The sequence below is a fragment of the Bufo bufo genome, chromosome 5, assembly GCF_905171765.1.
Source record: "Bufo bufo chromosome 5, aBufBuf1.1, whole genome shotgun sequence".
In the NCBI taxonomy this organism is placed as follows: domain Eukaryota; kingdom Metazoa; phylum Chordata; class Amphibia; order Anura; family Bufonidae; genus Bufo; species Bufo bufo.
Window position 1 is genome coordinate 391,735,499 of NC_053393.1, and position 72,089 is coordinate 391,807,587.

Below are 72,089 nucleotides of genomic sequence, written 5' to 3' on the forward strand. Positions count from 1 at the left end.
AAATTAAAAACGATTCATGGATTAGCAGGCACATGTCTTTGATAACGCCAAGTTGTATCCTATTCCATCGTGCGGGACGTTTCGGAGGTCGCGTGTTAATAAGAGGGCGTGACCCCCGAAACGTTGCGTACGATGCAATAGGATACAACTTGGCATTCTCAAAGACACAGGCCTGCGAGCCATGAATTGTTTTTCATTTTGAAATAAAGGATTGAAAGTGCTGATCGTACTTCATAAGAGTGAGTAGTATCTATTTCTCATATACAAATATATATGAAGAATGATATACAGCTGAATTGTATAAAGACCCGCCCCTATCAGACATTTGGGGCCTATCTTAGCGATATAGCCCCAATGTCTGAGATGGGACACCCCCTTTAAGTCGCTGAATAGAACATGCTTCAATGCACTCTACTCACAGGTGAAGTGGAAGGCGAGAACATGACTGGAGATCACTGGGAGACCAAGGAAATGAGGCAAAGACACTGGGGACAGAGCGGAGATGCAAATGAATAGAGTGGGACCCATTCCAAGCTTTGCTGTGACACCCCACTGTTACTTATTACACCCCTTGTATATCTTGCATCTGGAACTTTGCCATCTATACTCTCAATGTTGTGGTTGGTGGTAAAGCACACATTTAGCTGATGGATGCTGCCTCTAGAAGCACACATAGACTTAGGCATCAATACATTGTTAGGTATTACATTGATGATATGAGTACTGCTATGTATTTTGTGGTTTCACTGGTTCACAGGGGCGTTGCTAGGGTCTGAAAACATCCGGGGCACAAGCCCACTGTGTTGAAATTGCACATTAAAGGCATGCTTAAAGGGGTGTTCTGGTTTACGCAAATAAAATGCAGTACTGCAGACTGCAGTCATTATATAATACAACATTCGGTAACTTTCCAATATCTGTTATGTTTCATTTCCTCACCACTGCTGAAATCTTTGCTTGGGCCCTTTAATATTGATGGGAGTGGACCCTGGACCACCCCAAAGATCATCCCTCCACCCCCCTAGTACTTGTTCCGCTGATCCGCTCTTTGGGGGCTGAGTTCAGTCATTCGGTGCGCAATCCCGTCCTGCGGCGCGTGATGCCGCGAGACCCGTGACCTCCCACGGCGGGTCTCGCGGGATCACGGGCCACAGGATGGGATTGCGCACTGAAGTGACTGAACTCATGCCCGCGCAGCCCCCAAGTAGTGAATCAGTGGAACAAGTACAAGGTAGGTGGGGGGATTATCTGTGATGGGTTTCCCAGGTCCAATCAATATTAAAGGGCCCTGGAATAGCCAAATAAAATAAAAAAATGCTACCAGGCCAGCATAACATTCGGGGCACTGGACAAAACTTTCGGGGCACAAGCCCCGAATGTTTAGACCTAACGACGCCCCCCGGCTGGTTCATATGAGGATAGACAACAGAGCTGATATCCCAGATTAATATCGGAGCCTATTAGTATATGCCACAAGAAAGCAACTAATGGCCAGTAGATATCTGTGCATACCGTTGGGCAACAGGCATTACCAATGACCAACAGTAAATGGGTGAAAGGACCAGGGCACCGTAAATATGCTCATGTCTAAAGACAATATGCTCATGGAACCATCGATGACCGCAGTATATTCTGTTTAACACATTTCGCAGAAATTTTTCTGTAAAATATTCAAACTTATTGGAATGCCGTTTATTCGGGTTTACCCTATCTCTTGGTAACATGGTATTCATTAATATTCTGGGATATTTGGGATAAAAGCTTGAATTGTCTTCAACTGTGTATACCTACATTTCATAAAAAATGATGTTTTCCTCATTTTCCTCAGACCTGATTGTCTCTGCTTGTTTATGGCTGTCACTAATTTGCTCGTTTGCTGCTGGAAAATAGCTAATTAAAACCCACTTCAGCTAACAAGCTGTCTGGGACCATGCAAATGTCACTCTCTGCTGTCTGCTATTTCCGCTTACACTTTTCATTATTAGTGTTGTTTTTCCTACCACCACAGTAATGGATGCTAGGGTAGATTTAGTGTCCTCTTCACAGGTGTGTGCTTGTACATCAGCACATCATCACCATCAAAGTGCTGCTGTGCTCCTGCTCAACTCTGCTTCGAGTGTTATTACCTCTGACAGCAAATGGCTTCAGACCGCACTGCTTGTTAGCGTTACATTCTGAACAGCATCATCAATCTTTCTTTTTTTTTTTTTGCGGTGACGACTTGCATTAATTGTTTGTGCCTGATGTATTAGTGGCTTCTGTTCATTGTGTATGTTGATCAGCAAAATTAGTTCATATTGTCATCCGTACACTTCAGCCTATCGGCTGGTGTCATAATTATGCTGTCATGATTGTGCCGCCACACGTTCCCTAATTTATAGCAGCTAAATTACACCCAATATTAACAATTTTGCAGCTGTTGCTATGGAATGCACAGGCTTCTTCTCATACATTATTTGGTAATTGGGCTTTGAGACCTGACGTGAGGTTATGTAGTCTAATATGGTTAAAGAAAAATGAAAAATAAAAATAAAAAATAAGATTATATTCATTTGCAAATGGTAACAAATTGTAACCAATTAGAATGATAGAAAAACAAGAAAGCCATGATTGCTGAATGCTGATCCCTGGCATAGCACATGACATTCTCTGCTAGAACCAACCCTGTACCTCACATGGAACCAGAGATCCCCCATTCATTGGTCCAATTGTTCTGCTAGATTTCTTTGAGGCTGGCGGCTCAAGGCTCGTGTCGTTTCTGCTGTAGCTTTCTCCCTGTAATTGCCACAGCTTCTCACAGAAGATTTAGGCTCCCTGCACACCCCGTGGGCGTGCAGCGGCCCATAAAATGCAGGCCGCAATGCATGAACACAGTCCGTGGGGCAGCTGCAGCGGATGGCAAAAAGATAGGACATGTTCTATCTTTTTGCGGAACGGAAGTACAGGATGAAACTCCACGGAAGCACTCCGTAGTGCTTCCGTAGGGTTCCGTTCCATGCTTTCGTTCCGCACCATTCCGGATCTCCGGATTTGCGGACCCATTCAAGTGAATGGGTCCGCATCCGTGATGCGGAATGCCCACGGAATGGCACCCGTGTATTGCGGATCCGCAAATGAGGTCCGCAATACGGCAACGGGAAGCACACGTTCGTGTGCAGGGGGCCTTAAAATGAGTACGTGCAACCACCTCAGTGAGGTGTACAAGAGATTAGGAAAAGTATAAACAGGTGGAGCTAAAGATACATTTTACTGAATAACTTAGTGGCTACACAATTTTTAATTACATGCAATTACAAAGGTATTCAGATCCAGGTACTTGTTTGAAATATGTACAGTAGAATGTTTTTCATGGCAAAACCCCTTTAAGGAGAAGATGTTTTTATACATATGTTTGCGGGCCGCAGCACGACCATGGCGTGCACACGTTCGCGTGCAGGAGGCCTTATAGTGTTATATATCCTGCTAAGTGTATGCATGGTGCCAACATATTCCACAGAGTTGTATACTCACTTTAGGCCTCATGCAGATGACCGTGCCGTTTTATGCTGTCCGCAAACCGCGAATCCGCAAAAAAAGGAAGCCGCCCGTGTTACCTTCCGCAATTTGCGGAACAGAACGGGCGCCGGCAATATAAATGCCAATTCTTGTCCGCAAAGCGCGGACAAGAATAGGACATGTTATATTTTTCTAGCGGGGCCGCGGATCGAAGCCACGGATGCGGACAGCACACGGAGTGCTGTCCGCATTTTTGCGGCCCCATTGAAGTGAATGGGTCCGCATCCGAGCCGCCAAAACTGCGTCTCTGATGCGGACCCAAACAACGGTCGTGTGCATGAGGCCTTATCCACACATCAGTCCCTGTTCTCCATAGAGCCTCACATGCTACCTTGGGTCAATTTCAAGGAAAGCCAATTAACTTCTTTCTATGTTTTTGGAGTGTGGAGGGAAATCCATGTACCCATGCAGATGGTTTTTCATATCAGACTAAATCCTAGGTGGAGTAGCATATTGCTCAGTTATGGATGAAATTTTGGAGCAAAAAATACTAAACACCTCTGCAGGCAAACATTTACTAATGTGAGTTCTCCTAGATTATGATGTAAATTGAGCCAAAAAGTGGTGTAATTTAGCGCATCTAAGTTTACAAAAAGTCTACAACAAGCTAATGAAAACCCAAAAGTCAGTATCTCAGAAAATTAGACCAATTAAAAAATCTTTTTAAATTCAGAAATGTTGGCCTACTGAAAAATATGTACAAACAGTATATGCACTCAATACTTGGCAGAGATTCATTTTCCATGAATTACTGCATCAATGCAGCATTGTATTGAGGCCATCAGCCTTTGGTAGTGCTGAGGTGTTATGGAAGCCCAGGCTGGTTTGGTAGCGGCCTTCAGCTCATCTGCATAGTTGGATCTCATGTCTCTCATCTTCCTCTTGACAATACTCCATACTGTACATTCTCTATGTGGTTTAGGTCAGTTGGGTTTGCTGGCCAATCAGGCACAGTGATATGGTAGTTATTAAACCAGGTATTGGTACTTTTGGCAGTGTGAGTAGGTGCAAAGTCCTTCTGGAAAATGAAATCAGCATCTCCATAAAGCTTGCCAACAGAGGGAAGCATGATGTGCTCTAAAATTTCTTGGTAGATAGCTACTCTGACTTTGGACTTGATTTAACACAGTAGACCAACACGAGCAGATAACATGGCTCCCCAAACCATCCATGACTGTAGAAACTTCACACTGGACCTCAAGCAACCTGGATTGTGTGTCTCCACTATTCCTCAGACTCTGGAACCTTGATTTCCAAATGAAATGCAAAAGGTACTTTCATCTGAAAATAGGACCACTGAGCAACACTCCAGTCCTTTTTCTCCTTAGCCCAGGTAAGACTCTCCTGATGTTGTCTCATCAGCTTGACATAAGTTATAGCCCATGCCCTGAATATGTCTGTGTGTGGTAGCTCTTGGAGCACTGACTCTAGCCTCAGTCCACTCCTTGTGAATCTCACCCAAATTCTTGAATGGCTGTTTCTTGACAATCCTTTCAAGGCTGTGGTTATCCCTGTTGCTTGTGCACCTTTTTTTTTTACTCAACTTTCCATTAAAGGGGTTATCCTGGAAAAGATAATGATGACTTATTCTCAAAATAGGTCACCATTAACCCATCAATGGGGGTTCAAATCCCAGCACCCCGCCAATCAGCTGTTTCAGGGAGCCGCTTCCTTCACCGTAGCTCTGCAGCTTTCCAAGGACAACGCCACACATTGTATAGTGGCAGTGCTTAGTATTGCAGCTCAGGCCCATTGACTTAAAAGGGGCTGAGCTGCAACTAGGCTGCAGTGCTCTAGGCTCTTCTAACAGCTGATCCACAGGGGTCCCAGCTGTTGCACCTCAGAATATCTGAAACTGATGACCTATCCTGAGGACAAATCAGAAATATATTTTCCTGGATAACCCCTTTAATTTTCTTGGATACAGCACTCTGTGGACAGCCAGCTTCTTTAGCAATGACCATTTGATGTTTTTTCTTCTTGTGGAGGGTGTCTATGACTATGTAGATAACTGGGTGTCTATGTCTTCTGGATAACTGTCAAGTCAGCAATCTTCCCTATGATTGTGTCGAATATTGAACCAGACTGAGGGACTATTTAAAGGCTTAGGAAACCTTTGCAGGTGTTTTGTGTTGATTAGCTGACTAGAGTGTGACATCATCAGTCTACAATATTGAACTTTTTCACAATATTCTAATTTTCTTACATACTAACTTTTGCATTTTCATTAGCTATAAGCCATAATCATTAACATTAAAATAAATAAACTCTTGAAATAGATCACTGTGTGTAATAAATCTATATAATATGAGTTTCACTTTTTGATCAGAATTACTGAAATAAATTAACTTTTTAATGATATATATTTTTTTTTAGATGTACCTATATACCAGGCAGATGGTTTGTCTCAAATGTTTCCTGCTCCTTTTACTGTATTCTCAGTTATCAAATTAAAAAATTCAAATTCAAAATCATGCTCAATATTTTTCCCTGTTTTTTTATACTCATACAGCACGGTGCAAAATATTTAGGCAGGTTTGGAAAAATGATGCAAAGTAAGAACGCTTTAAAAAAAAATAGAAGGTTTAAAAGTTGAAATATAAATTTATTCTGCAACCATGCAGCAACCCCAAACATGCAGCCATTGTAATTAAGAACTATCTTCGTCATAAAGTAGAACATGTTGTCCTAGAAGTGATGATATGGACCCCATAGAGCCATGATTACTCAATTGTCTGTCTGGGATTACATGATGAGACAGAAGGATTTGAGCAAGCCTACATCCACAGAAGATCTGTGGTTGGTTCTTCAAGATGTTTGGAAGAACCTTCCTGCCAAGTTCCTTCAAAGACTGTGTGCAACTGTACCTAGAAGAGCTGATGATGTTTTGAAGGCAAAGCGCGGTCACACCAAATATTGATTTGATTTAGATTTATCTTCTGCATTCACTTTGCATTTTGTAACTGATAGAAATAATCTATTGAAACGTATATTTTTGAAAGTATTCTTACTGTGCCTAAATCTTTTGCACAGTACTGTGTTTCTAGCTGTGTCTTGCTGATCCAGCCTTTACAGCAATTGTCTTGCTGCTAGACAATAATGCACAGCATTTATTGTTGCATGTTTGGTCAAGAGAACATGTGTGAGTTCCCACTGATTTGTTGATCACATGTGCCTTCCATGTTAAAGGGGACCTTTCACCGGTCCTGACATTATCATGTAAATAGCTTGCAGTGTAGGGCATACTGAAGGCATGTTATATTGCTTACTATGTTTTCTATGCTCTGCTCTGTTTGCCCACTGTGCCCCCCCCCCCCCCCCTCCGTATTGTTTTTCCGCCTGGTATGTAAATTCATATCATTCGTACAGGGAGGAGGAAATGGCCCTGTTTCTCAGGGGGTGTCTCCTTCTCCCTGGCTGTGAGCTGCCCAATCGCAGGGAGAAGGAGATGCCTATTGAGAAACAGTGCCATCTGTTTGTGAGGTTATGTGACCATGGGACCAACACTGATGACCTCAACTGCCAAGTGCACATGCAACAAGTCAACGAGTTTAATAGGTAGACATCTGCTCACAGATGCCCTTTAAATAAAAATTTATAAAAAAAATTGTAACAAATTGTAACCAATTAGAATAATAGAAAAACAATAAAGTCTGGTTAAGAAGTTTTTTTTTCTTATAGATATGTTGTATTGTGTGCGTCGCTGTAGGAAGCACAAATTAATGTTGTTATATTTGATGCTAAGTATATGCAGGGTGCCAACATATTCCACAGAGTTGTACACTCACCAAAATAGGCAGAGTGTTTTGTGTTGTCTTATTTTAAATGATAAAATAAATGATTGTTTTTATATCGGTGCTGGATTTTGACACATCTGGATTTCTATGGATATGGGAACATCCGTGCACTGATGAAATATCATTGACTAACCACCTAGGATTATTCGACAATTGCTGGCTTTTTTTCTTTATTATTTTAAGACAAGATCTAAGCCCATATCCACCACCAAGGTGAACTTTTGCCAAGTTTCTATGACATCTCAGAAGATTGGGAAATATTAAGGTATATGATAATATTTTAAGTTAAAACTATAGCCCGCAGTAAAAAATTTTTATCAATCCGGCAGCAGCATTTTAATCAATTCTTTTGTCATTTAAAATTCTGTGATTTAAGATAATTCTGGGGAGTTAAGACCTTATTTAACAAAAGTATAAAACATTCAGATGGTGATATTACCTTCATCCTTGCATGGTAATTTGGACTCACGGCATCACGTAACTTTAAATTAGTTCTGTTCTCCAAATTAAAATATGACGTTTGCTAAAATCCCCTGGCTCTGCAAGAATAGAAAAAAATTCAAGAAAGTAAAAGCAGGAACCCAGGATTCATTAGCTACGTCTGTTTGGTGCTGGCCCTTTTGTTCCTTCTTTAGTACAATGTGCACATATCTGCAATTCAGAACATAGAAAAGCACATTTTAAGAGGCTAGACAGCCACAGTGATTCCGTATAGTCGTGCTGGATGCTAATGTCATTTCATAGGCCAATTGGCTGTAATCGCAGTTAGCAGGTTGAGCAGAGATGTGAAAATATTTTCATTATGCAAAAGGAGACGCTGCTCACTTTGTCACAGCAGAAGTTGCTACAGCTAATGTAAAATGACAAGTGCTTTGGCAGTAAAAGTCACATTTAATAGACACACTTTCTATGTGGAATGGGAAATAGAAGCATACTGTTTGAGATACTCTGTTCCACTCTCCTTTCTAAGTAAACAGATCCAGTTAAAATGAGCTCCTATCACTTCCAGCCAAATGACTGCTGGGAAACGGCCTTTTGTAAGATCAATTTGTTTTTACAGATAGAAGCATCATGGAAATGTTAATCCAAACTATGAAAATGCTTTTACACGCCATGCCAAAATGTCTCTGGCTTTCGCATAAGGGATTGCGAATTGCTAATAGTTTTTGGAGGCTAGAAAGATGAAATCCTCCCTTATGTTTGCTAAATTGATTTTTTTCTTTTTATTGTAGATGATATGTGGCACATGTTGGTGTATAGCAGGTCAGTAAAAGTGCTGATACATGTTGGTGTATAGCAGGTCAGTAAAAGTGCTGATACATGTTGGTGTATAGCAGGTCAGTGAAAGTGCTGATATATGTTAGTGTATAGCAGGTCAGTAAAAGTGCTGATACATGTTGGTGTATAGCAGGTCAGTAAAAGTGCTGATACATGTTGCTGTATAGCAGGTCAGTAAAAATGCTGATACATGTTGGTGTATAGCAGGTCAGTAAAAGTGCTGATACATGTTGGTGTATAGTAGGTCAGTAAAAGTGCTGATACATGTTGGTGTATAGCAGGTCAGTAAAAGTGCTGATACCTTTAATTAGTTATAATGGCTCATTTTGTCTAGGGAGAAATAATCAGGAGAAATAAAATGGCTGACATCATATTAGTACACACAAAACCTGCCCTGATCACACAGGTGGACAAGTTACTTCACAAAACTGAGCTAAAGAGCTGCCTCATCCTCCTCTCTGCTCTACTTGTCAGGGATTGTGATCCTGAATACAGATGATAAGATCTTCAGCTGAATCTCTGTAGGAAAGTATTTCGTGGCATAGCTAAAGTACAGAGAGGACGGACAGGACAGACTGTGGTAATGGACACTGCATACAAGTGCTGGTGCTCATTATCCACATCCCCACCCTCCTCTCAGTACTTCATGTCTCCTCATTAACTAAATTTTTACAGACATTCAGATAAGTTCTTATAAACTGTATTCAGGATCATAATCCCTGACAAGCAGAGCAGAGAGGAGGATGAGGCAGCTTTTTAGCTCAGTGCTGTGGAGTAACTTGTCCTGTATGATTAGGACAGGTTATCTGTGTACTAATAGGACAGCGGCCATTTTATTTTCCCAAATGATTGCTCCCCAGGCAAAATGAGCCATTATAAATAATGAAAGATATTTGGGAATAAATTTATAATAAAGTAATACTTAAGGATTTTCAGTAATTTTATTTTATTAATTCCTGGAGAACCCTTTTAACCCCTTCACGCCCAGTGCCGTACATGTACGGCGGCGCTGATCGGGTGGGTGTAGATGATGCGCCCACCCGATCAGCTGCAGGGATCCGGCAGTCACTGATAGCCGGACCCCTGCTGTATGCGCCGTCATCGATGCCGGCGCATTAACCCCTGCACAGCCGCAGTCAGCGCTGACCGCGGCACGTGAGGTGTCCGTGCAGGGAGGAAGCAGCCATCGGGTCCCCACGCTGCTGTGACGGGGATCTGATGGCATGAAAGGCAGCACGATGCTTTCCTTAGGCATCCTGGCTGCCTTCCGGGAGAACCTGTGAGATCCAGCCCCTTGGATCTAACAGGCAGGAAGGCTGTAAGTGTATTACAGTGTGTAATACACTTACAGCCGATGCATGACAATACAGAAGTATTGTCATGCATTGTAAAGGGGATCAGACCCCCAAAATAAAGTTTTACAAAAAAATTAAAAGTTTCAAGTAAAAAATAAAAAAGCGTCCTTTTCCCAAAATAAAGTAAAAAAATTGTAAAAAATAGGGAAAAAAATAAAAGTTGACATATTAGGTATCGCCACGTCTGTATCAACCAGCTCTATAAAAATATCACATGACCTAACTCCTCAGGTGAACACCGTCAAAAACGTAAAATAAAACTGTGCTAAAAAAATTTTTTTTTGTCACCTTACATCAACACCAAGCGATCAAAAAGGCGCATGCCCCCCAAAATAGTACCAATCTGTCACCTCATCCCGCAAAGAATGAGCCCCTACCTAAGCCCAAAAAATAAAAAGAACTATGGCTCTCAGACTATGGAGACACTAAAACATGATTTTTTTTTGTTTCAAAAATGATATTATTGTGTTAAATGTAAAATAAAATAAAAAAAGTTGACATATTAGGTATCGCCGCGTCCATAACAGCCTGCTCTAAAAAAAATACCACATGACCTAACCCCTCAGGTGAACACTGTTAAAAAAAAGATAACAACGGTGTCAAAAAAGCCATTTTAGTTGTCACCACATCACAAAAAGTGTAATAGCAAGCAATCAAAAAGTCATATGCACCCCAAAATAGTGCCAATCAAATCATCATCTCATCCCGCAAAAATTATACCCTACCTAAGACAATTGCCCAAAAACTGAAAAAACTATGGCTTTCAGAATATGGAGACACTAAAACATGATTTTTTTTGTTTCAAAAATAATATTATTGTGTAAAACTTAAATAAATAAAAAAAGTAGATATATTATGTATTGCCGTGTCCGTAACAACCTGCTCTATAAAAAATACCACATGAGCTAACCCCTCAGGTGAACACCGTAAAAAATAAAAACGGTGTCAAAAAAGCCATTTTTTGCCACCTTACATCACAAAAAGTGTGATAGCAGGGATCAAAAAGTCATATGCACCCAGGTCTCGAGTCCTGCAGGAACGTGTGGGAACGGCGTTCCTGCACTTTTTTAATAGCAGGAACGCCGTTCCCTTTCAGGGCCGTCTTTAACGCTGGGTAAAAGGACCAGGAAGCGGTGAAGGCTTTGTACTCACCGCTTCCTTGTCCTTGGCTGTCGGCTGTGCAGGGCTGCGCACAGGCATGAGGGCTGAGGCGCTCTGTGACGTCACGCTGTGCGCAGCCTTCACAGCTCAGCCGACAGCAGGATGCAGATCGCATAGGAGGAGAGGAGCGGCGGCGTCCAGGAGCAGGAGAGGGTAAGTGTTTTTTTTATTTTATATTTTATGCTGATGGAGAGGCACTGACTGGGGGATGATGGAGAGGCACTGACTGGGGGCTGATGGAGAGGCACTGGGGGCTGATGGAGAGGCACTGGGGGCTAGTGAGAGGCACTAGGGGCTGGTGAGAGGCACTGGGGGCTGATGGAGAGGCACTGGGGGCTGATGGAGAAGCACTTGGGGCTGATGGAGAAGCACTGGGGCTGGTGAGAGGCACTGGGGGCTGGTGAGAAGCACTGGGGGCTGGTGAGAGGCACTGGGGGCTGATGGAGTGGCACTGGGGGCTGATGGAGAGGCACTGGGGGCTGGTGGAGAGGCACTGGGGGCTGGTGAGAGGAACTGGGGGCTGATGGAGAGGCATTGAGGGGTGATGAAGAGGCACTGGGGACTGCTATAAGGCTAACATTGGGGGTCTGATTGGTGGTCTGACCTGAGGTATAATGAATTTTTTTTTTTTCCGGAGCAGCTTGGAGAAAAAAGGCCTCACAGTCTCCCACACTCCTTCTGCCGGCCAAGCCTGTCAGCACCCCTGAGGCCAAGCCTGCCAGCACCCCTGAGGCCAAGCCTGCCAGCACCCCTGAGGCTAAGCCAGCCAGCACCCCTGAGGCCAAGCCAGCCAGCACCCCTGAGTCTTCAGAACTGTAAGAAAATTATATATAAGGGGAGCTTATAATATGAAAGAGACGAATTACGCCTGAACAGACATATAGCGCAAATTCCAGTGTTTGTTTACGTTTTATGTTGCACTGAATTTTCTGTGATATATATATATATTTATATATATATATATATATATATATATATATATATATAATAATATAGGCTGGCTCACAGTATTTTTGCATATAAATTTATTAATGCACTAAATAAAACAAAAACTAACTTAGTGTCGACATATCAGCATAAATACATTAAATAGGTATATAAAGTGCGGAGCTCACGCACAAAACCTAAACAGCTGGAGTACTCCAAAATAGATGAGACCTTATGGCTAAAGTGTAACTGCAAGACTCATTCAATTGAACCACTCAAATGTCCGTACAATTATATGCCGATTTACCAGTTTGTTGGAACCGGAGAGGTTCGCAAAGTGTCCTTACTGCAATCTCGTGCAAAGAAAACTCTGTGCTCAGGTGCCGTTTAGCAATAGTGATTGCACCGCTTCCGATCAATGGGGCTCCACTTACTTTTTCTTTTTCTTCTTGCTTTTTCTTATGCTGATATGTCGACACTAAGTTAGTTTTTGTTTTATTTAGTGCATTAATAAATTTATATGCAAAAATACTGTGAGCCAGCCTATATTATTATTAAATTTGCTCTTTTTTCAGTTGGTTACTGACAGGCTGGGCTCCAGTAGTTTGCTGGTAGAGCTTTTCTTAATATATATATATATATATATATATATATATATATATAAAAAATTGGGGGGCGGGGTCTGGGTAAAAGTGGATCTTGGGTGAGTTCCCACACTTTTTTCCCAGGACTCGACACCTGAATGCACCCCAAAATAGTGCCAATCAAACCGTCATCTCATCCCGCAAAAATGAGTCCCTAAATAAGACAGTCGACAAAAAAATAAAAAAACTATGGCTTTCAGAATATGGAGACACAAAACATTTTTTTTTTCAATAATGCTTTACTATGTAAAACTAAAAACAAACAACCCAAAAAATATTTGGTATTGTCGCGTCCGTAACAACCTGCTCTATAAAATACCACGTGATCTAACCTGTCAGATGAACATTGTAAATAACAAAAAAAAATGTGCCAAAACAGCAATTTTTTGTTACCTTGCCTCACAAAAAGTGTAATATAGAGCAACCAAAAATCATATGTACCCTAAAATAGTACCAACAAAACTGCCACCTTATCCTGTAGTTTCCAAAATGGGGTCATTTTTTGGAGTTTCTACTCTAGGGGTTCATCAGGGGGTCTTCAAATGGGACATGGCAGCTTAAAATTATCCCAGTGAAATCTGCTTTCCAAAAACCATGTGGCGTTCCTTTCCTTCTGCGCAATACCGTGTGCCCGTACAGCAGTTTATGACCACATATGGGGTGTTTCTGTAAACTACAGAATCAGGGCCATAAATATTGAGTTTTGTTTGGCTGTTAACCCTTGCTTTGTTAGTGGAATTTTTTTAAATTAAAATAGAGAATCTGCCAAAAAAGTGAAATTCTGAAATTTCATCTCCATTTTCCATTAATTCTTGTTGAACATCTAAAGGGTTAACAAAGTTTGTAAAATCCGTTTTGAATACCTTGAGGGGTGTAGTTTCTAAAATGGGGTCATTTTTGGGTGGTTTTTATTATGTAAGCCTCACAAAGTGGCTTCAGACCTGAACTGGTCCTTAAAAAGTGGGTTTTGGAAATTTTCTGAAGAATTTCAAGATTTTCTTCTAAACTTCTAAGCCTTCCAACGTCCCCAAAAAATAAAATGACATTCACAAAATGATCCAAACATAAAGTAGACATATGGGGAATGTAAAGTAATAACTATTTTTTTTGGAGTTATTACTATCTATTATAAAAGTTGAGAAATTGAAATTTGCTAATTTGCTAGTTTTTTTCAGATTTTTGGTAAATTTGGTATTTTTTTTATAAATAAAAATGAAATATTTTGACTTAATTTTACCACTGTCATGAAGTACAATATGTTTCCAGAAAATAGTCTCAGAATTTGCCTGGATGAGTAAAAGCTTTTTAAAGTTATTACCACATAAAGTGACACATGTCAGATTTGCTAAAAATGGCCTGGGCAGAAAGGTGAAAAATGGCTTGGTCCTGAAAGGGTTAAAGAGAACCCATCATCAAGTTTATACTGCCTGAACCACAGCATAGCACTGTTTCATCAGGGATCCTGATGGGATTTTGTGCTACCTATAGTTCAGGCAACATAAACCTGATTGTAACCTTTTAATATATAATTTTATGCTTTTTTTATTTTTTGGATATACCCATCAGTTTTTCCCATAATTGACTCTTGTATGGACAATCCTTTTCAGAGCTTGTTCACATGCTGTTTGCTATGTGCACCTCATTAGAAACAGAGAACACCAAGCTGCAGTTATGAAATGTTTTGAATGTAGTCCACATAATTTACAATCATCATAGTTTACATACTGCATGCAAATGTGTAATGTGTCTTTGCGCAGTGGATAATTTTCTACTGTCATCTGTCATTTTTAATGCTTTCTAATTTGTTAAAGGAGTTGTCTTATGTAAAATATTGTACATTTTCAAACCAACACCTGAATTTGAATAGTTTTGTAATTGCATGTAATAAAAAAATTTGTGTAGCCACTGAGTAAAGGCTCATTCACACGGCTCATTCCGACAATTTTGCGGAACGGATGCAGACCCATTCATTCGCACCGTGTGCTGTACATATCTGTTGTTCCGTTCCGCAGCCCCGCAGTCGTGGACAACAATAGGCATTTTCTATATAGCGCCCGCCCTGTGCGTTCAACAAAATACGGAATGCACATGGCCGGTATCCGTGTTTTGTGGATCTGCCATTTGCGGGCTGCAAAACATGGCACGGTCGTGTGAATGAACCCTTATTCAATAAAATGTATCTGTATAGCACCACCTACTGTTTGGTCTTTACTTATTTTTCTGTGCACCACGCTAAGTTCCATCTTTCAACTGCCACCGGCCCTATCTTCTTTTAGAAGGTGTGACAGTTACAGGGAGAGAGCTGCTGCAGAAAGGACACACCTGCTAAGAAAGGAGACACCCTTGAGCTGCTAGCTTAAAAAAAATCCAGCAGAGCAATTGGGACAATTAATAGGGAGATTTCTGGATCCATGCGAGGTAAAGGGCTGGTTCGAGCTTTGTTAGAAAGAGATTGTCATGTCCTAAATTATGTCTGGTTTTCATTTTTTACATCAATCATAGGATAACCCCTTTAACTAGTAGATATTGTTCTACATATAAAGTGGCAGTTCTCCTACATATGACCATTTAATGGTTAACTAAAATTAAAAATATGTACATTAGCTCTCTTTCCAAAAAAAAAAAAAGCTTGTCTCTGGGGCCACCATTTGGATGATAGCTATCTTAAGTCGATGTTTGACCATGAAAACAGGCCTTGAGACATAGTTTAGAGGCCCAGCTTTCTTTTCTTTTTTTTTAAAAAAGAGCTAATTTGCTTATATTTTTCCGGAGAATCAACTGCATGACCTATAAGACTGCTTACACCTACCAGGCGCTCTCTAAAATGAAAGAGAAATGTTGAAAAATATAAAGATTTCCAGACCTTTTATAGCTCACTAATTTCAGGCAGAGGGTCCCATAAAATCTAAAATGAGTTTCCAGGATTAGAAAATTGAATGTTTTTCATTTTTTTTGCTAGAGTGGGGGCAGGGATGCAATAGAAAACACAGCCCGTTGACAAGTGTGGAGCTGTCTCAGGAAAATCAAATAGACCCATTTTTATAATCCTGGATAATAGTCGCATATATGGCAGTTATTTTAGCTCATATGTCACATTATGTTTTCCATGAAACAAGACTGAACTCTTCTCTTTTATGTATACTAATGTTCTCACACCAATGGTGCTTAATTTGCTGACAAGATCTTCTTCTAGGGAAATTTTAATCCACTCTCACTACCTTGCTGTTGCAGTAGAAAAAATGTATATTTTGAAGTTCTTGAGCCTTGATGTAAATCTAAATTTAAATACTGATGTCCTATAATCTGGCAGAGGAACCATTGGGCTACCACAAGCACATGTTCCCCAGTGTAACCGAAACCTCTGCACCTACAGAAATAATAAACAGGGGTATCAGTGATAGCCTACAGAGATGATTATGCTAGTGAAATTCATAGCACATGCCTAAAGAGTTGTGATGCCACATTAAGTGATTATTACTCCAGTGTTTCACAATACAGGAATAACCCACATAGTGATGTCGCAAAGTATATTACAATACATGGATAACATTGTTAAGGCCCCTTTCACACGAGCGAGTTTTCCGCGTGGGTGTAATGCATGACATGAATGCATAGCACCTGCACTGAATCCTGGCCCATTCATTTCAATGGGTCTGTGTACATGAGCGTTTTTTTCATGCACCAGTTCTGCGTTGCTTAAAAAACGCAGCGTGTTCTATATTATGCGTTTTTCAAGCAGCCCTGGCCCCATAGAAGTGAATGGGGTTTCAGTGAAAAACGCATTGCATCCGCAAGCAAGTGCGGATGCAATGCGTTTTTCACTGATGGTTGCTAAGAGATGTTTGTAAACCTTCAGTTTTTTTATCACTCGCGTGAAAAACGCATCAAAGCGCATTGCACCCGCACGGAAAAAAACTGAACAACTGAACGCAATCACAGAAAAACTGACTGAACTTGCTTGCAAAATGGTGTGAGTTTCACTAAACACACCCTGAACGCACCCGGAGCCAATCCGTCACGCTTGTGTGAAAGAGGCCTAAAGAGGACCTGTCATCTGTTTCTTTTTTCTATTTATTCCAGCAGGGGAGGTAATGGTTGACAATGGTTGGCAGAAAAAGGGCTAACCACCCTGTTCTTCCCTACTTGGTAGAAGTGGGCTGGTCCTGCTTTCTGCCAGGGTGGGGGGTTGTGCTCTAGTGAGACCGAGAAAGGAGAGGAGAATTCCTGATCTGATAGTGGGGGAGTGAAGAAGCACATGTCAGAGCTCCCACTCCCAGGAACCATATCTTATTCCCCCGTGAGACCAACATGCCAGAGGAAAACTCAGGAACCAGGTATTCTTCTCCTATGAGAACATTTTAATCATGCCTCAAGAAAGCACTTGAGAGACAAGACAGCAGAGTGATTAGCAAAATACAGCTTCACAAACACTGCTGCAAGATTAGGGACAACAGCTCAGACACCACCACCTACCTAAACCATCGCTTGGCCAGTCTAACATTAAGCCTGTACAACAGTGGACATCTATATCCACTAGTAACAACCTATTGACATCTAACCAGCCACCATACCTCCTCATCTGGTGCCAGAGAAACTGCAATTTGTACTTATAATTTGTGGCATATGTAGTTGTATTTTTTGCACTAAGTAAAGAAAGACTGTTATACTTTTACTTTTGTCCCCAGGGAGCAATGGCCTCAAAGAGTACACCGTGACACTACACGTCATCAGGTCCACAATTACTCCTATCCTCTGCACCAGCTCCTCAGGGGCTCGCTGCAAATGTCCAATGGGACAGAGACCACTTATCTCTGTAGGTGCTGTCTGCAGCATCACTGAGGTGCAGTCCAATCAGAACGGATAGCTTCAGAGCAATGCTGACGCATAGCTGATCTTGCGACATTGACCTGATCTCTGAGGCCAGGCTCTGTGAAGGTCCTGAGTGGCAGAGAGAGCTGGAAATACAAAAAGTCATGTAAAATGGTTGTTAGTCACAGTGATATCGTATTTCAGTTTTAAAATAATGTGCTCAGTGATTTCACACAAAACTGATGTCATAGCTAATTGCTAAAGACATTGACATTATAAAACATATGGATAATAAAGTGATATAGTACATAAAAAATAAACATTGGCATTCGATTATGTGGCAGTGTTGGGTTCCCATGCCCAGATTCGCCACCTATAGTTATGTGCCTATATTTAATACCATTGTCACATTTATATTCACCAGAAACTGCATTCACAAAACCACTAGCACATATGCTTTGCACCTTGCTCAACAAGGCCTATGGCCTAATGAAAAAAGGCATGTAATAGAAGAAAATTGCGTAGGATGCCACAGCATCTGCCAAAATTGTGCCAAAAGTTTGGTGCAAAATTCTGTCTGACAGTAAGCCAAACAATAGATGGTGTAAAGTTAAACAATAGCATCTAAAGATACACCAAGTCCATTACCCAGCTTGAGTCACAGTAATAAATTTGCCACATGTTTACACTGTTTGTTAGGATTAGTAAATCTTTCCCAATGTTTTGAAACAGATCCACCTTCAGCATACACCATTTGGTACATAGGAACATCATTAAGAGGGGTTCCAATCTTGTGTCTTCTCTCTGGAAGATAAAAGAGAAAGCTCAGAGGAAAGAAGGTTTCCTTCTCAAGCCTGGCCGAACCATTAACTTGGATGGTCAATGTGTAATAGTATATTTTCCCTACAGAGAAGACTTGATCACTGGGATTAGAGAAGCCAACCAGATGCTAGATGATTTGATGAGTTACTTCTGGCTGGACTACTATTTCACCTTGTTGTCACGGAACCATGAACCAGACGTACAACAAGAGATAAGTGAAAATAAGAAGGCTTTATTGAAAATAAAGCTGTAAAGCAAAAGTCCAAACGGATGGTGAAACCGAGCAGAGTCTTTGCGAAGCCAGAGGTCAGGAACCAGAAGGGTAGTCAGACGAAGCCAGGATCAGGAACCAGCAGGGTAGTCAGACGAAGCCAGGATCAGGAACCAGCAGGGTAGTCAGACGAAGCCAGGATCAGGAACCAGCAGGGTAGTCAGACGAAGCCAGGATCAGGAACCAGCAGGGTAGTCAGACGAAGCCAGGATCAGGAACCAGAAGCAGCAGCAGTCTTAGAAGCATGTGAACACAAGAGGACCAAGCAAGGAACTGAAGCCACAGACCTCCTATATATATGAGCTAGGCATCCAGCTCCTCCCAGGGGAAGGAGGAGCCGCAGGGTGGAAGGCTACAAGAAACCCAGGACCCAAGATGGCCGCCAGCACATGTCAAACGAAGGAGAGCAGCAAGCAGGTAAGACCATGACAGTACCTCCCCCTCAAGGGCCCCTCCTCCGCGGAGCACAAAACGGTTTTTGAGGGAAGCGTGCGTGGAAGGCTCGGAGCAAGGCAGGAGCATGGACATCTGCGGAGGGAACCCAGGAACGCTCCTCTGGACCATAACCACGCCAATGGACCAAAAACTGCAACCGACCGCGGACCAGGCGTGAGTCCAGGATATTGCTCACCTCATATTCCTCACGATTGCCCACTTGGACCGGACGAGGCCGAGGAACCGAGGAAGTGAAACGATTACACACCAGTGGTTTCAACAGGGAGACATGAAACACGTTGGAGATCCGCATGCCAGGAGGAAGCGCAAGGGCATAGGCTACCGGGTTTACCCTGCGAAGCACTCGGAAGGGACCAACAAAGCGAGGCGCCAGCTTGGGAGTGGGCACTCGAAGGTTGAGGTTGCGGGTGGACAACCATACACGGTCTCCGACCTGGTAGGAAGGAGCAGGCGCTCGTCTGCGATCAGCCTGGAATCTCTGGCGCTGCGCAGAGACCTCAAGGGACTTCTGGATCTGTACCCAAGAAGCACGTAGGACGGAAAGGTGATCCTCCACAGCCGGAATATCCTGGGGAGAGAATACCTCCGGTAACACGGCAGGTTGGAACCCATAATTGGCCATGAAGGGAGACGTCCCAGAGGAAGAGTTCACCGCCGTGTTCCTGGCAAACTCAGCCCAAGGCAGGAGGTCAACCCAATTGTCTTGGTGATCGGAGACATAGCAACGAAGGAATTGCTCCAAGGCCTGATTGGATCGTTCTGCGGCCCCATTGGACTGAGGGTGGTAGGCCGAGGAGAAGGAGAGATGAATCCCCAACTGGGAGCAAAAGGCGCGCCAGAACCTGGACACAAACTGACTCCCCCGATCCGACACAATCTCCTTAGGCAAACCGTGCAACCGGAAGACCTCCCTGGCAAAAATCGTGGCCAACTCTTGTGCAGAGGGTAACTTCTTGAGAGGAACACAGTGGCACATTTTGGAAAACCGATCCACAATCATGAGAATGACCGTATGGCCTCGGGATGCAGGGAGGTCCACAATGAAATCCATCCCCAGGTGTGACCATGGGCGCTCCCCGGTGGCTATGGGTTGCAGAAGGCCCAACGGAAGGTGCCGAGGGGACTTACTCTGGGCACAAACGGAGCATGCCGCTACATATGCGGCGATGTCGGAACGTAGGGAAGGCCACCAGAACAGACGTGAAACAGCCCAGGACAGCTGATTCTTTCCAGGATGCCCCGCGGTCTTGGAGTTATGGTAGGTTCGCAACAACCGAGTGCGCAACTCCTCAGGCACAAAACATCTGCCGTTGGGTCTCCCAGAGGGAGCACCAGATTGAGCCGCCAAAATCTGCTCACCCAGGGGAGAGGTCAGGCTGGTGCGAATGGCGGCCAGGATCTGATTCGGAGGTATGACCGAAGTCGGAATCGACTCCTCCCTGGACAGCTCGGAGTACTGCCGTGATAAGGCATCCGCCCTGATGTTCTTGGAACCGGGTAGGTAGGAGACCACGTAATTAAAACGTGACAAGAACAGAGCCCATCTGGCCTGACGTGGTGTCAATCTCTTGGCCTCAGAAAGGTAGGTCAGATTCTTGTGGTCCGTCAGGATGAGAACCGGAACCACCGAACCCTCGAGCAAGTGCCTCCATTCTTTAAGGGCCTGCACGATGGCCAATAACTCCCTGTCACCAATCTGATAGTTGCACTCCGCGGAAGACAGTTTCCGGGAGTAAAACCCACAAGGAAGCAGAGGACCCTCTGGTGTTCTACGCTGAGACAGAAGGGCGCCTACTCCCGTCTCAGACGCGTCCACCTCGAGGACAAAGGGCAACCCAGGGTTGGGATGCGACAGAATCGGAGCCGACACAAAGGCAGACTTTAGGGCCTCAAAAGCTCGGATGGCCTCGAGCGGCCAGACCTGGGAATTACTGCCCTTCCTGGTCAGATCCGTGAGAGGCTTGGCCAGCATGGAAAAGTCCCTGATGAACTTCCGATAATAATTGGCGAAGCCCAAAAAGCGCTGCAGGGAACGAAGACCACTGGGCTGGGGCCACTGTAAGACAGCCGAAACCTTCTCAGGATCCATGGAGAACCCCTCAGCGGAAATGATGTAACCTAAGAAGGTTACCTGGGATCGGTGAAATTCGCATTTCTCAAGCTTACCGAACAGCTTGTTCTCTCGTAACCGTTGCAACACTCGTCTGACATCCAGAATGTGGGCCTCCATGGATTCAGAATATACCAAGATGTCATCCAAATAGACTACCACACACTGCTGCAACAGGTCACGGAAAACATCGTTGATGAATTCCTGAAAGACTGCGGGCGCATTGCACAACCCAAAGGGCATAACCAAGGATTCGTAATGACCGGTCCTGGTGTTAAACGCGGTCTTCCACTCATCGCCCGCCTTGATCCTTACCAGGTTATATGCCGCCCTCAGGTCGAGTTTGGTAAAGACCGTGGCCCCTTTAAGGCGATCGAACAGCTCGGAAATCAAGGGTATCGGGTAAGCGTTCTTGATCGTGATGCGATTGAGACCCCTGTAATCGATGCAAGGCCTCAACTCACCGCCCTTCTTTTTCACAAAGAAAAATCCAGCCCCTGCCGGGGACGAAGATTTGCGAATGTGTCCGCGTGAAAGCGCCTCCCTCACGTACTCCTCCATGGCCTCATTCTCCGCTACCGACAGTGGATAGACTTTGCCACGAGGAGGAACGGCACCAGATTGTAACTCTATGGCACAATCGTATGGGCGGTGCGGAGGTAGGGCAACCGCGCGCACCTTATCGAATACATCCCGGTACTCCTCGTATTCAGGAGGCAACAGAGAGTCCGAGGAAGTACACAGCAACTTGACAGACCCATGGATGCAACTAGCCCCACACTGCGGTGACCACGAGAGGATCTCGACCGATCTCCAATCGAAAGTCGGATTATGCTTCTGGAGCCAGGGGTACCCCAAGACCACCGAGTAGTGTGGAGACGAAATAACCTGGAGGCAGACCGACTCTCTGTGAACGGCACCAATGACTATCCCCACTGGAAGGGTCTCATGAGTCACGTGTGGCGGCAGAAGGGGTCTGCCGTCTATCGCCTCAAGAGCCAGTGGGGAACCTCGAGCCTGCAGAGGAATGGAATTGGCGGCAGCGAACACACTATCAATGAACAAACCACCAGCACCAGAGTCCACCAACGCCTGGGTCGTCACCGAGCCCCCGACCCAGGAGAGGACAACAGTGATCAGTGGTTTGTCAACACGGGAAACCGGGGACGAGGAGACTCCACCCAAGATCTGCCCCCGACAGGATCTCAGGGTACGAGCGTTTCCCGGACGGTTCGGACATGCCAACCGAAAATGCCCACCGAGACCACAGTACATGCATCGGCCCTCGCGTCTTCGGAGTGCCCTCTCCCCCTCGGACAGGCGAGCAAACCCCAGCTGCATGGGTTCACCCCCAGACAAGTCATCCCCAGGAGGCGTGGGAGGAGAGGGAGGCACGGGTGGGACAGCAAACGTAGGCACCAATCTGTTAGAAGACCTCCGCAGGTTCTCCTTAAAGGAAGGTCTCTCCCTGAGTCTGGTGTCAATCAAAATCAGGAAAGAAATAAGAGACTCGAGCTCAACTGGTAGGTCCTTAGCTGCAACCTCATCCTTCAAGGCATCCGAGAGACCATGAGAGAAAGCAGCGACCAGAGCCTCATTATTCCAGCCCACCTCTGCTGCCAGGGTACGAAACTCAATGGCGTATTCAGCTACGGATCGTGAACCCTGTCTGATGGACATAAGGAGCTTCGCAGCAGAGGCAGCACGAGCCGGCACATCGAATACCTTCCGAAGAGAAGCAACAAAACCGGAAAACTCGGCAACCACCGGATTGTTGTTCTCCCATAAAGGGCTGGCCCAGGCCAAGGCCTTGTCTGAGAGCAGCGAGATCAAGAAGCCCACCTTTGATCTCTCAGTAGGAAAGGCATGTGGCAGCAACTCGAAATAAATGCCCACCTGGTTAAGGAAACCTCGGCACTGAGTTGGCTCTCCCCCAAAGCGCTGTGGAAGAGGGGCAGAACCGGTCATACCCCGAAACACCGCAGGCGCAACAACAGGTGTCGGGGTAGACTCTGGCGCAACAACCGGAGCGGCAGTAGGAGCGAGCCCAGGAGCGACAACCGACCCATCGGCAACGGGAGCGAAATGAGCCGTGCGTTCAAGCAGGGTTTGCAACGCCACAGCGAACCGACCCAACAGGTGATCCTGCTGATCAAGTCTGGCAACCAGCGTGGGTAGCGAGGATGGCCCTGTACCGTCAGAATTCATGGCTTGGTCCTAATGTCACGGAACCATGAACCAGACGTACAACAAGAGATAAGTGAAAATAAGAAGGCTTTATTGAAAATAAAGCTGTAAAGCAAAAGTCCAAACGGATGGTGAAACCGAGCAGAGTCTTTGCGAAGCCAGAGGTCAGGAACCAGAAGGGTAGTCAGACGAAGCCAGGATCAGGAACCAGCAGGGTAGTCAGACGAAGCCAGGATCAGGAACCAGCAGGGTAGTCAGACGAAGCCAGGATCAGGAACCAGCAGGGTAGTCAGACGAAGCCAGGATCAGGAACCAGCAGGGTAGTCAGACGAAGCCAGGATCAGGAACCAGAAGCAGCAGCAGTCTTAGAAGCATGTGAACACAAGAGGACCAAGCAAGGAACTGAAGCCACAGACCTCCTATATATATGAGCTAGGCATCCAGCTCCTCCCAGGGGAAGGAGGAGCCGCAGGGTGGAAGGCTACAAGAAACCCAGGACCCAAGATGGCCGCCAGCACATGTCAAACGAAGGAGAGCAGCAAGCAGGTAAGACCATGACACTTGTACGGTGTTCTCTTCTCATTCGTGTGGTCTTCTACTATTTCTGCCTTGGCGTTCTTCCTTGCAGGCTTCTGGTTGGCCTAGTAGTAACCCTTATCACATTGTGTTCCCTTGACAGGCTTCTTTCGAGTTTCCTTTCTGAACAATGAGGTAAAAAACAACATTCAGAAATGCAGTATTCCCAATAATCATTCCCTGACAAGTTTGTTTTCATATGACATAGTTTGAGAACACACCCAGTTGATCAGAATTGCTACAGAATTCTAAATCTAATCAAAATTTTCAAAGGTGTATATAAAATCATCCCACTCATTTTTCCATGAACTTCCAGTACATTAATTAAATGACTGTTTCATGACTCTTCAGGTGCTCAAGTGTTTTTTGTATTACTTTAAACATTTTATTAAAAAAATTCTGTTCTTAATTGAATTTATAAACTGTCCGATTTGTTAGTTATTCGCTAAACTGGTGAATTGATTCTACTATCTCTACTCAGTAGATCATGACATGGACCACAGCTATTACAATGTGATTGAATTTAAAGTTCATATTTACATACAACTTTGGATTAGGGGAAAAAAATAGATAACGTGGGTCAGTGATTTTAAGGACATTCTGGGTTAGTTCTGCAGCTGGCCTGGCTGAATGCCCAGTAACTGAACTACTAATGTAACTGATAAAAGCCTGGCAACTGAAATATGAAACCTTTTGTATAACTCCAAAGAAGTGTCATGACCTTAGTTAAAGATCTTCATGCTAAAGGAAGATGATGCCCATTTTAAATTAACATATAAAGATTTGGTTAAAGCTGGAAAAAATATATTTTGTACAGGAAGGTTGTTATTAGAATGTTCTGCACTGTATGCAAAAAAGAGTGGAGACAGGATGTGTTACTGATGCTCATGACTAGAGATAAGCGAATTTTTTAAAAAATCGTTTCGCCTGTTCGCCAAATTTTTGGGGAAAAATTTGTTTCGATCCAAATAAATTTGCAGCAAATTACGTTAAAAAGCGTCTATTTCCTGGCTGCAGGGAGCCTTTATAATAGTATTGAACACTGTGCCTTTCAGTAACATGCATAGGGAGTCTGCTTTGGTAGTGAAATAATACTGTGAGTCCGTATGACATGCTGATGACACGCGTCACACTTAGAATCACCACACACTTCACTTATTTGGGCAGTCACGGGGCCAAATCTGACCAAATAACTCATGTATGAACTCAGCCTTACAGGTCAATGTTAGTGCCAAGAAGAAGCGCACTCCATTTGCACTGTCATCAGCTGATTCCACATAGATGTCTACAGAACCTGTTCTATTAAACACTTATACAAATAGAGCCCCCCAACAGAGTGGAGAGGGTGTCAGCAGTAAGTTTATATTGACGTCACTTATTATTTTGCCCTTCATCTGATCCGTCAGAACAATAACCCCAAAAAAATGGATCCTGTCTGTGGAGCATCTGCCTTCACTCGGTCAGCATTTTGTCATTAATCCATCAGTATTGCTAATGCCAAAAAAACAGGAGTGGATCCAAAAAAGAGATGACACGTGAATGGAATGTTTAGATGTCTTCTGTATTTTGTACCTACTTCTGCTTTTGGCTACCAAAACACAAGCAAATTCTTTTTTTATTTTTTTTTGAACGGGGGTGTCATGACCGGCGTGCCGATCACATAAGTGACGCAAAGGGAGGGAAATGGGAAGGCCCTGTCCAAGGGAGAGTGAAAGGTGGTGACCCCTAACTCACCTTGAGGCTGGCACCTGACTGCCCTGACGTCCCTAGATGGGTTTCTCACCCGTACGCCGATCACGTGCCTAAACCCTGGCTTTCCCTGAGATGAACCCTACGTAGTGAATAGGGCGGTGGGAACACTAGTCCGCACCACTAACACTAAAAGGAAACACCAAGGAGAGGACAGACAATACAGACAAAACATATAATCCCAGGTGGGCGACAACAGCGGACAACAAAAGCCCAACAGGGATCCGGACGGTAACGCTCTGGAACAACAACCAGGAATCACAGCTACACAGCTCCAGTGGGTCAGTATAGAAGTCCAGGCAGGAAGCTCTATATCTGGCAACCAGAGAAGTGGGAGATGGGAATATAAGGAGGTTGGGATTGCTGGACAAGAAACAGCTGAGGAGGAGAAGCTACAGATCCCTGAGTGAGCCAAAAAGGATTGCAAGGCAAACCCAGAAAGCTACCATTAAGAAACAGCACTATCTTTAGACATAGAGTGCGCAGCCACCCACTGCAACTTCCTGACCCCGGGTATAACGGAGTCAGACTTGGCTCTTGACACCCTCGTGACAGGGGAAGAATTCTTTGATTTTTGAATATCATTCCATAAAGTCTTGAAGTCCCCTGCGTGGATGGCATAAGAAATGTCCATGCAAGGTTCGACGAGCACAGAGAAAACAAGCTCTGTGGCCGACACTGACCCAGACATGTCATACCCGGTCCACATCGCTGCTAGCCACGTAAGGTCCTGAGAACTGATCACCAGCTTACTCAAACAACAGTCAAAGTTTCTTTGGAACCACATCGCTAGGATAGCCGTGAGTGCCTCGGAGCCGTTATACAGGAAGAGAGGGAGGCAAGTAAATGTCTTTGGTAACACCTCCAATAGATCGTCCTCTGTGTACGTCCCACAGAACCAACTTGTCCACACAATCCGGTCCTCTGTGCTTGCCTTGCTGAGTGGAGGCTTGGATGAAATCTGTATGAGCACAGCCAGTGGATCTCTGTCCTTTCCTTTGAGTCCAGGTAAACAGGAAAATTTGGCTTTTAGTTTAAGCTCTGAGCCCACTTCAATGGCAAGACTCTTCTGCTTCTCGGCAGACAGGTGCTTGGAATACTCTTTCAGTCTGGTGTATGAGAAATTATAAATCAGTGTCACGCTGTACAGATTCCATTGTTTTTGAAGGAGCAAAGCAGCCTGTGCCGGATCAAGAGTTTCTTCCAAAGGGGTGCACTGCGGAATTTTTCTTTACAGACCATCGACATGCAGAGGTCAAACTTCTGGGAGGATACCTCGAGCTGTGAAAATTACTGCTCCTTCGTGCTGATGACCTACTTCTGGGGGTTTATACCCCATCGGTTGGTGTTTGCATATCCTTGCAATAAATAATGTTCCCGTTCACTGACTGTAAACAGAGATATTGACAGACAAACGTATCAAACTCTGCCGCCATCTTTCTAGGCGCCACGTCTCCAGTTCTCTGACCAGCCAGATTTACCAGCATCTGTTCCAACACATGAAGCAGTGGAATGACATCGTTCATCCCGTAGTCCTGGCGACTGACAAATAACGTGGCCTCCTCAAAGGGCCTGAGCAAACAGCAGGTGTCACGCATGAGCTGCCACTGGCTGGCATCAAAGTTACACAGGGGACTTCTCCTGTCCGATTGGATCATCAAGAAATCATTGATCGCCTTTCTCTGTTCGTACAGTCGGTCCAACATATGAAGGGTGGAATTCCAATGGTTGGAAATGTCGCATATCAGCCTATGTTGGGGGATGCCGTTCTGCCGCTGCAGCTCAAGGAGGGTGTGCTTTGCGGTGTACGAATGGCTGCAAAGTTTCCTGGCCATTGTTAGGATGTCTTGCAGATGGGTTTAAGACTTCAGCAAACCGCTTGACAACCAGATTGAATAAGTGTGCCATGTAGGCTCAGCCCTCCTTGACGCAGCGCCGACACCATGTTCTTCCCGTTGTTGGTCACCATTGGTTTTGATTTTCAGTTGTTGCGGAGAAAGCCAGGATGCGATTTCTTGATGAAGGACACAGAGCAGTTCCTTCCCTGTGTGACTCCGTTCGCCCAGGCAAACCAGGTGCAGAACAGCGTGAGAGTGCTGGGAGGGGTCGCACATGGCTTGCATACACTACATGCCTCCAACATAATGCTTGGATCTCTACATGAAAATAATGTATTTGGTGTAAATCGCGAAAGGGGCATATTTGGAGACATTGACTTCACAAAAGATACAGAGCAGCAAAATTTGCTTTGAAATAAAAAATTTCAACACTGCGTAATTCAGCCCATACAGCAAAAGGAGGTATACAGTCACCCATGAATTTTCCCCAAAAAAGCCAGTTTCACATAACACAATTCACCACTACGTAATTTGGCCCATACTGCAAAAGGAGGTGTACAATCACCCCAAATTTTTTTCAAAAAAGGACAGTGTCACATAAAGAATTTCACCACTAAGTAAGTCGTTCCATACCGCAAAAGGATATGTACATTCACCCATACATTTTCCGAAAAAAAGCCAGTGTCACATAAAGAATTTTGCCACCAAGTAATTCACTCCATATGGCAAAAGGAGGTGTATAATCACCCATACATTTTCCCCAAAAAAGCTGTGTCACATAAAAAATTTCACAGCAAAAAGGGCTTTACCACATATAACTGCACCGCTGACTGGCAAGTAGGCCATTAATTTAGAGGGGTCGCACATGGCTTGCATACACTACATGCCTCCAACATAATTCTTGGATCTCTACATGAAAATAATGTATGTGCTGTAAATCACAAGAGGGGCATAGTTGGAGACAATGACTTCACGATAGATACAGAGCAGCGGAGTTCAGCCACCTCTATTTAATTCCCGCTGTTTACTGCTCCTGAATTAAAATTGGGGCAACCAGCTTCGGCTTCCTCTGATGTGTATGCCTACGGAGTCCTTTTGTTATAGCTTTGCACAGGGAGCAAGATTCTTATGCACAATTCTGATGGAATTCCTGATCTTAAGAAACTGGACTTAGACTCCAAAGCAGAGGCTCTCCTGTCATGTCTTGTGCTGTGGAGATCGAATGCAGACGGAGCAGATAAAAACACATGAATGTTTTCAACTTAGTGAAGCTGCTTGATTTAATTGTGAATAGATGGTAAAGGAAAAGTCTGCGGGTGTGTTGTCATCAGTGTCTTCAATATATTTACCGCAGGACCTACGACGACATAATTCGGTCCATACAGCAAAAGGAGGTCTACAATCATAAAAAATTTCACCAATGAAAGGATAATGGAATTCGGTCATACAGAAGAAAGTCTGCGATCACCCATCAATTTTTCCAAAAAAAGCCTGTTTCACATAAAAAATTTCACCACTATGTAATTCAGTCCATACCGCAAAAAGGGCTTCACCACATATAACTGCACCACTGAACGGCATTTAGGCCCAATTTTTTTTTCTATTTTTACACTGCAGAAAAGGCTTTTAAACAGATGAGTGCAACGCTGGTGTCACAGAGGGAAGGGAAATGTGCAGCTATGGACTCCACCCACACCTCTATCCATACTCACTTGCACGACCTATCCTATCTGATGGCGTACAACTTGGCTGCGGTCCCTAGCTTAAATAAGTGCAGGGGCCTAAAAGCAAAGGAAAACTGAACCAGGAAAAGTAAAAAACCAGGAGGTCACGCAGTACACATGGAAAAACACAATAGTAAGGTCACAAACAAAGCCAAGGTTGGAAGCCAAGAGGTCACGTCAAATACAAATGGAGGTAGCGAGGTCGAGGTCATAAACAAAGCCGAGGTCAAAACAAGCAATGTCTGAATATATAAAGAAGGCTGGTGAGGGTAACTAGACCAATCACAGGCAACCTGTGGCCAGCAGGATGCCTGTTTAAATTGCCCTGACTGGTGAGTCACACGACGTGGCCAGCGTCGCGTGACTTACATTACACAGCCCAGCACAGCCGAGTGCTGATTCATCATTCGTGGCTGGGTCCTCCCCGCCCCCTGGTCCTGCACACAGACGGGATGCCGGCGGCGCTGCAAGAAGGAAGCACGTCGCCGGCTCCCCGTTACAGTACCACCCCTTCCACGGGGGGCCACCGGACTCATAATTACTGGAGCAAGTTTTTACGGGTGAGTTAGATGGAATCTTCTTACTAGCCTTGCAGCATGCATTTTACTAGCCGACACCCAAGACCTCTCCTCAGGACCAAAGCCCTTCCAATGGACCAAATATTGCAGAGGGTTCTGGACTTTTCTTGCATCAATAATCCTAGAGATCTCGAGGACGGCCAATACTAACTAAATCGCGGATGAAAACCAAGATTATTGTCAAATATTTAGAAAAGGCTCCACCAGCAAACTACTGGAGCTCAGCCTTTCAGTTACCAGCTGAAAAGAGGAATAAATCAATAGTGATATAGGCTGGCTCACAGTATTTTTGCATAAAATTTTTATTAATGCACTAAATCAAAAAACAAACTGACTTTGTGTCATCATATCAGCATACATACATGAATAAATGTGTGAAAAATAGGTACAGTGGGATGCGAAAGTTTGGGCAACCTTGTTAATCGTCATGATTTTCCTGTATAAATCGTTGGTTGTTACGATAAAAAATGTCAGTTAAATATATCATATAGGAGACACACACAGTGATATTTGAGAAGTGAAATGAAGTTTATTGGATTTACAGAAAGTGTGCTATAATTGTTTAAACAAAATTAGGCAGGTGCATAAATTTGGGCACCACAAAAAAGAAATGAAATCAATATTTAGTAGATCCTCCTTTTGCAGAAATGACAGCCTCTAAACGCTTCCTGTAGGTTCCAATGAGAGTCTAGATTCTGGTTGAAGGTATTTTGAACCATTCCTCTTTACAAAACATCTTTAGTTCATTCAGGTTTGATGGCTTCCAAGCATGGACAGCTCTCTTTAAGTCACACCACAGATTTTCAATTATATTCAGGTCTGAGGACTGAGATGGCCATTCCAGAACGTGGTACTTGTTCCTCTGCATAAATGCCTTAGTGGATTTTGAGCAGTGTTTAGGGTCGTTGTCTTGTTGAAAGATCCAGCCTCGGCGCAGCTTCAGCTTTGTCACTGATTCCTGGACATTAGTCTCCAGAATCTGCTGATACTGAGTGGAATCCATGCGTTTCTCAACTTTGACAAGATTCCCAGTCCCTGCACTGGCCACACAGCCCCACAGCATGATGGAACCACCACCATATCTTACTGTAGGTAGCAGGTGTTTTTCTTGGAATGCTGTGTTCTTTTTCCTCCATGCATAACGCCCCTTGTTATGGCCAAATAACTCAATTTTAGTTTCATCAGTCCACAGCCCCTTATTCCAAAATTAAGGTGGCTTGTCCAAATGTGCTTTAGCCCACCTCAAGCGGCACTTTTTGTGCTGTGGGCGGTGAAAAGGCTTCCTCTGCATCACTCTCGCATACAGCATCTCCTTGTGTAAAGTGCACCGAATGGTTGCACGATGCACAGTGACTCCATCTGCAGCAAGATGATGTTGTAGGTCTTTGGTGCTGGTATGTGGGTTGACTCTGACTGTTCTCACCATTCGTCGCTTCTGTCTATCCAAGATTTTTCTTGGTCTGCCACTTCGAGCCTTAACTTGAACTGAGCCTGTGGTCTTCCATTTCCTCAATATGTTCCTAACTGTGGAAACAGACAGCTGAAATCTCCGAGACAGCTTTCTGTATCCTTCCCCTAAACCATGATGGTGAACAATCTTTGTCTTCAGGTCATTTGAGAGTTGTTTTGAGACCCCCATGTTGCTACTCTTCAGAGAAAATTAAAAGAGGAGGGAAACTTACAATTAACCCCCTTAAATACTCTTTCTCATAATTGGATTCACCTGTGTATGTAGGTCAGGGGTCACTGAGCTTACCAAGCCAATTTGAGTTCCAAAAATTAGTTCTAAAGGTTTTGGAATCAATAAAATGACAACAGTGCCCAAATTTATGCACCTGCCTAATTTTGTTTAAACAATTATAGCACACTTTCTGTAAATCCAATAAACTTCATTTCACTTCTCAAATATCACTGTGTGTGTCTCCTATATGATATATTTAACTGACATTTTTTATCGTAACAACCAACGATTTATACAGGAAAATCATGACGATTAACAAGGTTGCCCAAACTTTCGCATCCCACTGTATATAAGTGCGGAGCTCACGCACAAACCTATATAGCTGGAGTACTCCTAAAAATATGACCAAATAGCTAGAGTGAGGCTGCAATAAATATTCAATTAAACCGCTTAAATGTCCAAGACATAAGTGGCGACTTGCCAGGTAGTTAGAACAAAAAGTTCAAGAATGTCCTTGCTGTGGTTCCCACAAGGAAAAAACTCTGTATTCGAGTATCCTGTAACAGATCGTAACCGCACTTCTTCGGCTATTCTCCACTTACTTTTACTTGCAGAGCAAGACCTCAGACATGCTCGCTCAGCGTCCCACGTGTCCAGCCAGGTGGTTGATCGCTGGTTAGTGACGTGGGCGCCTCAAGCCGTCAGACCAACGGAAGCTGGTTAAGCTGAGCTGAGCGGGTGATTGCCTGAACCTGTCAGGCCAGCGGCAGTGGATACAGCAGGATTTTACCTTGAATTTGCGGCTATGTTGCATATAACAACACAGGTTTAGTCCACTTTATAGGTAGTTGGTAAATGCAGGCCTTTTGAGCGGTATTGGACGTCTTCAAATACTTGTAAAAGTTGAAAAAGTTGAAAATTGAAGAAAATCCTCTTCTAAGGGCTCTTTCACACCTGCGTTATTGTCTTCCGGCATAGAGTTCCGTCGTCGGGGCTCTATGCCGGAAGAATCCTGATCAGGATTATCCTAATGCATTCTGAATGGAGAGAAATCCGTTCAGGATGCATCAGGATGTCTTCAGTTCCGGAATGGAACGTTTTTTGGCCGGAGAAAATACCGCAGCATGCTGCGCTTTTTGCTCCGGCCAAAAATACGGAACACTTGCCGCAAGGCCGGATCCGGAATTAATGCCCATTGGAAGGCATGGATCCGGCCTTAAGCTAAACGTCGTTTCGGCGCATTGCCGGAGCCGACATTTAGCTTTTTCTGAATGGTTACCATGTCCTGACAGCCATGGTAAAGTGCAGCGGGGAGCGGGGGAGCAGTATACTTACCGTCCGTGCGGCTCCCCGGGCGCTCCAGAGTGACGTCAGGGCGCCCCAAGCGCATGGATCATGTGATCGCATGGATCACGTCATCCATGCGCATGGGGCGCTCTGACGTCATTCTGGAGCGCCCCGGGAGCCGCACGGACTGTAAGTATACCGCTCCCCCGATCCCCGCTCCTACTATGGCAACCAGGACTTTAATAGCGTCCTGGGTGCCATAGTAACACTGAAAGCATTTGGAAGACGGTTCCGTCTTCAAATGCTTTCAGTACACTTGCGTTTTTCCGGATCCGGCGGGCACCTCCGGCAACGGAAGTGCATGCCGGATCCCAACAACGCAAGTGTGAAAGAGGCCTTACTTGTTTTGTACAAAAACCTCACCAATAGCTTGGTCTCTATTCACACAAGATTACAGTAAAACTGAGACATACCAGTAGAAAAATTCACCTGGTTGTTAATGCCGAATTCAGCCAGGGGCAGATGTTTCACCCACAGCTGTTTGTTGTCAGAAACATAGCACCTCAGATATTGGTTCAAATGTTCAGTTTGACCGTTGGTTTCCGGAGGAAAGGCCGAAGAAAAAGACAAAGAGTTGTTACATTTATGACAAAAGGCCCTCCAAAACCTAGAAACAAATTGAACACCTCTATCCGAAACCAAATTCTCAGGAAGTCCATGTAACTGTATAACATGATAAACAAACAGAGAAGCTAGAGTCTTGGCATTGGGCAGTTTTGACAGGGATGAAACAGGTTTTGACAGGTTTTGAGGGATGAAACGCAACATTATACTAAATCTGTCCACAACTACCCATATCACCGACTTACCCTCAGACACCGGTAGGTCAGTGATAAAGTCCATAGAGATATGGGACCAAGGTCTACTAAGGATGTGCAGTGGTCGTACCTCCCCCACCAGACAAGACATAGGAGTCTTGGACATGGCACAAACCTCACATGAAGACACATATAAGTGGACATCTCTAGACAAAGTAGGCCACCAATAAAATCTGAAGACGAGTTCCTTGGTGGCATTAGCACCCGAATATCCACTAAACACAGAATTATGGCACTAACCCAACAGTCGGAGACGTAAATGACCTGGGACAAATAACTTATTTGTAGGAGATTGAACCGGGGCCAAATGTTGCCCCGCAGTTATTTCGATCATCAGATTGGAGGAGACCGAAGCCACAATGACACCTGCCGGTAATATTGGTTCTGGTGGAGTATCAGGAGATTGAAAAGCACAAAAACGGTGGGATAAGGCATCTGCTTTGATATTTTTACTTCCTGGCCTGAAAGTAATACAGAAATTAAAACGTGTAAAGAACAACGCCCACCTAGCCTGTCTGGGATTCAAACGCTTACCAGACTCTAAAAACAGCAAATTCTTATGATCAGTAAGTACAGTAACCTGATGGTGAGCCCCCTCCAAAAAATTGTGCCATTCCTCAAAGGCCCATTTAATAGCAAGTAACTCTTGTTTCCCAATATCATAATTTCTCTCAGTAGGGGAGAATTTACGAGAGAAGAACGCACAGGGCCTAAGATTAGTGAGAGTTGCTGGCCCCTGGGAGAGTACTGCTCCTACCCCATCCTCGGAGGCATTGACCTTGACTATAAAAGGCCTCTCTTGGTCTGGTTGGACCAATATAGGGGCTTTAAAAAAACACCTATTGAGTGCTTCAAAAGCTTCTGGTGACCAATTCAGTAAATCTGCCCCCTTCCTAGTTAGGTCGGTGAGAGGCTTAGCAATAACAGAATTATTTTTTATACATTTTCGATAACAATTAGAGAAACCTAAAAAACATTGTAATACTTTAAGGGAGGAGGGTCTCACCCATTCTAGAATAGCCTGCACCTTTCCCAGATCCATCTTAAAGGATTGGGAAGTGAGAATGTATCCCAAGTAGAGTTGAGCGAACACCTGGATGTTCGGGTTCGAGAAGTTCGGCCGAACTTCCCGGAAATGTTCGGGTTCGGGATCCGAACCCGATCCGAACTTCGTCCCGAACCCGAACCCCATTGAAGTCAATGGGGACCCGAACTTTTGGGCACTAAAAAGGCTGTAAAACAGCCCAGGAAAGAGCTAGAGGGCTGCAAAAGGCAGAAACATGTAGGTAAATCCCCTGCAAACAAATGTGGATAGGGAAATGAATTAAAATAAAAATAAAAAAAATAAAAATGAACCAATATCAATTGGACAGAGGTCCCATAGCAGAGAATCTGGCTTCACGTCAGCAGAGAATCAGTCTCTTCATGCCATAGCAAATAATCTGGCTTCATGTCAGCAGAGAATCAGTCTCTTCATGCCATAGCAGAGAATCTGGCTTCATGTCAGCGCAGAATCAGTCTTCATGTCATAGCAGAGAATCAGGCTTCACGTCACCCACCACTGGAACAGGCCACTGTCACACATTTAGGCCCAGGCACCCAGGCAGAGGAGAGAGGTCCCGTAACAGAGAATCTGGCCTTATGTCAGCGCAGAATCTGTATTCATGTCATAGCAGAGAATCAGGCTTCACGTCACCCACCACTGGAACAGGCCACTGTCACACATTTAGGCCCCGGCACCCAGACAGAGGAGAGCGGTCCCGTAACAGAGAATCTGGCCTTATGTCAGCGCAGAATCTGTCTTCATGTCATAGCAGAGAATCAGGCTTCACGTCACCCACCACTGGAACAGGCCACTGTCACACATTTAGGCCCAGGCACCCAGGCAGAGGAGAGAGGTCCCGTAACAGAGAATCTGGCCTTATGTCAGCGCAGAATCTGTCTTCATGTCATAGCAGAGAATCAGGCTTCATGCCACCCACCACTGGAACAGGCCACTGTCACACATTTAGGCCCAGGCACCCAGGCAGAGGAGAGAGGTCCCGTAACAGAGAATCTGGCCTTATGTCAGCGCAGAATCTGTATTCATGTCATAGCAGAGAATCAGGCTTCACGTCACCCACCACTGGAACAGGCCACTGTCACACATTTAGGCCCCGGCACCCAGACAGAGGAGAGCGGTCCCGTAACAGAGAATCTGGCCTTATGTCAGCGCAGAATCTGTCTTCATGTCATAGCAGAGAATCAGGCTTCACGTCACCCACCACTGGAACAGGCCACTGTCACACATTTAGGCCCAGGCACCCAGGCAGAGGAGAGAGGTCCCGTAACAGAGAATCTGGCCTTATGTCAGCGCAGAATCTGTATTCATGTCATAGCAGAGAATCAGGCTTCACGTCACCCACCACTGGAACAGGCCACTGTCACACATTTAGGCCCCGGCACCCAGACAGAGGAGAGCGGTCCCGTAACAGAGAATCTGGCCTTATGTCAGCGCAGAATCTGTCTTCATGTCATAGCAGAGAATCAGGCTTCACGTCACCCACCACTGGAACAGGCCACTGTCACACATTTAGGCCCAGGCAGAGGAGAGAGGTCCCGTAACAGAGAATCTGGCCTTATGTCAGCGCAGAATCTGTCTTCATGTCATAGCAGAGAATCAGGCTTCACGTCACCCACCACTGGAACAGGCCACTGTCACACATTTAGGCCCCGGCACCCAGACAGAGGAGAGCGGTCCCGTAACAGAGAATCTGGCCTTATGTCAGCGCAGAATCTGTCTTCATGTCATAGCAGAGAATCAGGCTTCACGTCACCCACCACTGGAACAGGCCACTGTCACACATTTAGGCCCAGGCACCCAGGCAGAGGAGAGAGGTCCCGTAACAGAGAATCTGGCCTTATGTCAGTGCAGAATCTGTCTTCATGTCATAGCAGAGAATCAGGCTTCATGCCACCCACCACTGGAACAGGCCACTGTCACACATTTAGGCCCAGGCACCCAGGCAGAGGAGAGAGGTCCCGTAACAGAGAATCTGGCCTTATGTCAGCGCAGAATCTGTATTCATGTCATAGCAGAGAATCAGGCTTCACGTCACCCACCACTGGAACAGGCCACTGTCACACATTTAGGCCCCGGCACCCAGACAGAGGAGAGCGGTCCCGTAACAGAGAATCTGGCCTTATGTGAGCGCAGAATCTGTATTCATGTCATAGCAGAGAATCAGGCTTCACGTCACCCACCACTGGAACAGGCCACTGTCACACATTTAGGCCCCGGCACCCAGACAGAGGAGAGCGGTCCCGTAACAGAGAATCTGGCCTTATGTGAGCGCAGAATCTGTCTTCATGTCATAGCAGAGAATCAGGCTTCACGTCACCCACCACTGGAACAGGCCACTGTCACACATTTAGGCCCAGGCACCCAGGCAGAGGAGAGAGGTCCCGTAACAGAGAATCTGGCCTTATGTCAGCGCAGAATCTGTATTCATGTCATAGCAGAGAATCAGGCTTCACGTCACCCACCACTGGAACAGGCCACTGTCACACATTTAGGCCCCGGCACCCAGACAGAGGAGAGCGGTCCCGTAACAGAGAATCTGGCCTTATGTCAGCGCAGAATCTGTCTGTCACTACCAGAGCTTTGGGACGTTCTCACAGCTCTGTTTCTCCACCCCTGTGATGATGTCACTACTAGAGCTGGGAGGAGTTCTCACTACTCTGTTTACTTTTGGTTTCTTTCACCACAGCTGTTCTTCATGTGTTTGATTTCCCTCTCTTTATATCACCTCTCCTCCTATGATAGGATGTGGATTATAGTTCTCACTTCAGTTGTAGCTCTTGCTTTAGTTTCTTCACTTGTAGCTATCAGTTCACTGGACCTGTGTTCTGCTGCAGCTAGCACTCTGGATATTGCCAGCCTGTCCTTGGATCCGTCTTCTCTGCGGCTGCAACACCTTCAGCTAAGTCTGCAGACATTGTTGTATTCCTGTTTGTTTTCTGACTGGATCTGAGGTGGCCACGGTTCCCTCCATATACTGAGTAGGGCACTGGTGGCCGTGCCCCTTCCACTATTGTAGGGGTTACAGTGGTCATTAGTCTTAGGCACGTGGGCATGCCTCGTTCCGCCATTTGGATCCGGGCATGTGCTTTAGCAGAATAGGGAAAGCGTTGAGGGTCGGACAGGGGTCACCCTTTATCCTCCCTAGTTCTGGGTCCAGTCAGTTGCTCTGTACTGTGTATTACTATTGTTGCTCACATACAGCCGTGACATTATAATCCACCAAAACCGTCCTTTTTTTACATGGATCCGCTTTCTGACCTGGTTGACCGCATGCAGGGTCTTTCTTTGGAAGTAGCGGATCTCCGTCAATCTATGACCCAGCTTCAAGCATTGGGCCCTGCTCCGGCTCATGGAGTCTGTTGCGAGCCAAAGGTCTCACTTCCGGAGACGTTCTCCGGGGGCAGTGAGAATTTTGTTTGTTTCAGAGAGGCATGCAAACTCCATTTTTGCTTGTGTTCTCACTCTTCTGGTAATCAGGAGCAGAGGGTGAGGATTGTCATCTCCCTGCTCAGGGGTAATGCTCAGACTTGGGCTTTTTCGCTGCCATCAGGGGATCCCTCCCTTCGATCCGTGGAGGGATTTTTTGTGGCCCTGGGGCAGATTTATGATGACCCGGGTCGTGTTGCTCTGGCCGAATCTAACCTACGTGTTTTATGCCAGAACAAACGGTCTGCGGAGCTTTATTGTTCTGAATTTCGGAGATGGGCAGCTGATTCAGGTTGGAATGATGCTGCACTCCGGAGTCAGTTCTGTCATGGTCTCTCGGAGAGATTAAAAGATGCGTTTGCTTTCCATGAGAGACCAACGTCCTTAGAGTCTGCCATGTCATTGGCGGTACGCCTTGACAGGCGTCTAAGAGAAAGAAACGAGACCTCTCTGTCCAACCATTGTCAGTCTAGGGGCAGTGGTGCGGACTCATTCAGTGTGCAGGGGCCTCATCCTGTCTCGCTCCCCTCTGAGGAGGAGCCCATGCAGCTAGCTCGACTTGCCCCTGATAAAAGAGGATTTAGTCCTCAGAGTATGGTCTGTTTTTGTTGTGGGGGCATAGGTCATTTGGCAAATGTTTGTCCGTCTAGGAGATTCTTGAACCGTACTAAGAGCGATAATAAGAGAAAAATCTCAAAAGGTAAATCATCAGGTTCTGCTTCATCTGCTACTTTGGGCAAAGTTGATGTAGGATTTGATGCTTTTCCTCTGACCTGCAGTTCCCGTTTTCTCTTGTCTGCCAGGGTGGCGCTAGAGAGCAAAGTCATTTCTTGTGAGATTTTTGTCGATAGTGGAGCGGCCGTCAATCTTATTGACACTCAATTTGTAGCCATGCATGGTTTTCAGGTTTGCACATTAGATAAAGATATACCTGTTTTTGCTATTGACTCTGCTCCACTCTCACAGAGATCTCTGAAGGGCATTGTTCACAATATCCGGCTAGCTGTAGGTGACACTCATGTGGAGGATATATCTTGTTTTGTCCTTAACGGATTGCCCTCTCCTCTAGTTTTGGGGTTACCCTGGCTCACTAGACATAACCCCACTATTGATTGGCAAGGAAGGCAAATAAATGAGTGGAGTGATTTTTGTAGAGAGAATTGTCTCACAGCGACTTTTGCAGAGGTGTCTACTAAAACGGTGCCATCATTTCTCTCTGATTTCTCGGACGTGTTTTCCGAGAGCGGTGTTCAGGAGCTACCTCCTCACCGGGAGTTTGACTGTCCCATTAACCTCATTCCCGGCGCCAAGCTGCCAAAAGCACGCCTCTACAATCTCTCACAACCGGAAAGAATCGCTATGCGAACTTACATCTCCGAGAGTCTCGAAAAGGGGCATATTCGTCCCTCAAAGTCACCTGTGGCCGCGGGTTTTTTTTTTGTTAAAAAGAAAGATGGCTCTCTGAGACCTTGCCTAGATTTTAGGGAGCTGAACCGTATCACGATTCGCGATCCCTATCCCCTTCCTCTGATCCCGGACCTCTTCAATCAAATTGTTGGGGCCAAGGTGTTTTCCAAATTGGATTTGAGAGGCGCGTACAACCTGGTCAGGGTCAGAGAGGGGGATGAATGGAAAACGGCCTTTAATACCCCTGACGGGCATTTCGAGAATCTCGTTATGCCTTTCGGCCTGATGAATGCTCCGGCCGTCTTTCAGCATTTTGTTAATAGTATTTTCTATCATTTAATGGGGAAATTTGTATTGGTGTATCTTGATGATATTTTGATTTTTTCCCCTGATGTTCAGACCCATCAGGATCATCTTTTTCAGGTTCTGCAGATTCTGCGGGAAAATAAATTGTACGCCAAGCTGGAGAAATGTCTTTTTATGGTATCGGAGATTCAATTTCTGGGTTTTCTCCTCTCTGCTTCTGGTTTTCGCATGGATCCCGAGAAGGTCCGTGCTGTACTTGAGTGGGAGCTTCCTGAGAATCAGAAGGCATTGATGCGCTTTCTGGGTTTTGCGAACTATTACAGAAAGTTCATTTTGAATTATTCCTCTGTTGTCAAACCCCTCACTGACATGACAAAGAAGGGGGCGGATTTTTCCTCTTGGTCGGAGGAGGCGCTTACAGCCTTTTCTAAGATTAAAGAGAATTTTGCGTCTGCTCCCGTCTTGGTGCATCCCGATGTTTCCTTACCTTTTATTGTTGAGGTGGATGCTTCCGAGGTGGGTGTGGGTGCGGTTTTGTCCCAGGGCCCTTCCCCTGCCAAGTGGCGACCCTGTGCCTTTTTCTCTAAAAAACTCTCCCCGGCAGAGAGAAACTATGATGTGGGAGATAGGGAGTTGTTGGCCATCAAGTTGGCTTTCGAGGAATGGCGCCATTGGTTGGAGGGGGCCAGGCACCCTATCACCGTTTTTACCGACCATAAGAATCTGGCATACTTGGAGTCGGCCAGGCGTATGAATCCGAGACAGGCCAGATGGTCTCTGTTCTTCTCCAGATTCAATTTTGTTGTTACATTCCGACCTGGGATAAAAAATGTGAAGGCTGATGCTCTCTCTCGCTGTTTTCCGGGAGGAGGAAACTCCGAGGACCCGGGTCCCATTTTGGCGGAGGGGGTAGTTGTTTCTGCTCTATATTCCGATTTGGAGGCCGAGGTCCAGGCTGCCCAGACTGAGACACCTGCCCGTTGTCCTTCTGGGAAGTTGTTCGTGCCTCCTGAGCTACGTCACAAACTCTTTAAGGAGCATCATGATACGGTTCTTGCTGGTCACCCTGGGAGTAGAGCCACGGTAGATCTCATTGCTGGGTGATTTTGGTGGCCGGCTCTTCGTAAGACGGTGGAGGGTTTTGTGGCTGCTTGTGAGATGTGCGCTCGAGCTAAGGTCCCTCGTTCACGGCCTTCAGGTTCCCTTCTCCCGTTACCCATTCCTTCCGGTCCTTGGACACACCTGTCCATGGACTTTATCACGGATCTTCCTCGTTCCTCGGGGAAGTCGGTGATCCTGGTGGTGGTGGACCGTTTTAGCAAGATGCCTCATTTCGTACCTTTCCCTGGTTTACCCAATGCTAAAACGTTGGCGCAAGCTTTTGTCGACCATATTGTTAAATTGCACGGCATTCCCTCTGATATTGTTTCCGATAGAGGCACGCAGTTTGTGTCCAGGTTCTGGAAGGCTTTCTGTTCTCGCCTGGGGGTTCGGCTGTCCTTCTCTTCTGCTTTTCATCCGCAGTCGAATGGTCAGACTGAGCGCCTCAATCAGAATCTGGAGACATATTTGCGCTGTTTTGTGGCAGAGAACCAGGAGGATTGGTGTTCATTTCTCCCTCTTGCTGAGTTTGCTCTGAACAACCGTCGTCAGGAATCTTCTGATAAGTCACCATTCTTTGGTGCATATGGGTTCCATCCGCAGTTTGGGACATTCTCGGGAGGGGCTCTTTCTGGTTTACCTGAGGAGGAGAGATTTTCCTCGTCTTTGTCTACCATTTGGCAAAAGATTCAGAGTAATCTTAAAAAAATGAGTGAGAAGTATAAGCGTGTGGCTGATAAGAGACGTGTGCCTGGTCCGGACCTGAATGTGGGTGATCTGGTGTGGTTGTCTACTAGAAACATTAAGTTGAAGGTTCCCTCCTGGAAATTGGGTCCCAAGTTTATTGGGCCTTATAAAATCTTGTCAGTCATCAATCCTGTTGCCTTCCGTCTTGATCTTCCACGGGTTTGGAAGATACATAATGTATTTCACAGATCTCTCTTAAAACCATATGTCCAGCCCACGGTACCCTCCTCTTTGCCTCCTCCTCCGATTTTGGTTGATGGCAATCTGGAGTTTGAGGTTTCCAGAATTGTGGACTCTCGCATTGTCCGCGGTTCTCTTCAGTACCTCGTTCATTGGAAGGGTTATGGTCCTGAGGAGAGGATGTGGGTTCCGGTGTCGGACATTAAAGCCACTCGCCTCATCAGGGCATTTCATAGGGCTCATCCTGAGAAGGTGGGTCCTGGGTGTCCGGAGTCCACCCGTAGAGGGGGGGTACTGTCACTACCAGAGCTTTGAGACGTTCTCACAGCTCTGTTTCTCCACCCCTGTGATGATGTCACTACTAGAGCTGGGAGGAGTTCTCACTACTCTGTTTACTTTTGGTTTCTTTCACCACAGCTGTTCTTCATGTGTTTGATTTCCCTCTCTTTATATCACCCCTCCTCCTATGATAGGATGTGGATTATAGTTCTCACTTCAGTTGTAGCTCTTGCTTTAGTTTCTTCACTTGTAGCTATCAGTTCACTGGACCTGTGTTCTGCTGCAGCTAGCACTCCGGATATTGCCAGCCTGTCCTTGGATCCGTCTTCTCTGCGGCTGCAACACCTTCAGCTAAGTCTGCAGACATTGTTGTATTCCTGTTTGTTTTCTGACTGGATCTGAGGTGGCCACGGTTCCCTAAATATACTGAGTAGGGCACTGGTGGCTGTGCCCCTTCCACTATTGTAGGGGTTACAGTGGTCATTAGTCTTAGGCACGTGGGCATGCCTCGTTCCGCCATTTGGATCCGGGCATGTGCTTTAGCAGAATAGGGAAAGCGTTGAGGGTCGGACAGGGGTCACCCTTTATCCTCCCTAGTTCTGGGTCCAGTCAGTTGCTCTGTACTGTGTATTACTATTGTTGCTCACATACAGCCGTGACACTGTCTTCATGTCATAGCAGAGAATCAGGCTTCACGTCACCCACCACTGGAACAGGCCACTGTCACACATTTAGGCCCCGGCACCCAGACAGAGGAGAGCGGTCCCGTAACAGAGAATCTGGCCTTATGTCAGCGCAGAATCTGTCTTCATGTCATAGCAGAGAATCAGGCTTCACGTCACCCACCACTGGAACAGGCCACTGTCACACATTTAGGCCCAGGCACCCAGGCAGAGGAGAGAGGTCCCGTAACAGAGAATCTGGCCTTATGTCAGCGTAGAATCTGTCTTCATGTCATAGCAGAGAATCAGGCTTCACGTCACCCACCACTGGAACAGGCCACTGTCACATATTTAGGCCCAGGCACCCAGGCAGAGGAGAGAGGTCGCGTAACAGAGAATCTGGCTTCATGTCAGCACAGAATAAGTCTTTATGTCATAGCAGAGAATCAGGCTTCACGTCACCCACCACTGGAACAGGCCACTGTCACACATTTAGGCCCCGGCACCCAGACAAAGGAGAGGTTCATTCAACTTTGGGTTGCCCCGCAATATAATGGTAAAATGAAATTAAAAATAGTATTGAATGAGGAAGTGCCCTGGAGTAGAATAATATATTGTTAAGGGGAGGTAGTTAATATCTAATCTGCACAAGGGATGGACAGGTCCTGTGGGATCCATGCCTGGTTCATTTTTATGAACGTCAGCTTGTCCACATTGGCTGTAGACAGGCGGCTGCGTTTGTCTGTAATGACGCCACCTGCCGTGCTGAATACACGTTCAGACAAAACGCTGGCCGCCGGGCAGGCCAGAACCTCCAAGGCATAAAAGGCTAGCTCTGGCCACGTGGACAATTTGGAGACCCAGAAGTTGAATGGGGCCGAACCATCAGTCAGTACGTGGAGGGGTGTGCATAGGTAGTGTTCCACCATGTTAGTGAAATGTTGCCTCCTGCTAACACGTTCCGTATCAGGTGGTGGTGCAGTTAGCTGTGGCATGGTGACAAAACTTTTCCAGATCTCTGCCATGCTAACCCTGCCCTCAGAGGAGCTGGCCGTGACACAGCTGCGTTGGCGACCTCTTGCTCCTCCTCTGCCTTCGCCTTGGGCTTCCACTTGTTCCCCTGTGACATTTGGGAATGCTCTCAGTAGCGCGTCTACCAACGTGCGCTTGTACTCGCGCATCTTCCTATCACGCTCCAGTGTAGGAAGTAAGGTGGGCACATTGTCTTTGTACCGGGGATCCAGCAGGGTGGCAACCCAGTATTCCACACACGTTAAAATGTGGGCAACTCTGCTGTCGTTGCGCAGGCACTGCAGCATGTAGTCGCTCATGTGTGCCAGGCTGCCCAGAGGTAAGGACAAGCTGTCCTCTGTGGGAGGCGTATCGTCATCGTCCTGTGTTTCCCCCCAGCCACGCACCAGTGATGGGCACGAGCTGCTTTGGGCGCTGTGAACATGCTTCATCCTCATCCTCCTCCACCTCATCCTCGTCCTCCTCGTCCTCCAGTAGTGGGCCCTGTCTGGCCACATTTGTACCTGGCCTCTGGTGTTGCAAAAAACCTCCCTCTGAGTCACTTTGAAGAGACTGGCCTGAAAGTGCTAAAAATGACCCCTCTTCCTCCTCTTCCTCCTGGGCCACCTCCTCTTCCATCATCGCCCTAAGTGTTTTCTCAAGGAGACATACAAGTGGTATTGTAACGCTGATAACGGCGTCATCTCCACTGGCCATGTTGGTGGAGTACTCGAAACAGCGCAACATGGCACACAGGTCTCGCATGGAGGCCCAGTCATTGGTGGTGAAGTGTGTCTGATCCGCAGTGTGACTGACCCATGCGTGCTGCAGCTGAAACTCCCCTATGGCCTGCTGCTGCTCGCACAGTCTGTCCAGCATATGCAAAGTGGAGTTCCACCTGGTGGGTACGTCGCATATGAGGCGGTGAGCGGGAAGGCTGAAGTTACGCTGTAGCGCAGACAGGCGAGCAGCGGCAGGGTGTGAACGCCGGAAGCGCGAACAGACGGCCCGCACTTTATGCAGCAGCTCTGACATGTCGGGGTAGTTGCGAATGAACTTCTGCACCACCAAATTCAGCACATGCGCCAGGCAAGGGATGTGCGTCAAACCGGCTAGTCCCAGAGCTGCAACGAGATTTCGCCCATTATCGCACACCACCAGGCCGGGCTTGAGGCTCACCGGCAGCAACCACTCGTCGGTCTGTTGTTCTATACCCCGCCACAACTCCTGTGCGGTATGGGGCCTGTCCCCCAAACATATGAGTTTCAGAATGGCCTGCTGACGTTTACCCCGTGCTGTGCTGAAGTTGGTGGTGAAGGTGTGTGGCTGACTGGATGAGCAGGTGGAAGAAGAGGAGGAGGAAGCTGAGTAGGAGGAGGAGGAGACAGGAGGCAAAGAATGTTGCCCTGCGATCCTTGGCGGCGGAAGGACGTGCGCCAAACAGCTCTCCGCCTGGGGCCCAGCCGCCACTACATTTACCCAGTGTGCAGTTAGGGAGATATAGCGTCCCTGGCCGTGCTTACTGGTCCACGTATCTGTGGTTAGGTGGATCTTGCCACAGATGGCTTTGCGCAGTGCACACTTGATTTTATCGGACACTTGTTTGTGCAGGGAAGGCACGGCTCTCTTGGAGAAGTAGTGGCGGCTGGGAACAACATACTGTGGGACAGCAAGTGACATGAGCTGTTTGAAGCTGTGTGTGTCCACCAGCCTAAATGACAGCATTTCATAGGCCAGTAGTTTAGAAATGCTGGCATTCAGGGCCAGGGATCGAGGGTGGCTAGGTGGGAATTTACGCTTTCTCTCAAATGTTTGTGAGATGGAGAGCTGAACGCTGCCGTGTGACATGGTTGAGATGCTTGGTGACGCAGGTCGTGGTGTTGGTGGTACATCCCATGTTTGCTGGGCGGCAGGTGCCAACGTTCCTCCAGAGGCGGAGGAAGAGGCCGAGGCGGCGGCAGCAGCAGAAGAGGCCGAGGCAGCAGCAGCAGAAGAGGTAGCAGGGGGAGCCTGAGTGACTTCTTTGTTTTTAAGGTGTTTACTCCACTGCAGTTCATGCTTTGCATGCAGGTGCCTGGTCATGCAGGTTGTGCTAAGGTTCAGAACGTTAATGCCTCGCTTCAGGCTCTGATGGCACAGCGTGCAAACCACTCGGGTCTTGTCGTCAGCACATTGTTTGAAGAAGTGCCATGCCAGGGAACTCCTTGAAGCTGCCTTTGGGGTGCTCGGTCCCAGATGGCGGCGGTCAGTAGCAGGAAGAGTCTCTTGGCGGCGGGTGTTCTGATTTTGCCCACTGCTCCCTCTTTTGCTACGCTGTTGGCTCGGTCTCCCCACTGCCTCTTCCTCCGAACTGTGAAAGTCAGTGGCACGACCTTCATTCCATGTGGGGTCTAGGACCTCATCGTCCCCTGCATCGTCTTCCACCCAGTCTTGATCCCTGACCTCCTGTTCAGTCTGCACACTGCAGAAAGATGCAGCAGTTGGCACCTGTGTTTCGTCATCATCAGAGACGTGCTGAGGTGGTATTCCCATGTCCTCATCATCAGGAAAAATAAGTGGTTGTGCGTTAGTGCATTCTATCTCTTCCACCCCTGGGGAAGGGCTAGGTGGATGCCCTTGGGAAACCCTGGCAGCAGAGTCTTCAAACAGCATAAGAGACTGCTGCATAACTTGAGGCTCAGACAGTTTCCCTGATATGCATGGGGGTGATGTGACAGACCGATGGGCTTGGTTTTCATGCGCCATCTGTGCGCTTTCTGCAGAAGACTGGGTGGGAGATAATGTGAACGTGCTGGATCCACTGTCGGCCACCCAATTGACTAATGCCTGCACCTGCTCAGGCCTTACCATCCTTAGAACGGCATTGGGCCCCACCAAATATCGCTGTAAATTCTTCTGGCTACTGGGACCTGAGGTAGTTGGTTCACTAGGACGTGTGGCTGTGGCAGAACGGCCACGTCCTCTCCCAGCACCAGAGGGTCCACTAACACCACCACGACCATGTCCACGTCCGCGTCCCTTATTAGATGTTTTCCTCATTGTTCCCGTTCACCACAATTTTGAGAATGGCAAATTTGGGAATAGTTTTTCAACCCAGAAAAAAAAGTGTGCTTTTACGGTCACTACAAATAACTTGACCAGCTAAAACAGTACAGATTTGGTTAAATAGAGATGTGAGGCCTGTTTTTTTTTGCGCTGTGTGACAGGTATAGGTTTAATCACAGAATCAGACTTCTATCAGCACGCTAGCGTATGTCTTAGGTTTTTCTGAATGACACTATCAGTACCTTCAATGTAAGATATTCTTTTTGGGATAGATTTCAAGTAGGCCTCAAATACCAGAAACTAGTTATTTTGAGAATGGCAAATTTGGGAATGGTTTTTCAACCCAGAAAAAAAAGTGTGCTTTTACGGTCACTACAAATAACTTGACCAGCTAAAACAGTACAGATTTGGTTAAATAGAGATGTGAGGCCTGTTTTTTTTTGCGCTGTGTGACAGGTATAGGTTTAATCACAGAATCAGACTTCTATCTGCACGCTAGCGTGTGTCTTAGGTTTTTCTGAATGACACTATCACTAGCTTCAATGTAAGATATTCTTTTTGGGATAGATTTCAAGTAGGCCTCAAATACCAGAAACTAGTTATTTTGAGAATGGCAAATTTGGGAATGGTTTTTCAACCCAGAAAAAAAAGTGTGCTTTTACGGTCACTACAAATAACTTGACCAGCTAAAACAGTACAGATTTGGTTGAATAGAAATGTCAGGTCTATTTTTTAGGCGCTGGGTGACAGGCTCAACTTGCCCCTGATGTAATATATGGCCAAAAATTAACCACACTGTTGATGGTTAAATGCACTTGGGTGATACAGGCTCAGCCTGCACCAGATGTAGTATATGGCCAAAAAATAATCAGACTGTCAATGGTTAAATGCACTTCGGTGACACAGGCTCAGCCTGCAGCTGATGTAGGATATAGCACAAAATAACCACACTATCGATGGTTAAATACACTTGGTGATAGCTTGTGCTGGCGCACCACAAGTCACCAAATGGCCGCCGATCACCCCAGAAAAAAAGTGATCTAAAAACGCTCTGGGCAGCCTCAAAAAAGTGAGCAAGTCAATAATAGCACTTCAATGATCCACAGCTGCAGATCGATCACAGAATGAAGTCTTTTGGAGGAGTTAATCTGCCTAATCTCGCCCTAACGTCGCAGCTGCAACCTCTCCCTATACTGATCATAGCAGAGTGACGTGCGGCGCTACGTGACTCCAGCTTAAATAGAGGCTGGGTCCCATGCTGCACTGGCCAATCACAGCCATGCCAATAGTAGGCATGGCTGTGATGGCCTTTTGGGGCAAGTAGTATGACGCTTGTTGATTGGCTGCTTTGCAGCCTTTCAAAAAGCGCCAAGAAAGCGCCGAACACCGAACCCGAACCCGGACTTTTACGAACCCGAACCCGGACTTTTACAGTTCGGGTTCGCTCATCCCTAATCCCAAGATTAAAAAAAATTGTACCACAAAGGTACACTTTTCCTGTTTAGCGAATAATTGATTCTCACTAAGAACCTTCAGTACCTGCCTAATGTGGCTAATGTGAGAATCCCAGTCAGGTGAATAAATCAAAATGTGATCCAAATACACAATCATGAAATTCCCAATAAACTGTCTGAAAAGATCATTAACAACATTTTTGAAAACTGCGGGGGCATTACTTAACCCAAATGGCATCACTAAATATTCATAATGACCCTCAGGGGTATTAAAGGGATTGTCACCTGGATTTTGCTTATAGAGCTGCGGACATGCGCTGCTAGATTGCCAGGAGCACATCCGCAATATACATTCCCCATATCTGTGAGTGCTCTTATTTAGGGAAAAAAAATGATTTTATATATATGTAAATGAGGCAAGTAAGGAGCGCACGGGGTTGTTACTAACGTTTCTAGAGCCCAGCCACGCCCACTGTGAAAAAGACCAGCACAGCCCGCATCCTCCTTGCTCCCAGACGTCACAAAGTTAGAGCGCCATAATCTCGCAGCTAGCGCATGCGCAGTTCGTCCCCTGAGGCTGATGCCAGCACAGGGAAGGAACACTATGCCGGCACGGAGATGCCGAGTAATCGCGCATGCGTGAGATTACGGCGCTCTAACTTGGTGACCTCGGGGAGCAAGGAGGAGAATTTGAGGATGTGGGTCGGTGCTGGGCTCCTTCACAGTGGGCGTGGCTGGGTTCCAGAAACGTTAGTAACAGCCCCTTGGGCTCCTTACTTGCCTCATTTACATATAAATAAAATCTTTTTTTGCCTAAATAAAAACACTCAGCGCTATGGAGAATGTATATTGCGGATGTGCTAGCAGCGATCTAGCAGCACATGTCCACAGCTTTATAGGCAAAATCCAGGTGACAGAATCCCTTTAAAGGCCGTTTTCCATTCATCCCCCTCCTTAATTCGAATGAGATTGTAGGCTCCCCTGAGATCGAGTTTAGTGAACCACTGAGCTCCAAGAACCTGATTGAACAGGTCCGGAATCAATGGCAAAGAATACAGATTTTTAACAGTTATTTTGTTTAACTCTCTGTAGTCAATACATGGTCTCAATCCCCCATCTTTTTTCTCAACAAAGAAAAATCCTGCCCCCATAGGGGAGACCGAGGGTCCCATATGACCTTTTAGTAAACTTTCCTTCAAATAATCCCTAATAGCCTTTCGTTAAGGACCGGACAAATTATAAATACGACCCCTAGGGTACTTGGATCCCGGAACCCACTCGATGGCACAATCATAAGGTCTATGAGGGGGAAGAAATTCGGCATCAAACATCGAAAAAACATCAACGAAGTTACTGATGTATGGGGGATGGGCTTCTGACCCAGTAGTGATTCCAGCCTGAATAACGGGTAGACAGCATGAATCATACTTAGGTCACCATTTCTGTAATTCACCCGTGGACCAGTTGATGACTGGGCTATGATTCTGGAGCCAAGGCATGCTCAAAACTACCTCCACGGGTAAATTGTTTTATATAAAAAAAGAACAATTTTCAGTATGACAAACCCCCAGTCAAGATTATCTCCGGAGTACAAAATCCACAGTACCGCCCACCAAAGAAGTAGAATCAATAGCAATAATGTGGATAGGGTCAGAAAGAGATAATATGGGTATCCCCATGGAAATAACTAAAAAAAATTAGAGGCAGACCCTGAATTAATAAACGCTTTACCAAAACCTTTACAGGAACCCAAGGAAATAGCTACTGGTAATAATATTTTACTTTTAGCCACTTCCGGGAGTACGTTATCCTTCTGGGCGTTCGGTCCTGGTGATCTCCTGGAAGGAGGAACCATAGGGCATAGTCATAGCCAGTGATCAGACTCTCCGCAATAAAAGCAGGCACCCCTCTGACGTCCCTCCTGGTCATACTGATTTGCATGGGCTCTTCAGGAGGATTCTCCAATCTGACTCTCAAGGGTGAGGGATCCGGGTTGATCACCACCTGTGGAAACATCTGTTGTTCTCATTGTCTTTTCCTAATACGTCGGTCCAGTCTAACAGCCAAAATCATAATCTGTTCTGAATTGTCAGGATAGGGATAACTGACCAACATGTCTTTTAAATTTTCAGAGAGTCCTGCCCTGAACTGACACTTCAGTGCTGGATCATTCCAGCCAGAGGAAATGCACCACTTCCGAAATTGGGTGTAGTATTCTTCCACAGGTTTGACTTGTCAGGTTCGTTATATAATACACCCAAAGCCTGAAAAAAACGCTTCAACAGAAATTAGGCAAGGGGAGTCCGTGGGGAGAGAGAAAGCCTATTCTTGTGGGTTCCCCTGCAGCAATGAGATAATGATTCCCACTCTTTGCTGCTCGGGACCTGAAGAATAAGGGTGTAAACGAAAATAAAGCTTACAACTTTCCTTAAATGTTAGAAACAATTTGCTAACCCCTGAAAAACGATTGCGCAATTTAACATGAGGTTCAGGGTTCTGAGTGGAGGAGGGTGCTATACACGGGGTCTGAAGCAACTCCTGCTGCTGTAGCATTTCTTCCAATTCCTGAACCATTTGGGCAAGACTATGTACCTGATCCGTGAGGACTCGCAAAGGTTCCATGGTATAGTATGGCCTGTAATTCTGTCATGGAGGGAAGGGAAGAGTGCTGCCCTGGACTCCACCCGCACCTCTGTCCATACCTACTTGTACGATCTGACCTATCTCACGGCGTACAACTTGGCGCAGGTCCCTAGCTTAAATACGTGCAGGGGCCTAAAAGCAAAGGAAAACCGTGAACAGAGTCAGGAAAGTAAAAGTCAAAAACCAGGAGGTCATGCAGTACACAGGGAAAAACACAATAGCAAGGTCACAAACAAAGCCGAGGTCGGAAGCCAAAAGGTCAAGTCAAATACAAATGGAGGTAGCGACTAGCGAAGTCGAGGTCACAAACAAAGCCAAGGTCAAAACAAGCAAGGTCTGAATATATAAAGAAGGCTGGTGAGGGTAACTAGACCAATTACAGGCAACCTGTGGCCAGCAGGCTGCCTGTTTAAATAGCCCTGACTGGTGAGTCACATGACATGGCCAGCGTCACATGACTCACATTACACAGTCCAACACAGCCTAGCACCGATTTATCATTATCGGTGCTTGGCTCCCCTGCTGCTCGTAGTCTAGGGGAACGCCGGCCACGCTGATGAGGCATGCGTGACGGGGCCCTTCCCGCCCCCTGGTCCCCATCGAGGCAAGGACGCCGGCCGCGTCTTCTCTCTTGCACACAGATGGCATGCCGGCGGCGCTGCAAGAATGAAGGGCGTCGCCGGCTCCCCGTTACAGCTGGACGGCGAATATATTTTAATTTCACCACTAATACATGGCAAACTGGGCTTTAGATTATATCACTGCATCGCACAAGGGCAATTAGGCCCTAATTTTTTTCTACCTTTACACAACAGAAAAGGCTTTTCAACAGATAAGTTCAACGCTGGACGGCGAATATATTTTTATTTCGTCACTAATACACGGCAAACAGATTATATCACTGCACCGCACAAAGGCAATTAGGCCCTAATTTTTTTCGATTTTTACACTACACAAAAGGCTTTTTAACAGATTACTAATACACTGCAAACTGGGCTTTAGAGTATATCACTGCACGGCACAAGGGCAATTAGGCCCTAATTTTTTTCTACTTTTACACGACAGAAAAGGATTTTCAACAGATAAGTGCAACGCTGGACGGCGAATACATTTTTATTTTGCCAGTAATACATGGCAAACAGGACTGTAAAATATATCACTGTACCACTGAACGGCAATTAGGACCTAATTTTTTTCTACTTTTACACAACAGAAATGGCTTTTCAACAGATAAGGGTACTTTCACACTTGCGGCAGAGGATTCCGGAACTGCCTGTCGGATCCATCAAACCGTATGCAAACTGATGGCATTTGTCAGACAGATCAGGATCCTAATCCGTATGACAAATGCATTGAAATGCCGGATTCATCTCTCCGGTGTCATCCGGAAAAACGGATCTGGCATTTATTTTTTTTCACATTTTTTGTGGTCTGAGTATGCGCAGACCGCAGTGCTGGATCCGTTTTGTCGGAACACTCGGGGCCGGATCCGGCATTAATGCATTTCAATGGGAAAGAATGCCGGATCCGGCATTCCGGCAAGTGTTCCGGAATTTTGCACGGAGATAAAACCGCAGCATACTGCGGTATTATCTCCGTCCTGAAAAGTAAAAAAGACTGAACTGAAGACATCCTGATGCATCCTGAATGGAATGCTATCCATTCAGAATGCATTAGGATAAAACTGATCAGTTCTTTTCCGGTATTGAGCCCCTAGGACAGAACTCAATGCCGGAAAAGAATAACGCTAGTATGAAAGTACCCTAAGTGCAACGCTGGACGGCGAATATATTTTTATTTCACCACTAATACATGGCAAACGGGGCTGTAAAATATATCACTGCACCACTGAATGGCAATTAGGCCCTAATTATTTTGTACCGTTACACAACACAAAAGGCTTTTCGACAGATAAGTGCAACGCTGAGCGGCGAATATATTTTTATTTTGCCAGTAATATGTGTTAAACTGGGTCTTTGAATATTTCACTGCACCGCAGAACGGCAATTAGGCCCTAATTTGTTCTACTTTTACACAAAAGACTTTTCAACAGATAAGTGCAACGCTGAATGGCAAATATCATTTTATTTCGCCACTAATACATGGCAAACTGGCCTTTAGATTTTATCACTGCACTGCTGAGCGGCAAAGATATTTTTCCTTTTTCCACTAATACATGCAAAAAAGGGCTTTAAAATAGATAACTGCATCATTGAGCGGGAAATATATTTTTCCTTTTTCCACTAATACACGCAAAAAAGGGCTTTAAAACAGATAACTGCACCGCTGAGCGGCAAAGATATTTTTCCTTTTTCCACTAATACACGCAAAAAAGGGCTTTAAAACAGATAACTGCACTGCTGAGCGGCAAATATATTTTACTTTTGCCACTAATACACAACAAAAAGGGCTGTAATTTTCACACTTCACCACACAACGGCTAATAAGCCCTTTTTTCCCACTAATAGAAGTAAAAAAAATGCTTTAGAACATATAACTGCACCGCACTAGGGCAAATAAAATATCGAAATATTTCCTTGTAATAACCCTGTTAATGCCTGTATCAATCAGTACTTGCACCCTAATAAGAACGGTTTGATGGAATTACAGAGCTGTATAATGGCAATTTGGATCCCCAGTCAGTCCTGCTAGGTGTATTCGGAATGTTCCTGTTACCCAGGCTGTCACCTCCCCTACTGAACCCTGTTCAACATAAATGCTGTGGAATGATTCCTCCCTATCCTTTCCCTACGCCATAATCTTTCCCTGCACTTATAAATCGTTTTTCTTTCGGCACAATTATGTTTTTTCTATCACTGTCCCTAGCGCATGCAGACGTCTCTCCCTGCACTAAGTACACTGATAAATGGCAGAAACTAAGATGGCTGCGCTATTTATAGGGCTGTGACATCACAGGGCTGGCTGGCTGCTAAATGGCTGTATGCATGGGATTATGGGTGATCCCGCCTTCCCAGAGTTCCTTTCTCCATGTCCTCACATGTGCAGCAGCCATTTTTATTAAAAAATTTGTTTCGTTACCACGAAGCGCGAGAAAATTCGCATTCGGTGTGAGTAAAAATTTTTCCTGAAATTTGGAATGAATTCCACTTCATCAGCTTCGATTTGCTCATCTCTACTCATGACAACCAATTAGGTAAATTATTTCATTTTCCAAAATTTTATTTTCCAGTAGTAACGAAGGCAGGAATGGACACCTGGAAATGTATCCATTCCTCAGATGGAAAATAGATTGATAAAAATTCTATGTGGGTTTGATTCGGCCATATTGGTTGACTGATTCGCTTAAAGTGTCAATTGATTCTACCCAAAATGAACGTCCACCAATTAGGCTGAAGATTTGTGTATGACACTGTAAGGTCTCCTAGGGCTCTCTTTTTTTTTTTTTTCCTTTCTTGCTTTCTCTCTCCCCCCAAAATTCATCTGAATTTCAAGGTGTCTGCCCCTGAGCAGTATGGAGCAGGACTCTGGCTGGCTCAATGTGATACCTTGGAAGCAGCTTAGACAGAATGCTGAATCTCCTTAAAGAGACCAGTCTTGTATGGAGACTTACTGAAAGAAATCCATTGTTTGGAGACCTATTGGCAATTCTCCACGGGAAACAAATATGCAAAGAAAAAGAACCATCTCACCAGCTCCACCTATTCGGAGTGGTTTCCCATGGAGAATTGCCAATAAGTCTCCATGCCATGGAGTACTTTTAGTCTCTATACATGATTGGTCTCTTTAAGGAGATGTATCTCCCTGCCTAAGCTGCTTCCAAGGCATCACACTGAGCCATCCAGAATCCTACTCTGCACTGATGAGGGGCAAGCAACCTGAAACAGTTGGCTACAGATGGATAGCTGGTCTGGCTATAATCCCTTCTCAAGTCCCAAGGCTTGTTGAAAAGTTGGATCTTCACTCATAGGGAGCCACTTCCAAATGGTAGTGCTGGTGAGATGGTTCACTTTCTTGAATGGTTTTTAAAATTCTACATATTCTTTGCCAGTATTACTACAAACCAAAAAGCGAAAAAGAGCTCTTCATATATCCTTGCTGCAAAACTGGTGGTTATTTTTTAATAAACAGGTCTAGGAAATATTCCAAGAACTGTTTAATAAAACGACATTTGTAATACATATGGAAAGATTTCACATACTTTTGTCAGTAATGTAACAAAATCCATCCAAGTTGAATGGGTCTGGATCCGGATGTTGCCCGTGCATTGGCGATTGCAAATTGCGGTCCCCAATCCACGGAACAGCTGATCAATGGCGGTGCGCATGAGCCCTAAACCTGAGAGGCAAACTGTCAAAATATATTAGAAAACATAAACAGGGACATTTACTACGGCCGGCATTTTACACTCCAGTCTCTCTCTCCCCTGCTTGCTTTAGATGCACCACAATTATAAAGAGGTGCATGCCTCTTGATATTCGTGCCGCATCTTTGCAGGTCCGTGTGACAAAGTGGAGATCTAGACCAGCAAGGGATGTGGTCTAGATCTCTACTATAATTAATGTTGAGCTAATCGAAGTCCACTTTGCAGACTTAGATCAGAATTTCAGGGAAAATTTGGTTTGTCATTAAGCTGAATTTGCTTGTGCATCGTGGTAACAAATCGATTTCTTTGAAATGGCGGTAAAATTTGTAAAAAATCATGCTTAAAATCACGCTTCGTTTGAGCGCCATCTTGATTTAAGATCCCGTGCGAAATCCCATGCGCAGTGACGAATGAGATTTCACGCTGGATTTTCAATTAAGATGGCGGCGGCCGGCTCTTCGCGATCAAAAGGATGAGGTAAGTATGATTTTATTTATTTATTTTACACTTTAATATTAATGTCAGATGCCGCAATCAGCGATGAACGTGACATCTGAGGGGTACAATGATGGGTAGCGGTGCAATCGCCATTCCCTGTCATTGCACCCACTACTTACAAAGAAATGCCCTTTGTGATGAAGTCATTTTTCACAAAGGAAATTATTATTTTTTATTCGGCGAAGCAGGCAATAAAATTTTCCAATACTTTGCTCATCTCCAATTATAATACATGTGATGGACCACCTACTCTAGCCCCTCAGCGCTTGTCACTTTATGTGGCATGCCGGTGAGTAAAACCCCAATAAAGCACAAAATTGTGTACAACAGCAGCATGTGCAATGGGTTGTCCCACAGGGCCCCTATCGCAACCCAGGTTTAATAGGAATGCTGAGTGGTGTAGTGCGGCCTAAATGTCTATTTATGTATTACTGTGCTCCTATCTGGATACTGCTGAACCCCAAAGCAAAATTAAGGGGAATAATTGAGAGATGAAGGAAAAATAACCAGTCCAGAGATCAGACCTTGTGGTGAAATTCAATGGCAGCTTTAATTAAATAAACGTTCTTCCAAACAATTGGCAGGCTTTGTCTTCGTTTCAGCAGGCTTTGGCATAAACTGGCAGGCAAACTCAATAACTCTGCTTTCTCTCTTTCTCTGCTGTACTGACAGGTTTGCTTAAATACTTGCTTTCTTTCTTTATCTTGCACTAAACTCTGCTTAAGTTTCTGTACTTCTGATCTGTTCTGGTATCCTTGGATGGGGTGCCGTCGACTGTTATTCCCCTCCTGACATTCAGTAAATAACTTATTTTCAGCCGAATTATTCCTCTTGCTGACTTCTCTTATGGTGGCCGATGACTATTCCTCTGACCCCTATGACTTCCAAACACCTTCTTCCAAAGCCAGCAGAGCTTAGGGTGCTCTGGCTGGCATAGGTACGCCTGAGCATGCCCCTGCTCACACTCCTCCTGTCTAGCTTAGAACTAGAACTAACTGGAAATTTCTGCCCCACCCTTCCCGGCAGGAAGCAGGACTGGCCCACTTCTGCCCAAAGTGGAGAGAATGGAATGGTAAGTTCAATTCTGATTAAAGATATATACGCCATATACGCTGCCATCTGCTGGTGAACCAGGCACATTATATGTAATAAAACAGTTGCATAACAAGATTAAGAATGCACAGTGTAGAGGACCTGGACAGAAATACATAAGATGGCATTTAGTTTAGGCCATTCAAGACAGTAGCACGGTGTAGCAGTGGTAACACCACTCCGGGGTGTTACACATGCACCGAAGTTTGTGACTTTTTGATGCCACTTTTTCATGGCACAGGGTATGATAAATGTCTCCCAAAGTATCTTTTCCCTTTCTAATCTTACTTTATTACACAATGTCCAACAATTGTAAATTATATTTGAAAAGTTAAATAATAATACATTTTAGCCTAAAAAAATATTCCTATCTATTGTGAGCCACATAAGATATAAAATGTGAATTAAGCTTGGCTTAATGAAACAATATACATATAAACTACCCATTAAAAATAAAACAGGGAAGTAATTTACAAATTTTCCTACGACATAATAAATTAAGCATGTAGTGCACCCAGAATGCAATTTGCAGTCATTTATAATGCAGTATTTTATGTTAATAATTTAAAATTGCATGCTATTTGGAGACACTTCTAATTAATGTATTTATGAAATTGTCATCTGTGACTGTTTCAGTTCCATTTAGCTAAACATGTCGACAGAATGTGCCGGATGATGTTTTGTATTTGCTTGATAGCATCAGATATACTATTGGGAATGTTTGTCTATGTGCAAGAAAGGCATGCTTCCATTCTCCTTTATATAGTCTATAGAAAATGCATCATCACCTTCATCATTTAAGAACTGTATTAAATGGTGCATGAAAAACATAACAAAGAAAACTTGTGTGGATCAATAATTCAGTACAGGAAAGTTCACTACTTTGGTAATGAACCTTTTAAAATATTAAATACATTTCATGGATTAAATTTTGGACAGGATGACATTTCTATGGAGAAGAATTAATACATGATACCTGTTTTATTTAATATATCATGTGTTCATTGATCTATCTAAAATTGACTGTGCAATATCAATAAGATAAGGACATGTAGGGTTTTTTTGTGATGGGATCTATTGGATCAAACAAGTACACTGGTTTTATTACAATTAGTCACCTTATTAGTTTCCACCTTTGCAACTATTTTTTTTCTATTTGCCATAATCTATCTAGAATGAAAAATGAAGCCCCTTTGCAAATAATCTTAAAGGGATTTTCCGAGACTTTAATACTGTTGACCTATCCTCGGGATAGGTCATCAGTATCTGACCAGTAGGGGTCTGACAACTGGGACCCTTGCTAATCAGCTATTTGAGACGGCACTGGCGCTCGAAGTAGCAGCAAGGCCTTCTCTTAGCTTTCCCTAGGCCAGTGACGACATGTTTATCAATCACATGGCCTAGGAGCCAGCTGAGCCCCATAGATGTGAGGCATAACCACCATACTACAGTAGGTCATCAGTGTTAAAGTCTTGGAAAACCCTTTTAATAAAAAAAAATGTATGTGCACAGACCTACGTGTTTATCGTTAAAGGGAGTTTGTCACCAGCTTGACGCATTTTAAACTTCTCCTACTGCTCTGTGGGACACATATACATGACATTGATTTTGCCTTTGTTTGGCTTTTGTGAGTCTGTAAAGCATCAAGAAAGAAATTTTAAGTATATACAAATAAGGAATCGCAAGTCCCTAGGGGTGTTTTTTTTGCTGAAAGTGCCCAGGTCCCCACCATTAGGTGTGGTTAACTCTTCCTCTGTTTATCCTGTGGTCAACCCTGTATCCCTCTGATGTCACTCTCTTTTGTGTCTGTAATCCTGCGCCTGTGCACATTACCGCCGCACCCAGGCATAGTGTATCACAATGGGTAGTGTACTGCACACGCCTAGTGGTGATGTGCGCAGCTGCGGGATTTCAGACACAGAAGAAAGTGATGTTAGAGGGATACAGGGCTGGCCGCAGAATAAATAGGGAAGAAGTTATCCATGAGTAATGGTGGGGGCCTGAGCACTTTCAGCAAATAGAGCTTTTTATAGCCTGTTACTATAGACACACATAGAAGTATTCGAATAGTACATGCAGTGACCCAGATGGTAGGCATGTGGGGAGAGGATGGGAGTGGTAGCAGTGGCGGATGGTGGTAGTATTCACTGTGGAAGCTGTCCTGTCCTCCATTCCCTGGGATGTTACTGCGAGGAGGGTGCACCTGATGTTGATCCCTCTAGGGCACACCCTGATTGGGGTCTTTTGTCTGGGGGAAGGTGGGGGTGTCCTTGATGTTGCTGGAGTTGAGGTTCAAAAACAGGAGACTTGTACAAAAGGTAGAAACAGTTGAAATCACAGTCTTTACTGATTTGAATAGAGCAAATCTCTTCTGCATGTAAATGGAGGAACAATTCTTGAAAAGTTCCAACATAATTGCAGCAGGTTCTGAGGCTGAATCAGTGGGCTATCTCCAGGAGCGCCCGACAGAGATGCACTTTCATATTTAACAATGCTTAACATTCCAACCCAGCCGAGGGGTGCAATTCTTTACAACAATGACTACAGTTCTCACTGTGGAGTGTGGATCCTCAAAAGCAGCAGTTGCAAGCTACCAACTTAATATGACTGGGAGCCAGAAGCATTTAGACCCAATCAAGGGCTGTGAAGTCCATCTTCATATTTTACACACAACCTCTTTTTATGACTACTCAATCTTATTAAGGGGTTATTATCTAAAATCCTTCTCTGGAATGTTTCCCGGCCTTCTCCCAGGTCCCCAGATGTGGTCTGTGGCAGTGACACGAAAGATGCTACTAGCTGCTCACATTGCTCAAGTGCATGCAACCCATCAATGTTATCCATGTCCCCTAATGGGCATAAATAGTGATACATGGCATGTCAGGATAGTGGGTCAGGGTCAGTATAGGGCTTCATTAGTATCAGGTTCCAGATTAGCTTCAGGTTCCAGAGAGGGTTGCTCTTGCTAGGGCAGTTAATCTGTGACTAGGCATTTTAGAGTGAGAATAGCCCCTCTAACTCAGTGAACCGTGGATAGGGACCATACTTTACCCGTTTGTTTGTTACGCCCCCAATTACTGGAATCTTGTGACACTCTACCACAACCACAGGAGTTGTTGGGACCAGATTGGTTATATTATCTATTGCAAATTTGGTGGGTGCCGTTGCATACTCTTTTCATGCCATCTATATTTTTACATCCCTCTCATTTATCTATAGGGAGATCAATACTTCAGAACTTTTATACTGTTTGTTTTTCATAGTTTTTACCTTTTTGTTCATGAAAAGTTAAGTTTTATGTTTGATTACTGCAGAGACACAAAACACTAAAATGTCATGAAGACTTTTGGCAGAGTGCCGACATTTTAATTTCAGATTCATTAGAACAGAAAAAAGCATTTAATTTTGTGGTTTTATAAACCAGAATGTTTATCTCAAAGGGTGCTGGTTACTGTGGTCCTCATGATCAACTTCTGGTGCATAACCTTACATCGCAAAATGGGATTTTGGTAAGCTGGAGTACTAAATCACCAACTTCTGTCTTTGTGATTAAGTTATCTATAGAGTGTATTTATTCCATTAGAATATGGAAAGGGAACAGAGCAGCTCTAAAGCGGACCTATGCAATGCAATTTGCAGGCAGCATGCTATAGAACAAGATATGCTGAGAAGATTGAGATATATTTTTTACATTTAAATCTTGCTATTACTGAATTCATTCTTCATGGAGGAGGTATCAGTATACATCTCTGTATACACACTTACACACAATACTATCAATAACTGATAACACCTCCCCCATGAACAACTGAACTAAGAAAAAGCAGATATATACAGGCTCGGACTGGCCCACAGGGGTACAGGTGAATCCCCCGGTGGGCCCCTGAGCAAGGTGGGCCCCTGCACAAGTGGCACATAACACAGTAGACTTACTGCACAACATACATATATTCAATGTACAGCACCTCAACCAGAGTATGTATCTGTACGGTGGGCCCCCAAAATAAATTTGACTGGTGGGCCCTAGGCACCTGAGTCTAACACTGGATATATAAATATGTAAATTCCAAGTTCTACTGAATCTTTTCCCACAAAAATATTTTCAATGTATTGTATGTATGTATGTATGTATTGTATCAGCCAACTGGCATTAATACACTGATAAATCTAGGCCATACAGCTCTATATCCTCTGATTCCCTTCATACAGTAAGGTACATTATAAAGATAGTTACCTGTAGACACCACTAGAGTGCATAGTAATTTACACAGTTACCATTGAACTGAATGGAAGCACTGAGCTCCCCCTAGCTGAAAATGCCATGGATCTAAGTTGGGAACAAAAATAAGTTCAGAAGTGGGCCCCCCTACCCTGGGGCCGATAGTCTTGTGGTCTTCTCACTATCCCAGGACAGGCACTCCTAATGAATACTATGCACCACAAGGTTGAACAATGGCAGTACTTGTTATCCCTGAAAATTAGTGGAAATGGGTAACATAAAATTATGTGTATCATACAGGCTATTAAATATAAATAATCTTTGCAATACTTCCAAAACCAGGAATGAGGAAACATTAGGCCATAACTCTATAATGGAAAATGCAAATGTGATCGCACACTACATCCAGCACTCTGCCCTCCATGCTGGATGAGGGCAGAGTGCTGGATGTAGTGTGCGATCACATTTGCATTTTCCGTTTATATATGTATTTCGCCATAGTGATCTGCACCTACAGGCAGGTTGTGCTGACCCAACCCCTTATTTTTTTTTTTATAACTCTATAATGGTTAACCCATTTTGGTCTTTGCTATGAGGCTCCTTCCTCTATTCTTAAATCACTGCCACATTTCCTTTCATTGAGCTGTAGGAACTCTATAGCTCCTAGTTCTGACTGATTAAAAGCATATTGACTGGAATTTTCATAAAAATATTGATACTACGTTTTGAGGATTTCCACATAAAATGTCAATCGGAAGTTGGACTAGGAAACAAAGTTTGATTATTATATTTATTTTACTTAAAGAGGACTCGTCCCCTCACTTGGAATGTCTATTCTAATAACTACTTGTACGTCCTATAAAATAATGATTCTGGAGAACCTTTTCTTGGATCTCTGCATTGTGCTTTCCCTATGTTATTCCTCCTAGAAATGTATGAATAAATTAAAAACTGGGTGGTGCCAGTTGGGGGTGTATCCAAACACACTCAGGCTCTGTTCAGTGAGTGCTGAAAGTGTCAAATTCTGTAGTGGTACACCTCAAAAGGGGAATGGTAATGGATAGCTGTCAATGTATTCATGCATTTCTAGGAGGAACAAGGGTGGATTCACACCACTTTTTTTGGGTTTTTTTTGGAGCACAAAATGGCACAGCTAGATGTTGCACCATTGTTTCTCAACTCCAGTCTTCAGGACCCACCTGCTGGTCGCATTTTTAGGATTTCATTAGGATTGAGCAGATGATGATATTCTCAAATCATGGCAGATGGGCCCTGAATAAATGATAAAATGCCCTGTAAACACTGCATTAAAACTGGTGTTTTAAGCCAGTTTCCTGTCATTTTTTGATTATTAGCATTTCTTTGAATCGCAGCACGTTCTGGGTGTGGCCTTTTTTCCCATAGACTTCTTTAGAAAATGACAACTTCTGAAAAATGCTAGTAAAACTTGTGACAAAAAAGGACACTCATGAAAACACTTGTAAAAATGCTTGGATTTCATGGGGCTTTTTACAAGCCCAAAAAAGCCTCAAAAAATCTAAGAGGGATGTCCCAACACAGAGATCTAAGAAAAAAAAAAGTGCCAGGAGAGCTGAAAGGTCCTCTTCAAAGGATGTTGTGTTTTTTTTTTATTCAACTTCAGCACCAATTTTTAGAAAAGTCAGAGCAAGAAGTAAAGCCTTGTTAATGGATACTATGAAAGAAAGAAAGAATATTTAGTAAATCAGCTGCTTTTATTTTGATAATTGTATGGGATCACCAGACATGTTTCAAAATAAGGGAACATTCACACCATCATTTAATCAGCCTGAGTCTGATCCGCATTTTTTTGCAGATCACTCACGGACCCACTCATTTGTGCGGGGCCGCAAAAATGTGGATGTCATCTGTGTGCTGCCCGCATCCATGCGGCTGGGCTGCAAATTATGGAACATGTCCTATTCTTTTCTGTTTTGCAGAGAAGAATAGGATTTTTTTCAATGAGCCTTAAGAAAGTACGTAATGCACAAGGACCACATCTATATTTTGGCAATCTTTGATTTGGGCACCGCAAAATTAATATGGTTGTGAAAACCATAGAGAAAAAAACTAAGTGTAGCAGCACAAAGACACAAAAAAATATATATACCGTTCCTTTATGTGGTGGTGCCAGCCGTGTTGGAAGCCAGTCTGAAGCTCCCCCAGACATAAGTAAACTTTGTAGAAAAACCGCAGCACTCTCTTGTCTTCAATATCCAAAAGGTTTATTCACCAATACAGTGCGACGTTTCCATCGGTGTGGTCTTTCTCAAGCAACTAACAATGTGAACACAATCAAATACATATACCCTCTCAAAAGGGTTACATGACCCAATTGAGTTTGCTAATTAACAATTGCATATGAAAAATATGTACCACCTCTCCTTGTAACCCCAATTCTAGATTCAACCTATCACCCTATTCAGTTCACAGTCTTTCATCACCTGGGTTTCATACACCCAGAGTTGTATTTGATTGTGTTCACATTGGTCGAAACGTCGCACTGTATTGGTGAATAAACCTTTTGGATATTGAAGACAAGAGAGTGCTGCGGTTTTTCTACAAAATTTACTTATGGTTGCGTGAATGCTCCCTAGGAGTCTATATATTTTCAGTCTCTATTTATACAGTATCTACCGAAAAATATTGCACTGATATTGAATAAAATAGAACATGCTTTAGTTTCTATATCAGCAGTAATAAAAGTAACACTTTATTTAAACTTGGATGACAATTTCTTTGCATTCTTTACTTATGATCTACTCTGTAAGAAAAATTCTAGACAAATTTTGCCATTATAAGAAATGTGGCTTTTTGTAGCGCTACCTATAGCAATTTCTGCATTCCCTTGTTTTCCTTTAGGAATATCATGTCATGAAAAACAAAATGGCAAAAAAGGAAAAAGAAAATGTGACCTTTACATTCTCTTTTTTCTTTTTGCCAACTTTCAAGAGTACATCTTACTGCCTTAACTCCATTAGTGTTAAGGTTTATATTACAGCAGAGAGTACTACATCTGCTCAGTCTTTTAAGGGTATTCTTCTCTACTTTCCTTATCTTCTTTTAAATTACGGTAAAGAGAGCCAGAGGAATTGCAGAAGCTATTCTGAATTTTCTAGCAGCAAGAACAAAGGTATTGAAATGGGCATAAAAGGGTAAAAGCACAAAGCTGCTGCCAAGAGAAGAGATGGCTGTGGTATCATAAGACTTGAGAAATTGCACTTGGGTAATGTATTACTTGGCTCTTGCCTTGACTCACAGTTCCATTTAGACATGTTTTATTCTATAAGTAAAAAAAAAAAAGATATTGAAAATGAATTGCCACTTTCTCGAGTTTGCACCTGATGTGATTCAAAGTAAAAAGAAATACTAGTCAATACTGTAAGTAGATATATGATAACAAAGCCTTATAGAAATTCAGCTGGAACAAAGGGCCTTATTCTAACCCTAATCCATTGCAAATGACCCATCACACAGAGTGAAAATATGTTCTTTAATTTTAATCACCCAATGTATATTTACATTATTTTAAATTATTTTATATTTGGTTGAGTTGCTTTGGTTGTAATAAATTTATGATAATGTTCTTATTCATTCTATATAATAATAGTAGCTTGTGTTGAATGTACTATGAATATAACCCTGATTGTAAGCACATGAAAGAACGGAAATACACCAGTACAGACAGACCATGCATTGGTAGTATTAATTGTACTGCATGCTTGTTTTAATTTGGATGCTTGGAGAATCTATAGCAATTTTTTATAAAAATGTCATAGGGCACATCATAAATTAATTCCTACTTGAATGAAAGCAAAAACTTCGCTGCGTGGGAGCCACCAGGCAGCGACCTCCTGAAATAGTCCCAGTGTGGTTGGTGGCTGACCCATGGGGTTCAGAGACAGTGGTGTGCATAAAAAAGAAGAAAAGGCCAGCTCACCCAATGCAATATCTAGGCTGCACATAACGGACTTGATTAGATGTGGACAAATTCTTGATGCTGGTGTGCAGCAGTGAGGAGTCAGGCAACCATTGTAGTATGAATAGGGGCCAAGGTCTGGGAAGATCGAGTATTAGTGTAAACAGAAGACAGATCTGAGATCGAGGCAGGCGTCTAAGGAACAATATGAGGAACAAGCAAAATGTCTGGGCAGCCGGCATGGAGTCAGGCAGGAATTCGGTACACAGGTAGTCAGATAGGATATAGCATCTTCACTGGTAAACTGGACCCTAGAAAACGTAAAGTTCAGGCATCCTCCCACTGGGGAGGGTGCCTAAAATGCCCAGAGACATCTAGCCTTTGGCTGCATGCTGACCCTTTAAAAAAGCCTATAGCACAAGTCAGGAGGCCGAATAGAAAGTCGCAGGCTGCAGACTGCATGGACTAAGAAGAACGCCAGCGGCCTGGAGCACCACCTGCAAGAGAATGGGATGGTGGAGGGCAGTGGCGTGCACAAGGTGAGTAGCCGGGTGTCTATATCTGTAGGGAAGCACGGAGCAGAGGCAGGCATGGACCGCCAGGGTTAAAGAGCCACAGTGTAGTAGTGGACATAATAATAATAATAATAATAATAATAATAATAATAATAATAATCTCAGAGCATATTTAACCCCTTAGGGACGCATGACGTACCGGTACGGCATGTTTCCAGAGTCCTTAAGGACCCATGATGTACCGGTACGTCATGGCTTTAAAATGCGATTGCGGCGCCGCGGGGGTTAATCGGAATGGGATGCCCTGCGGTTCAGACCTGCGGTTTGCAGCGCTTTCTGCAGTTTCTGATCCCCGCGGTCCCTGACCGCGGGGATCAGAATCTTTAAAATGCCCAAAATGTAGATTTTTCACCCCCCCTGCACCCCTGAATGATTTTATGCCGGCGAGTGGTTCGGGGGGGGGTTGCAGGCGGTGCGGGAGGCGGGCGGTGCGGCAGGTGGGATCGCGATCCCCCGCCCGCTTCCTCTTGAAAATTCATTGGTGTCCAGTGGTTATACCAGAGTGTCAGCACATTGCTGACACTCTGGTATAAACGGCTGACATCTGTGCAGATGTCAGCCGTTTAACCCTTTCCATACTGCGGTCCGTACGGACCGCTGTATGGAAAAGGTTAACAGTCAGGGTCAGGGACATCCCTCCCTCTCCTATCAGGGGGCTGCTGTGCCTTTTCAGCCCCCAGACAGGATGGGGTGACAGAGGGAAGGAGCCCCCCTCCTTACCCTTCCCCGTCTTCTCAGTTGTGACCACAACTGAGCAGACGGGGAAGGTTCCCATGGCAACAGGACGCCTTCTCAGGCATCCTGCTGTCCATGGTGCTGAACAGATCTGTGCTAAAGGCATAGATCTGTTCAGACATAGTGTAAGTAAAATACAGTACAATACACTATATAGTGTACTGTACTGTATTATACAGACATCAGACCCACTGGATCTTCAAGAACCAAGTGGGTCTGGGTAAAAAAAAATGTAAACAAAAGTGAAAAAAGTAAAGATAAAAAAAAAACACATTTATCACTGAATAAAAAAATAAAATAAAAATACGCTACACATATTAGGTATCGCCGCGTCCGTAACGTCCTGATCTATAAAACAGTCATGTTACTTTCCCCGCACGGTGAACGCCATAAAAATAAAAAATAAAAACTATGAGAAAATTGAAATTTTGCCCACCTTACTTGCCAAAAAAGGTAATAAAAGTGATCAAAAAAGTCGCATGTACGCCAAAATAGTACCAATCAAACCATCATCTCATCCCGCAAAAATCATACCCTACCCAAGATAATAGCCCAAAAACTGAAAAAACTATGGCTCTCAGACTATGGAAACACTAAAACATGATTTTTTTTGTTTCAAAAATGAAATCACTGTGTAAAACTTACATAAATAAAAAAAAAGTATACATATTAGGTATCGCCGCGTCCGTATCGACCGGCTTTATAAAAATATCACATGACCTAACCCCCCAGTTGACCACCGTAAAAAAATAAAAATAAAAACGGTGTAAAAAAGCAATTTTTTGTCATCTTACGTCACAAAAAGTGTAATAGCAAGCGATCAAAAAGTCATATGCACCCCAAAATAGTGCCAATCAAACCGTCATCTCATCCCACAAAAAATGAGACCCTACCTAAGATAATCGCTCAAAAACTGAAAAAACTATGGAGACACTAAAACATGATTTTCTTTGTTTAAAAAATGAAATCATTGTGTAAAACGTACATAAATAAAAAAATTGTATACATATTAGGTATCGCCGCGTCCGGGACAACCTGCGCTATACAAATACCACATTATCTAACCTGTCAGATGAATGTTTTACATAACAAAAAAAAAAAAAATGCCAAAAAAGCTATTTCTTGTTATCTTGCCTCACAAAAAGTGTAATATAGAGCAACCAAAGATCATATGTACCCTAAACTAGTACCAACAAAACTGCCACCCTATCCCGTAGTTTCTAGAATGGGGTCACTTTTTTGGAGTTTCTACTCTAGGGGTGCATCAGGGGGGCTTCAAATGGGACATGATGTAAAAAAAAACTGTCCAGCAAAATCTGCCTTCCAAAAACCGTATGGCATTCCTTTCCTTCTGCGCCCTGCCGTGTGCCCGTACAGCAGTTTACGACCACATATGGGGTGTTTCTGTAAACTACAGAATAAGGGCCATAAATAATAAGTTTTGTTTGGCTGTTGACCCTTGCTTTGTAACTGGAAAAAAATAATTTAAATGGAAAATCTGCAAAAAAAGTGAAATTTTGAAATTGTATCTCTATTATCCATTATATCTTGTGCAACACCTAAAGGGTTAACAAAGTTTGTAAAATCAGTTTTGAATACCTTGAGGGGTGTAGTTTCTTAGATGGGGTCACTTTTATGGAGTTTCTACTCTAGGGGTGCATCAGGAGGGCTTCAAATGGGACATGGTGTCAAAAAAACCAGTCCAGCAAAATCTGCCTTCTAAAAACCATATGGCACACCTTTCCCTCTACGCCCTACTGTGTGCCAGTACAGTTGTTTACGGACACATATGAGGTGTTTCTGCAAACTACAGAATCAGGGCAATAAATATAGCATTTTGTTTGGCTGTTAACCCTTGCTTTGTTACTGGAAAAAATGGATTAAAATGGAAAATTTGCCAAAAGTTTGCTGAAATTTTAACACCATTTGCCATTAACTCTTGTGGAACACCTAAAGGGTTAACAAAGTTTTTAAAATCAGTTTTGAATACCTTGAGGGTGTAGTTTATAGAATAGTGTCATTTTTGGGTGGTTTCTATTATGTAAGCCTTGCAAAGTGACTTCAGACCTGAACTGGTCCCCAAAAATTGGGTTTTTGAAAATTTCTGAAAGATTTCAAGATTTGCTTCTAAACTTCTAAGCCTTGTAACATCCCCAAAAAATAAAATATCATTCCCAAAATGATCTAAACATGAAGTAGACATATGGGGAATTTAAAGTAATAACTATTTTTGGGGGTATTACTATGTATTATAGAAGTAGAGAAATTGAAACTTGGAAATTTGCAATTTTTTTTACATATTTTGGGTAAATTTGGTATTTTTTTATAAATAAAAATGATTTTTTTTTTACTTCATTTTACCAGTGTCATGAAGTACAATATGTGACAAAAAAACAATCTCAGAATGGCCTGGATAAGTCAAAGCGTTTTAAAGTTATCAGCACTTAAAATGACACTGGTCAGATTTGCAAAAAATGGCCAAGTCCTTAAGGGGTTAATACTCTGTAAAATGAGATTCATTTCTGAAAAGGCTTAGTCTCTTTAAAGTCTATTCTGAAAATTAGCTGCTTGCTCGGGTATAAGAAACTGAGACCATTGCATGAGCTGGCATGCCAGTCTGCAAAGTTGGTGTCTTTGTGAATTGACCCCTTTAATATACCAACACATTGGCCTATATTTATTTAGCAGTATTTGCCAGACTTTAGCATAAACTGCACCTCTTAAAGAGGGCTCCTAATGTTGATGACCTTTTCTTAGGATAGGTGATGAATATCTGATCTGTATGGGTCCGATACATAGCACCTCCACTGATCAGCTATTCCCTGCAGCTGCCGAAGATGAAACTAGTGGTTTGGACACAGCCGAAAGCACTGCTCCTGGTGGCTACAGGGAACAGCAGATCCGTGGGGTGTCAGATCCTGACCGATCAGATATTGATAACCTACCCTCAGAATAGGTCATCAATATTTGGAGCCAGTAAAGCCCCTTTATTTTCTCCAGGTGATGATCTGCAACATTTTAGTAGTAAAATTGGTGACTATTTTCTTTGCTCACTAGATTTTGAAAGTGATAAAAAAGGTGAGTGTGATCTCCAAAGGAAAAGGTGTTTATGCCAGATTTATCATGTGAAATAAGAGCCCATAGAAGAAAGTTGGGTTCAGATCTAACCTGCTTATGTCAGGCATACATTTCATTTTCCGAGGAACGCCACCATCCAGCAGTGCCACACACATATCTTCTACTCATCTGATTGTGAACAAGGTCTTGTGAGAGGAACAAGATGTTGGCCATTGTTTAACAACTTGCTGGATGGACCGATAAAACTATACTTGACTATAAATAAAAGAATCTGAGTGGCGTGGTGACTAACTACTGACTGTCAGAAACATAAAAATGTGCCAAATTATTTTCTAGCTTGAATGAAAAAAATACCATTGAATATCTGCCGAAGAGCAATTCGTCTTACTACTTAGCATGCCACCATAGTTCCATACAGAGAAACCATGTGGGGAAATATGGAGTGTCTATATGATTCCTTGGTGAATGTCACAGAAATTCTGTGTGTACAATGAGACGCATTACAACAAATAGTAGATGGAACATGAGTAACATGGTTCTATACCAACATAAAAAAGTTTTTTATTTTACTGTAACAGCAGTGAGGCCATTGTTACAGGTTATAGTTACTAGAATTCTGGAGAAGGCTCGTTGATCCGGGGAGTTATTCTGATTGCCTGAACCGGAAGAAATTTTTACCCTAACATGAGGAAAATTGGCTTCTACTTTATATATATATTTTTTTGCCTTCCTCTGGATCAACTTTGAAGGGTAACAGGCTTAACTGGATATATGCTTTTTTTTCCAGCCTTACAAGCTACGTAACTATGTATGTTTTACTCCTGTTATGTGGCTCTGTCCCTGTAGTGGGCGATTATTTATGGTTTAGAGGTCAGACTCAGTAGCCTAGCCAACAGCAATATATAAAAATACAAGGCCTGGGATTAAAATGGCATTTAATTAAAACTATATAAAACAACATAATAAAATGCATACAAAGTCTTTCTTTTCAGTCTTGAGCCTCGTATAGTTTCATGGTAAACTGACTTTCTGACTATTCAATTACAGTCCCACAATAATTCCGAGGCTTTGAAATAATTATCTTATTTGTCAGCTGTCATAAAATAGATTCTCTCCTCTAACTGAAATACAGCTCTGTGCGATAGAACAGTTTACAGAAAATAAGATGCTGGATAAGCCATCTTGTCTCGATTGGATTAAACTATTGATTTTCCAAGGCGCTCTTTGTCTTGACACAAGGGAGAAGAGTTGACGCGACGAGGAATTTAACAAATTCCATACCATATGTATCTTATTTAGCTACACTTCAACCTCATCAGCCTTCAGCTGATTGCTTGAGACATGTGATCTCATGGGCAGTGAATCTGCAATGCATATAAGGCATTGGGTTGATTTAATAGAATAGAGTCCTAGATGTTGACCTTGTCTTTAGTTAACAACTTGAAAGGCCTAGCATTAGAGAGACCCGCAATTTCTTTTCTTAACATGGCTAGTTTGACTAATTGCTCAAGGCTGAATGCTTGATGAAAACACAATCTAATTAGAAGAAGGCTCTTGCTGTGTTTTCAACCGACGCACCACATAGACATTTCTAAAGACTGAAATCCATATTACAGAAAGTGCTGGTAAAAAACACAATAGATAATTAGATTCTATTCATTTGCCTTATGCTAATGAGTAATATACTGCATAATGATATATATTTGCCAATCTTGGACACAATTTCATGCACATTGTGTATTAATATAGTGGTTCTTAAAGGGGTTCTCCAGAAATGATTTAACCCCTTCCCGCCCAGCGCTGTGCATTTACAAAGCAGGACGGGTCTTTAAAGATGGTGCCCGCACGCAGGCGTCATAGCCACCGGGTGCCTGCTGTTTTAAACAGCAGACACCTGCGGCTAATGTATGCGATTGACGATAATGGCGATCACATACATTTAACAACTCAGATGACGTGGTCAAACGTGACCATGGCAGGGAGCACCAAAACCCACCTGTGCACCGGCCCTTCCTAGTGGGGATCTGGGGAGCTTGATGGTGAGAGCGGCAGCCTAGATCTTCCTGAAAAATCCAAGGCTGCAACACATATGTTCCTATCAAAAGCCTGCCTGTGGCATGGCTCCATAGGAACATAATGTAATGCTCATAGACTCCAATGCTAATGCATTGGCTTCTTGCTTGGCAAAGTTTCCTATGGGAGCTATAAAAAAGCGCGAAACGGTCTGATGTTAAAATATAAAAATATTTACCCCATACAGCAAATGGCGAAGCTGAAAAAAGTCAAACTGGCTGATTCACCGTTTTTGGTCCCTTCACATCCCACATAAAAAATTCATAAAAAGTCATGCACAACAATTTTTTTCAAGGTCTTATTATTTCTGTATTAAAACTAAACATATGTGGTACTTCTGTAATTGTACTGACCCAAAGAATGAAAATTACAGTCAGTTTTACAACATGGGAATGCCATAAAAACAAAACCCATAAACTGTGGCGGAATGGAATATATATATATATATATATATATATATTCATAGAAAATCAACGCAGCACTCTTCTTGTAAAAAACGCTGTGTCTTTATTCACACATGTGACACAAAATAGGCAACGTTTCAATCCCCT

At 44.2% G+C, this 72,089-nt stretch overlaps 1 pseudogene; it reads right to left on the reverse strand.

The window, feature by feature from the left end:
- Nucleotides 1–4,426: 4,426 nt before the first annotated feature.
- On the reverse strand, nt 4,427–27,052 carry LOC121002537 (annotated as a pseudogene).
- Nucleotides 27,053–72,089: the final 45,037 nt, after the last annotated feature.